The sequence below is a fragment of the Centroberyx affinis genome, unplaced genomic scaffold (genome assembly GCF_046629955.1).
Source record: "Centroberyx affinis isolate AG114_WGS23_722 - 3 ecotype Tasmania unplaced genomic scaffold, CSIRO-AGI_Caff_v1 ptg001735l_1, whole genome shotgun sequence".
Classification (NCBI taxonomy): Eukaryota; Metazoa; Chordata; class Actinopteri; order Beryciformes; family Berycidae; genus Centroberyx; species Centroberyx affinis.
This window is the reverse complement of record NW_027280140.1, coordinates 286,095-358,183: the sequence shown is the minus strand read 5'-3', so window position 1 is coordinate 358,183 and position 72,089 is coordinate 286,095. Positions and strand designations below refer to the sequence as shown.

The following is a 72,089-nucleotide window of genomic DNA, read 5'->3' as shown; positions in this document are numbered from 1 at the left end:
TTCTCAGTGTTTCCCACAGGTTGACAATTTACTTGTGGTGTGGTTGTTGGACCAGGGAGGTGGGGAGGGAGAGGGGGAGGGGGAGGGATTATTCTCTGCAGAACAGAATTATTCTCTGCTATTTTTATTGTCATCAAGCTTCTACCTGTGGTTACATTCCTCTCTCCTCATCGTGCCTCTCCTCATCACACCGTCTTTTCTCTACAAAGTATTTTTCTATACTCATCTCTGTTAAAAGTGCAGGTTGCAAAAAAGTTTGTCAACACGGTTAGCTAACGTCATCGATAGCCCAGCTTGCTAGTTGGCTAACTTTTGCAATCTGATTTGCAGTTCTCATTAAAAAAAGCTCTTTGAGACACATCTTGTATTCCATATCTGATGATTGGAAGGCAGCCGCCTCCTCCAAGACCAGCAATCGCCCCGCCACATAATTCACTTAGCCAAACACAATGTGGCACTGTGCCTTGTTCATCTCCTCAGCCAGCTGAGTCTTATTCTCCCCACTTGGCGAACGCTAGCTAACCTTTCTTGTAGATAGCGATAAATCTTCTCATTTGTGCTATGTTAGTGAATGAACTGGACATGTGGCCTATAATAGCTGCTTCTATTAGCTAGGTAGTGGTTTGGCTAACTAGATTGCTGCATAAGAGACATTCACTAAAACGGGTAAGTTACAAACTTTTGGAATTTGCAAGTTTGGAGAAGTTTTAGGAATTTTTTAGATTTCAGTCAGCAACACTCTCATCATGAAGATAAAAGCATAATTGCACAATGGTTATACAGTTGTATTTGGCGGTACAGGTTCTGCTCTCTAGGGTGCTCCCCATATGAATCCAAGCAGCATGCTAAAGACTCAGCAGGGAGCGTAATCAACCCCCCCAGGGGTTTACACAGCAGAAACCAGCAGACAGATATCAATGGAATATACATAATGCAAGAAGTAAGAAGATGCCAACACAATATTTGATTAATAAGAAACCAGAAAGGAGGAGGCTGGGGTGGCGGAGGGAGCAGCACAGCCAGTGTCCAACGTGACTCGCTGCCTCTCGAAACTCCCAAACCTTGTGAACAAACTTTTAAACTAGCTGTTGTAGATCTCAAATGAATCAAGATTCAGCGACTGCATGGCAAATATGTCCTCTACTACTGTCCATCCAAAGTTTGAAATAAACCCAGGAAGACATTACATTGGGTTTAATGTTTGGGAGGAATTTATGTTTATGTTTCAGGGAAGGAGAGCACTTGTCAATCTATCACAACACTGCCTACGTTATTTCAGTGGCATGTCCACAAAGTAATAAAGTATATTGGGAAGCAGTGCGATCCCTTCCGTCCAATACCGGCCCGGTGAAAACGTGCCATGAAACGTGCCTCCCACCCCTCCACACACACACACAACACACACACACACACACACCTCTACTCTGAGACTGATTTATTAACGGCTGTCATATAAAGATGTTAGCACAGTTTTTGTGGTGATTATGTTTTGGATTGCAGTTGTCCATCAGCTAAGACATGATATCATGTGGGGAAAAAATCAGGAACAATAATTTTTGCATATAAATTAAACGTTGACGTGTGCTGAATAAACCAAAAGCTGTTCCCGTCTCTACCTTTGTTTACATATTTTTGTTTCTGTTGCACTTGAGGCTATGTTTTTCCTGAAAAATAACAACTAGGTGTTTCATACACTTGGTAAAATAATAAACAAAAATGCAATGCGCTGTAAACAAGCCTTTGATTCAGGTCACATATTCAGCACCTTCCAAACAAATAGCTGAAATTGAGGTTTCTGATTCAGGAACATCATCATCATGTTATTTCATTTGCAGCTAAAAAGGGACTGGGTGCTGCCACTCTTATGCCAGTACTTAATCATAGCTATGTTTTGTATTCACATGCCTCCTCCCACTGTATTTGTTCCTTGTACACTGAGCGTCATGGGGCATGGAGGTTTAACAGTGAAGCTCTCACTTATCTTTGCACCTTGTATGCTTGTGTTGATAGGGCTGCACTGTCCACTCTCAGACTTATTCATTGGCAATGTCTTATCTTTAAGGCCATTCTTGTTCTGCAGAGGCACATCAAACACTTCATCTTCATTTTCCTCCTCCTCATCCATCTTCTCTTCTCTTCTCTTCTCTGCTCTTCTCTTCAGGCACAGGCATTGTGCCAATGTGTTGTTGTGGTGCATGCTGTGGTAATTTGGCAGATGATTAGACCTTAAGACATGCTTTCTCTTGGCACTAAATACCAACACAATCAGAGGTAAAATTACCGTTACATGAAAAATCCAGGTGCTTCTGGTTAGTAAATCTCTACAGTTTCAGGCCTAATTTGCAGAATGCATTGCAAAGCACTGAAAAATAAAAATGTTCACCTTTAGTTTAAGGAAACTGCATTTCAAACAGATTTCAGTAATCAGTGGTCACAACCATTGCTGCTCCTAAGCATCCGTTAAGCTCGGCTAGGTAGTCAGCGGACACAGGGCTTCACCCCCTTCTCTCTATCTATCTATCACTGCTGTCAGCCTCTCTGGCCTTCTTCTCTCCATCTGTTGCCTCATGTCTCTCACTATGTTCTCTCACAGTAACATTTCCTTCAACCCCCCCCCCACCCCCCCTCCCAACACCTCCCCCTCCGCCACTCTCTGTCATCTCATTCCCTCTCCTTTCTCAACTATGCGATCTACAATATTGCTGACCTGTGCAGTATGTCAGAAAATAGGCATGTAAACTTTGTTTCTCCTGTATTGTATCTCTCCTTTTTTTTTACTTTCTCTTCACACGGAGTCCCTTATATATCTTTTATTTAGGTTCTCACTCTTGAATTCCTTCTGTGATGATGGAGTGTTAGGAAAAAAAAAAGGGAGGGTCTTTGTAGCCCTCTCACACATTCTCCCTTATGCCCATTTTTTCATTTATCTTTGATAGAGTATGTGGGAATTGCTCCTCTCCCTTGCTTCCTCTCAGCATTCAGTGCCTTCTCATTCTCTAGGTGGCTTCACTCGTTCAGTCAGCAGCTGTGTTTTGGCTGCAACTTGTACCTCTCTCTCTCTCTCTCTCTCTCTCTCTCTCTCTCTCTCTGCCTGTGTTGCATCCAGGACCTTCCTACTCTTATCTATCACTGACTTTTTCATAGAAACATTTCTACAGAGCCCTAGAGCAGATCACTTTTGCAGATTTTTCTTTTCAGAATTCTACAATAAGAATACAATGTTGCAATGGCAAATACTCTTGAGGGATTGTATCTGCTTCAATGGCTTCTTTTGTTCTCCTTTGTTTGTAAGGTTTTATGATTTGTGGAATTGTTTTGGCCCTTTGTAGAAATATGATTTTGAAGTTATTTGTTGAAGTCTTTTTTGATATCTCCTTTTCCACAACACTGTTTGCTATGAATTCAAAACTTAACACTTTGGTAGAAACTTTGTTAATGCATTTTACATTACTCTACATGTACTGTAACATTTTTATAAAATGATGCCATTCATTGGGTTTTGATGCCTTCATGTTGAAGCAGCTGAATGATGTGTGAAGTGGTATTCCTCTTGACCTATTAGCTGTTTAATATACACAGACAAAATAATCACTGGGTGAAAAAAGTGTAGTTGACAGTTACCAAAGGTCGACTGTTGTTGGAGTCGAGGAATCAATTATTTTGGGCTAAACACACCACTTGCTAAATGTTGTCTGTATGCATTGGAAAAACACTTACATTTGTTACCTTATTTACCAAGATGCTCACAGCTGGCAAGCATGTAACTGTATTTTGGGGTATTGTAATCTCCATAACAACAGACTCATCTCCCATTACATTTAATTTCAGCTTAGTCACTTTTGCACGAGCGCCTGCAACGTGACATTTTTCATCATGTGTTGCTCTGTCTTGTGGTGTTCTGTGTTTTTGTAACTAGCTAGCTAAATTCTAAATCTCTATAAAGGCCAGTTGCAGGTTACATACTTGACATTTTACCAGTTCAGTTTACAATGTTATGAACATGTTCTCTTGCATGGGAGATAAAAATATATTTTCAGTCGAGCTGTGATTTTTAGATGTGGCATGTTCGGTTTCCTCCCTTTATATAAAAACATAATACCACCCATCAGTGTTGTCTACATCAGTACAATTTAACACGACAATTGGTCGCCATGGTGATTTTCACAAAATGATGAGTGGGGAAGCTTTCATCTAGTGAGAGGTTATTGAGTGGGATGGGGTTGCCAACTTTTACAAAGGAAAATAAGGGACACTGAATTAAATTGGTGTGTGTGTGTGTGTGTGTGTGTGTGTGTGTGTGTGTGTGTGTGTGTGTGTTACACTTAAAGAGTAAACCACTGAATTTTTTAATTTATATAATTCCTATTGTCTACAACATGAGCCATTCTCTTTTATTCTTTGATTCTCTCTTAATATTTGACTTTTTATACTCAAATGATCTTTATTCTAGTGTTGCAGATTCAGCACCAAAAAAGTTCCCAGTTCATCTGATGGTTACTTTTATCAGAAAACTAAGACTTGAAAACCTGTACTGTTTTTTTTTAAGATTATGTTTTGTTTTTTGCCTTAATTAGACAGTTCAAAGTAGACAGAAAGAATTGGGGATCAATGTATCTTTGTCTTTGGAGAAGCCCAACTCACTTACAGGTTCTAGTTTTAGTTCTAGCAAGTTAAGACAGTTCATATTCACAAATAATAAATAGATTGTCCTGGACAATATAAATAATATGAATTCACAAGTCAAGGACCACACCATCAAGGTCCAAAATGTTACCACAATATGAACAGATTAGGATATTCCAGGGTACAAAACATTATGGAAACACATTGTTTTTTTTCTTCTGGTAAATAGTATTGCCCATCATCTCACATATTATAACCCATCACCTTACTGCTCAGTGACAAAGAACACAGCAGATGCTGTGAAGAAAACAGATGGAAACATAATGTCTCTCAGCAACACTTATGTCAGGTGCTGGAACTCATTTTTCATTAGTACTTCTTTTAGTACACTTTCTGCTTATTTAGTATATGTTGTACTTTAATTGTGCTGTTCCATCCAGGTGAGTACATCATGTATTAAAACGACTGTCATACAGTGCTTACACTGTATTATTGTGTGCAATAATTTTACAGAGAAGTAAATTTAATGTACCACAACAATATCATAATATAATATAATTTAAAAATAATATGAACACTTAGCTTATATAAGATTACAGTACAATGGACTCTTGGCTGGTTGAATTCCACCTTGACTATTTGAATTCACCTTGAGATTTAAAGTGCTCAGTATGTATACATATCTATTTTTCATACACACATATGCCCATAAACACACATATACGGCCATAAACACACACACACACACACACACACACACACACACACACACACACGATGCACAAGTATAAACACAATGCCATGCAGACACCCTTGCACACACACACACACACACACACAATGCAAGTGTTATGGTGTTATAAATGCCAGCCAAAGTGTGTCTCTGATGATGTCAAAGCACTTAGTTCTGTTGGACTGCATTTCTGGCATGACAGCTCCTTCTTGTCCCAAATATATTGGCACACTCGTCTACAGAAGCACAAAATTACACATGCGCACACCCAACACACTTGCCCACATACCCATATGGTACCTTAAAATACAGAAAAATCATTTGAAGCTGGAAAATACGCAGTTTCTATGGCGTAGTTTGCGATCTTCTAAATTAAAATCAGTTTGGGTAAATGTCAGCCCCGGGGCATGTGTATTTGTCAGCTGATTCAAGGCTGCCTTTTCGGACCTTTGAGTACACCGGGGCCAGCGGTCAGACATGAGCTTTGGCCGCAGAGTGCATCTTAAAAGCCTACAGTCTGGTAGGGTGAGGTTTGCACAAAAGCACTTCCTCTCTATTGAAACACGCACAATGGAAGAGGCCCTTTTTGAGACTTTTGCTTTGCGGGTAAATTATGCAACCTAATGGATTCATCTCTGTTCCTCTCTGTTGAGATAGATAGGATGGAGAGAACGCGGCGAAATGTCTGGGAATGTAGAGAATTACAGGGGGATGAAGGGATATAAGAATGGGAGCGAAAGAGAGGAAGGAGGAGGGGAGATGGGATATCTCAGAGGTAAAGATGCAGCCAGGGGCTTTATAGCTGTAAATCCTCCTTTCTTGCCGAGATGTTTTTTTGCCTGTTACTCTCTCTCTCTCTCGCTCTTCTTTCTTTCACCCTCCCTCTCTTGATCATACATACACATACACTAGCACACACACACACACACACACACTCCAACAATCATACTGCTGCACTCCCCATAAAATCCAACCATTTACATGGAATGGCCTGAAGTACTAGTTCAGGAAGGAAATATGCTCTCAAGTTGATGGCAGAGGAACAGTGTGTGTGGGACTCAGCTCTAGTAACAGCAAATGATCATAAGCCATAGATATGAAGTATCTTATTATAAAATAATGCTGTGGACTAGCACCATGGGGCTTCTCCATGATAACACCCAATTTCCACTTTTTTGAACCCTTAACAGTATAATATGAGGTGTTGCGTAAGCCATGATTCAAACTACCTGTCACTCACAAAACAAATCATATTAATTTCCTGTAACCCGCAAAATATGCCCACATTCTTTACTTTTACTTTCCCATACATAGAAATGCTTTTACTTTCACTTACTTTCACATAACATAGGCTACATATAACTTTCTCTTGCATAAAATATGTTATCTCTTACATGCACAAATCTCTTATTTTCATGGCCTCAACTAAACAAATTTCTCTTACAGATTTACATCTTCATCTCTCACATAAATATAAGTCGCTCTCACATATGTTGAAACAAGCCAGAGTAATCTCAGGATGTCGCTGTTACTTATATGTATTTATTTGCATCTTATTTTCACAAGGAGTCAGAGGTAGTGCGCACAGAATTAAGGGCTTTATTTACCCTAAGAAGATGGTAGCAAGGAAGAAATGGGTGGCAAAACCAGGAAAAAAGGCAACAAGGTAAAGCAATAGAGAAAAAAAACGTTGGTTTGTCCACTGTACTTTGTGATTATATGGCCTCAACTTTGTCGGTTTTGATATGCATTATAATCAAATTAGCACATGATGTCATCTGGCAACTTCTAGCGACTTTTTGATTAGCCAACAGCTAATTTCCTTGGAAGAAAGCTGGCAACACTACGGGACACTCGTCTGCATCAAGACGACCAAACGGCTCCTGGCAGCAGCGATAACTTATAGAAAAGAAAAGTAAAATAGTTTTAAAGTAAACAAGACAAGACTAACCAAAGGCCAAAGTAAATAGCAATACTGACATTCAAATATTGGAGTAAAATACATGCTCTGAAATTAGCTAACGTGGTGATAAAATGGTCATAAAGGGTGTGAGTATGTTATATGAAACAAAGCTATATATTGTCATGTGGTTAGGTTTTGTATTATGAATTCAAATGTGCATAAGGCCAAATAGAAAGGGTTTAGAGGGTATAGAGGAGGAGCTGGTGGCAGTGAAAACCAATGCCTTACTCCTTGGGGTATGGTAAAACAGATACATATAAAGAAAAGTCACCCCAAAAGCGTGATATCACTTACCATTCTCAAAAGTAGCTTAGTTTCCTTTGAAAGGTACACAAAAACATATGAAGAATAAAAAAAAACAACAGTAATGAATGCAGGCTAATGTGTAAGAAAATGTATATGAGAAGAAGTGAAGATAAAAGCCTGCAAACTTGAGGATAGCTGTTCCCCTTAGTTTCATTGAGGAATGATAACAATGTTTGGGAAACTGAAGGACGAACACAGAAACCTCTTCACCCAATGTGACATTTGTCTGGTGAAGAAAAATAAAGGAGGATATGTCAGCCAAACATCAATTATGTGCTGCAAAATGAAAAACCACAGAGGGGAGTAGGGGTGAAGAAAGCGGAGGATTGTGTATGTGCGATAGAGAGAGACATGCTACAGAAAGGGAGGGAAAGGATGGGAGAAGACGGAAAGCACTGAGTGGTCAAGCTATCTTCTGTTTATTAAATGAAACTGGCATTGAATCAAGACACTAAATAAGGAGGGTGAGGGGAGATAGAGGAAGCTGGAGTGGAGTGTGTTCAGATTAAGAGTGGTATTAATTCTGACCCATAATCTCCCCGCCTCTGTAATTGAGGTCGCACACCAGGGGAGGCTGAGTTTGGAAGGAGACTAGCTTTTTGGTTTGCTAAGCTCTGAGGAGGGAGCAAACAGACACAGAAATGAATGGAGGGGATGCAATTCTCTGCAAACTTCTACACTGTATAGTTGGTGGTTAGAGTCAAAGTGAAGGGAGACAGCCTGGGATGAAGTCAGGGCTAAGTAAAATCCAAAAGAAATAAACACAATCAAATCAAACCCATGACCAAAGGGGGGTCAGGTCAACGTGAAGTCTGAAACAGGAGCAAGTCTTAGTTGAGACCAATTCTTAATGCAAGTTTAAAATTGTGATGATATTGATACTCTGCAGTAATTGTCAACAGAACATAAAACATACAGAAAGAGCAGTGGAGAGAGTGGAGAAAGTGCATCTGGGATTTCAACAATTCTCTGAGATTATTTATTTTAATCTACAAATACCAGGCATAGTGCAAAAAATCAAAGACAACACCAAAAAATTTTAGGTCCAAGTACAAGACAAGACCTGGATTGGCAAAAGTCAACTGGACTGGCTTGAGGTCAACTGCACGTTCTAGAACTCATGCTCCTCCTGGTGCGTCGGCCATGCTAATGAAGACCTCAATACCACAGTGTCCCAGGATACACTTAAACTGTCTGGCTTTCTCGCCGCGAACACTAACTTTGCTTGATAGTGTGCTGGTGTGTGGTCCCAACCCATCAATTCCTCTCGCCGCTGCTGGTCTGGTTTCTCCAGAACTCCGCTCCTCTGCTCTCGCGTCTTGAGCATCTGCCTGGGATCAATATTGTAATAACTGGAGAGTAGAAGGCCTCATCATAATCAATAAGAGCTGCGTATTGCTAGGCGGAGGGAGACAGAGAGAAATCATTCTGGCCAGCGGCGGAGCTGAATGATTCTGACACCTCATTCATTACACTATTGAATAACCCATCGGCTCTGTCACGGCCACAGATGAACAGAAGGCACTGGAGCACACACATCTTCAGACCCTCACATTCGGAGATCTAAGAAGAGCTTCATTTGCAAACACTATACGTGTCATTTTACACATTTTATTTTATTGAATGGAAGCCACGTATGTGTTAAAGAACGCATTGCTGTTGCCTCAGGAGGCTGTGCTTTTGACATTGTTGTTTTTTTTTATTTTACATTGTTGGAGCACTGGTACGTCATCCAGGTGAGCTGGCACAAAATAACTGTAGGAGAAATGATAAACTGGGCTGCAATCCTCAGCACACGCTTTGCACAAAGGGAGCCAGGTACACCAGAGACTAGTATGCAATTTAGTTAATTAAGAGAGGTGTTTCAATCCTTATGAGTTTATCCGTTGACAGGTGCATCAATTCACTGAACCCTAAGGTATGGAAAAATCCATGCATCTAATAGGTTTATCACTTGCCACCAAAACCTTCAAACCTGCTTCTATTGATTGAGTTTCTGGGGACAAGTGGAGCACCTGCTGATACAATATAGGAAGATGATTTATTATTTGGTCGATGTTATAAATGACTAGACATATCTCACCAAACTAGTTTAGAGGGAGGACAGGTCCTGAATGCTCCTCTGAAGTGACATGTTTTAAGATATGGCTTCTGAATAGATTTCTGCCAATTTTTGCTCGATGTTTGCTCTCCATTATAATGATAAACACCACAACATCAAATTTAGTCTCACTTAGGCTAAGGTATCGCAACTATATTCAGTTGACACCTACGTCCACTGAAGCTGAGGTGGGAGGAGAAATGCTCATAAGTAAGATGCAAAGTCATCAAGTCAGATCCATACTTGTCTGACTGACAGACAAAATGAAACACTTCTTAAGAATTGCTCTTGGAGGGCCTGGAGTGCCTGTCAGTGGAGTCGGAGCGCTTTAAAGTCAGGGCTAATAAGGATGTGCTGTCGGGAATTTGTCTGCATGACAGCTAAGCAGTAAGGGAGACTTTGATTAGCTACGGGACCCATGCAAAGGGAATCATAGCACAGAGACCAGTCATACCCCCAGTCATACCCCCCCCCCCCCCCCCCCCCCCCCCGACTTAAAAAAAATACATAAGGTTCGAATATTCCAGCAGTTCAACACGGTTTAAGGAAATTAAAGGATACAAACCGTATCATCTCTGACTGAGCTCGTTCCAGATAAAGGTCAAATGGGCAACCAATCTCAAGGATAAAACACTTCTCTCTGCTGTTCATTGACAAAAACAACATAAATATTTTGATCATAAATCATTGTGACATGACATGTAGACATTTGTTCACACAGACATGTATGTATTGGTAACATGTCTGTGCTGTAGCAAACAAATCAGCAATGCGATGAACTGAGGCAGTACTATATAGACCTTTGTATGCATTTCAGCCAATCACAACATGTGCAATTGATTAAGGGTGTCGAACTGAATCAGGGCGCAGAGCACATTGCGAATGAAGATTGTCAGGATAACATAAGGTCAGCTTGTACTTAGTTGGCAACACCTGTAATCTAAATTGAGAGTAAAGAGGAGAATGTTATTGGCTATGGCAGAACCATAATGGCAGAGAAGGATCAGAAAACACCAGGGAGTCTGCCTTGTGCAGCCTCATCCAGTCTAGTGTTGTTTTGTCTCTATTTCACACAAAGGAAAACTCTTACTTCATATTACGTGTTGCGCTGTGTGTTGTGATTTGTTATGATTGAGAGCGGCCACCACAATTACACTGGGATCTGTGACCACTTTGGAAGAAAACCTCTGGCAAGGCTGCGAGTTTTTCTCTCCCGAGTTTCTTTCCAGTCCTCTTGCACAGGTCATTTAGGTCCAACCAAGTCTGACCAGCACCCAAAGCCTGAGCCATTTGTCTTGAAGTCCAGGAAGTCGTCCTGCTCGTTTGTGGCCCACAGGTCCAGTGGAGGGAAGCCCAGGCCAGATCCTGAAGTGTAGTGTGATTATTCAACCATTATGATAATTAATTCCAGTCTGGATGTCAAAATACAGACGAGTAGCAAAAACAGCAGTACAGGGCTGAAATCATTCCACCCATCACCAATGCATTCTGACTTGTACACCATCCATTTTGTCAGCTGATACATATATTCATCTCACCTAAGTTACTTTGTTTGTTTGCATTCTGTCACCTCTCTGAGCTAATCAGTGATCAATTGATACATTGCAGCTTTATTTACAAATAATAATCCTTGATCTATTTGAGTCAACTAACACAACTACAAACATTTTCAAGGTTTGTAACTTCTGCCAACTCTCTTCTTTATGTACCCTCTTTGGTGAGTGATGGACCTGATGACATTATTAGTTGTACACAGGATTCAATAGGCCTTTATTTTTATGTATAGATAATGATTCATATATTTCAGGATGGGATGGACTCACAGTAAAGTTACACAGTAATGTTTAGATGATGTAGACTAAAAAGAAACCTGTGAGAAGAAATGGATAATGTTTCACCTGTTATAAGGTTCAGATTACTAATACCCCTGTAATTAGGAAGTCAGTGGTTGTGATGGAAGGAAATTGCAAATTGATCTGTCGGTGTATGAATTCAGACTGTCAGGAGGGTCAGACACCCTGAGCATGAGAACATATTAGCATTTAATTCAGTCTGTCTCACTCAAACTGATTCAATTGTGTCAATTTCTTTCTGTGTGATGATTGTACGTGCAAGTTATTATATTGTGGTATACCTGAGTAGCAGTATAGGGTAGTCAAACATCATCCATAGCTCAATTTTAATGTTTGTTGATGCAAAGTAGTTTTTGAACTGTTGAGTGGACTGTTTCCCTCTCACAGGGTCAGCAATGCTATTAACCTACTGATGTTAAGACTGGTGATATAGTTTGAGGATTATTAATTGTGTGTCTATTGTGGGTCTATGTATAAGTGTCAAATGTAAGTGTAGTAGAGTACAAGTTTAGGGTAGGCAAGTGTTGGTCCGATATGTGCCATGAACAGCTAATAAGGTGGATATCGGATTTAGACAATTCAAGCCTTATACAGTATTTGCTTTAGGAGCCTTGCTGGTTCAAATATTGAACTGTGAAAATGTCATAGACTGTAAAAAAAGAACAGAAGAAAATGTACATTACATGGTGTCCGTGCCCTCTAAAAAGCTAATGTTGTCTTTGAAGTGTGTCAAATTTTAGGATGATGAAGCAAGCACAGCGACTTCATTGTCTATAGATATATAGGACTAAGAAAGGTGGCAATGCCTCAGCACCATGAAGGGCAGAACCCACCAGCTGAACCTCTTCTGTAACAGGTTCAACATGATTGACCTCTGGTAAGACTAGACCCCCGCCTTCACCAATCACAGTGGAGAATAGGAAGATGGTCTTGCACTCTATCACACTAAGAGGCTGGTTGTTCAGGGAGTGTGCTGCCCAGATGGGGGACGCGTTGACACAGCTATTCCAGCTGTTTTTAGACACCAATTTCATACTTCAGGCCTGGGAATAGGCGACAACATACCGACATCCCAGCATCAAAGATGCCACATGCCATGGGTGATTTTAAGCTTGCGGCACTTTCAATACATCTGTGCATAACAAGTACATAGAGCGGGTCAGCACCATGGTAGGACTAGAGGCAGTCCAGTTTGCCTGTTAGACAAAGCGAGGAGTTGAAGATGCCAGTCTCACCATGCAAGACACAGTGGGATTCATGGACTTCTCTTCAGCTTCTAATACAGTATCCGCACACACTGCTAAAACATCTATATCTTCTCTCCCATTCACTTTACCATTTACACCCAATAACGTTCAGTTCAAGACATAACATTCAATAGCAATGCATGCAATATCTGGTAGTCATTAAGTATGCAGGTGATATGGCCCTAGTTGTCCAATTGAAAAATGTCCTGTCCTCTGTCTTCCTAAAATTGGCACCCACCAAGATCTCATATAGCTTCCTGAAGGTCAACATATCTAAAGGATAGCAGCTAGGCTACACATTTGCAATTCCATTTACATTTAGCTAACAAATGTATCCAGAGTGACTTACAATGGGTGCAACAGCAAAATGATTTTTAAGTTCCTTGATCACCACATTACTTCACAGTGTTTTTGATTTATTAGACAGTGTACAATAGAGAGAGTCAGAAAGGTCAGCAGAGAGAGAGTTGGGGAGGACAAAAGTCATGTTTTGGATTCAAACTATGAGGCTATGCACCTCGACCTGCTGAGCTGCCAAGACGTCCCAGAGTGTGTGTGTGTGTGTGTGTGTGTGTGTATGAGACATGGCCCGCCCATGCCCTCAAAAAAAACAGCCTTATACCTCCTTTTTTCCTTCTACTTTTTCTTTCGCTTTTTCAGTCTGTTCTTTCCCCTTCTCCTTCCCTCTCACGTCTCTATCAATAAAGCTTACGAAAGAAAAGGTGATTTGTTGGTTTTTTTCACGCATCCGTGCTAGCATGACTTAAGAGCTCCCGACAGAGCAAGTGACAAGGTGACAGTGGGGGGGAAGGAGTGGAAAGAGAGTGAGAAATTCTTCTGGACAGTTTTGTATTACTTGTTATTCCTCTAATGCATAATGATTTTGCAGTTGTTTACTCCCTGAACTGTAATTGGCACAGCGATGTAAATTTGCAACGATTTACAATAAGTGTCAAGAATGTTTATTCTGAGTGTATTCTTTTGGATTCAACTTTTGTGAAGGTGCAGGGAGGGATGGAGGGAGCGAGAATGAGAAAGGTCAAGAGAAGCAAATTAAAATGGGGACCTGTTTCAAAAACTGCCACGCGCCCCTCCCTCCCCATTCCACCTAATACTGAAATTTCATTACCACTAAAAGCATAGCATGCATTTTTGAAGGGAAAACCCCTCAAAATATGTCAACATTGCTATTCTTACATAGCAATAATGCAAAGCCTTCTCCATTGTTATTGAAAATACAACATTTTCCTACTAGTAGTCAATCAAAAATTCAAAAGACAGCCTGCTGGCAAGGGCCTGTTACATTTGAAACAGCTGAATCACCGAAAACATGCCACTGATCAAGTGGAGTGAGAAGAATGATAAAGGAAAGACAAAATTACCTACAAAGAGCGGTGGTGCTTTAGCCCAGCAGGATAATTGTGGAGAAGATGTACAAATAATGCAAGAGGAGCCAGGCCAGACAGTGCAGACATATGACACCATCTCAAGGCAGAGCAAAATGAGAAGAAGAAATATGAGAGCAAGAAGACCAAAGAAAGATGATGCAATAAGGCACTGACACTGTAGAGAAAGATGGAACGAGAAAAAGGGAGATGGATGGACAGAGGGTGAAATAAAGTAGGAACAAGTGAAAAAAAAAATAGAGTTGGATGGTAGACAGTTCTTCCTAACCATTCATTTACTGTAGATAGAGGCTACATGGAACGGCACAGATGGGTGGAAAGATGTAGAGAAAGAGGGGTAGACGCATAGGAGTGGGTGGGTGGCCATCAGTGCACAAGCCCAAAGCAATGAAACATTACAGTGGGATAATGAAGGGGGTTCTGCTCGGTCACACTCCACATTAGCCCGGCGTCACACCGACCCCAAAGTGTCAACAAGTTAATAAACTGGGTATCAGTGGCTCTTTCACAGCGCCGCTCCCCACCACAAACACCAATTATTTACATGGATTTTGTAGATAAATAAACGTAGATACCTCTACATGGAAATTAATAACACAACCATCACTCTTTGGCCTGTGACACGGCCGAAGAGCATTTGCAGAAATGAGTGTGCAGATGTGTCGGTTGCCATGTGTGTGGCTGCAGGCATAAGGACAGACGTGACACAATGTCAGTGTTTATTTGTGTATCGGTGAAACACAAAGATAGATGATGATTTCAGGCGTGTACCTCACTGTCTCCTTGCCAGAGGTTGTTTGTCTACTGTGGAGTCAAGAGCTTTGTTTTGTATGGGAATGTTGACAGTGCACAAACATTTTTTTTTTAAGAGGCACGTACTCTCCTTTAATTTTCCTCCTAGCTTTAATGTACCTGCATTTGATTCCTGCAGTCAGAGTGCTGTGCGATGATATCATAGTAATGCAGTCAGCAACGATCAAGCACACGCATGAAAGTGGGCGTTATCACATGCACCAGAGACAGGGAGCATTGGCTTACTTATTGTCTATGGCAGTGTAGAATTGCATAGTCAGAGTGTATTCACTGAGAGTTTGATAGCTGAGGCTAAACTATATATTTGATGTTATCAAAGGGAACCTGTGCCACATAGAGATGGTGCATAACAGCATACTTACTTCAGTTGGAGTTATGACCGGTAAAATACCCAGAGTGAATAGTACAGAAAGAAGTAAACTACCTTCTACTGCAAAAAACATTGTTTTATGGAATGAGCAGTAACGCTTTATTTTACAGCCCGCTAATTAGGGTGTAACTGGTTTGTAATTATGGGGTACTAATAAAATAACAATGCTGGAGTTACAGGGTAACAAAACAAGAAGTCTGGGAATTAAGGGGTAACAATTTTGTAATTATGAGTGATTTATAAGGTAGTTATGGTGTAACTGCTTTCGTAATTACTGCATACTTCAAAAATAATTACAGGGTACAATGTCGTAATTAGGGGGACAAAACATTATCGGTGCTTAAAGGTTCACTGGAAAAAGGCCATTGTAAAGTTCTACCCATGTTTCTATTAACTACATGGGTTGGTCTGGAAAAAAATAATTCTACACCTGAAAAGCTGAACTGAAGGTGAATAACTTTTCTTTTTATTTTCCTAAAGTATCTCCTCAGATGTGTAGGTAGTAGGCTAGTAGTAATAGGTAATAGTAATATATAGTAGTAATAGTAGTAGGTAAGTAGTAAGATTAGAGTGAGCTAACTTGTCACTTAAAACAGTGAAAGTGCAATAGGAATTAGCTATTAAATAGATGTTTTCTGTGTAAAAAAAATACAGTATCTTAATACAAATTCCAAATATTCAGTTATGTGTTTTTTAATCATGTGTAGTTTATAAATACGGTGGCCGAGAGAGCTCAACACAGCAAAACACATGCAAATAGACAAAACACAAGCAAATTAAGAAAACATCTTCATCAATTTGACAACACATGCGCTGCAAATACACACAACACAACCTAATAGACAAACGCGCTGCAAATACACACAACACTACCAAATACAGAAACGCGCTGCAAGTAGCACAGATGGCAACGGATCTGTTTCCAGGGGACACAAAAAAGTGAGGCTAAGGCTACAGCAGATATCTGCAATAATATCTGAATCATGCGATCAGGATGTTAAAATAAACCAAAAAAACTTACATTTTAGCTCATTTTCCAACACCACTGATGAGTAGCCGACTTCAATAACTTCAAAAGTCACAAAGCAAGTGAAAAAACAAGTGTGTCCCAGCCAGGTTCATCACTTTTTTGTGTCCCCTGGACACCTTGTGTGTATTTGCAGCGCATGTGTGTGCGTTGAGCTCTCTCGGCCACCATATATAAACCATGTACGAAGCAAGACATCTCATCATGTCATCAGAGTCTACTGGGGCCGGAGCTTCATCTGATGAATCATAATGCAGCTGGACAGAATGCAGCAGAGTTCATAGAATGTAGAATGTCAGTGTCATAAAGGAGCGATTGACCTGAAGACAGACTCAGACTCACAGTTTCATCTCTGATCGCTGTTCACCTGCAAATTGAGAGAGAAAACTCACGTTGCATTCATTTGGAGAAACATCAATAATATCTACCTTTTAGAAAGGAAAACATGGAGAGTGATTTCCATCTTGGTAAGCCACATTTACTGTATACTTTGATTATTAAGATTAGTACAGAGGATTTTGCTGAACAGACAAACACGAGACAGACAGTCAGGAAAGACTAGTTGTTTGTGTTGAAGGATTTGCATTTGTGTCCAGTTATTTTTGATTTACATTGTAAATTCACAGTTAGATTTGTTGTTAAAACAGAACTATGATAAAAGGCATAAGATGAAGCTATGATGAAGCATGTTGACCTTGAATGGAACTCCATCATGATTATTAAGCTGTTGCCATTGCATTTCTTTCAGCATCCATGCAAATGGTCGCTCGACTCAATGCCCTTAATGACGATCGCCATGAAAACATCAACTGCATGTTTGCGGAAGTCCTGAAGAAGGAGCAATACCTTTATGCTGAAGCCTCTAGTTTCTCTGGAGTTCCTGCTGAGCTCGACTGTGACCTTTCACCTCAGTCTGCTGTTGGTCTCGGCTCCAAACCTGCTTGTGGATTTGAGAGCCTCAATATATGGGAACCAATAGCCAGCACAGCTTCATCAGCATACAAACTTCTCTTGGATATGGACAAAGGAGACCTTCCTCCCACAGAGAAAGAGTCTATTACAAAATTGTTAGCCCTTAATTCCTGGACTTCTTGTTTTGTTACCCTGTAACTACAGCATTGTTATTTTATTAGTACCCCATAACTACATACTAGTTACACCGTAATTACACGGTAACGCTTTATTGTAAAAATAAAGCGTTACCGGATGAGCTCCTGCTACATATTAAACAAAGCCACTGTTGGACAGTGTGTATGTTAAACTGGACGAGGAAATGAACCACCCAACATGAAGGTTCTGCTTCAGCCTGTCACTGCTGGGCTCATTCTTTCTAACCGTAAAACTTTGTGGCCATTCCCAAAGTGAATAAATGATCATGGATGTTTTAACTTATGATGGCACAGTGACACTAGTAGGCCAGGTGATATGAGGATCTTGATGCAAGAGTGGGAGGATCACAGTTTTATGGTTACATATCAACATCAGGGCTGAAAGGTTTTCACTTGAGCACTTCTGTTTTTGTGGCCATTAAGTTAGGCAGTGTGATAAACATTTTACCCACACCGTTTTCACTGAGAGCTAATGCTCTTATTTTGCAAGTGATGTCATTAACTCACAACAGCAATCAAACAATTGTGCCTGACTGAATTGCCACAGGATTTCCACACATACTTTGCTTCTTACATGCAAAAAGTCTGTGAATTTTGTAAATATGAATAGTTTTTCATGTGTTGTGTGCACCTTGTAACAAATTAATTGACATAGTTAAATGAAAAATCATCCAGGATTCAGTAACCTTGAGGCAAGAAGGAGCCCAGGAACAGCAACATAATGTCCTGACACTGTTCTGCAGTTCCTGATCCATCTTCCTATATCCAGGAAGTCCAGCTGAGCCCTGGGTTACACCTCAGTCTCATACATCTGAGTTAGCTCCCTACTGATCACACAGGTCCAGCTGGACCATGGATCCTTTGTCTTTTTTCTTGCTGACATATTGTCTTGACACAGTGGAACGCACTGGAAATAAATGCTTTTGTGTGCTATCCTCTGGGCTGACCTGCTTCTGATGTTTTTTGCCTCTTTTTTTTTTTAAACCCAAAACAAAATCAATCCATTTTCACTTCATTTTGCCAACATATAAAAATCCACAGGTGGAATACAATATATAAATAATGTGAGATAGTGTATAGATAGCACCAATCATCTAACTGATTTAAGATTCAATGTTGGCTCGGAGTAATTGGTTTCTGGGATTTCTCCCTGGTTTGAACACAATAAGAAATAATCTTTATACCCTGTACAGGAGCAGTATGACGACATTTGTTAGTCAGGCTGACATGAGTTAGGACAATTGTCTGCAAGGCTGTGGGTTCATGCATGGACAGCACCATCCGGAGTATTTTATGTACAAAATGATGTTTCATGCAGGACTGTCTGAACCCAACTTGCATGAACCTGCTGGGCAGCCACAACCTGGCAATGTTCACTGTGCGGTTTGGTAGCTTTAGGGTTGCCAATTCAATGCCATAAAATTGCAGGATTAATTTTTGTCTGGGGGTGGAAGATATGTGGTTAGCAAACCCTCCCTGCATGAGTAAAGTTTAAAAATATTATACTGATCAGGCAGTTTTTTCAGAGGGAATCTGTTATATGAAAAGGCAATATTCACCCAGTCCATGGGATAAGGCCGGGCAAAAGTTTAACCATACATTTTTCAGTACTAGGCGATAAGTTACAGGCAGGAAATCGAGGGAGGGAACATGCTGTAGCAAAGATGGCGTCACAGTTATGTGCACAAAAAACAGAGCCTAAGTTGTATAAAGGCAGGTGTGCAAGTTTGAGATATTGCCGTAAAACATTTAAAAAATTGTTTTTCTCAGAGACTGTCAGACAAAAATTGCTGTAGCTGTCACAGATCACACAAAAACGTTCATAATTTAGCGACAAAATTCCTGTTGTCAAGGTATAAGCAGCTTCCTCTGGTAAATGCCCAGTTGGAAGCCATTCGTTTTTTGAGTCATGGCCAGGCTGAACAATACTTTCCCACAATTCTCCCAAGATTCATTGCATGACTGTGTACACAATGAAAGCGATTTACTGCAATGCATTCCGATGGCATTACGAGCCGCTTGGACCTCTGTCCTTTAAAGCACTTTTAACTCGACGCCTTGAAGCCATGAACTTGATTTAAATCAATGATGAAATATACCATTCTTTTGGCTTGAATAACTTAGGCTCCACATAACAAACACATGAACAATGTGTGATTTTGTACAGACTTTCGAAAAATGAGAGGAATGTAGCAGCTACACATTTGACACATTTGTGAATACTGAATCAATCCTTATGCTGGCTTTTTTGTTTTTGTAATACTTATGTTATTTGTGACAGTAGTGGAACAATCTGTCACTTCATTGAACATAAATGTCAAAATAAAAATTGGCAGTTACCAGTTTTAACTGAAAACATGAGTTGGGCATATAAATGACAGGAAGATCTCACAATTCATTGCAATTTTACTGCAATAAACAGTCAAATGAATTCTTTTGTCAATAATCTCAGCAGTCCAACTTTTTATTTGAGTAGAAATCAGCATTTGTGGTCACAATTACTGTAGAAAAACTAAGGTTAGTCCACTACTTATTACCAACCGTGGTACATTAAATAGAGGGGCTGCTCTTTCATAAGAGACTGTAACCCTCTGTCTCAGGCAGTTAGGTGAAAATGAGATTGACAGCAGTGGGGAGCAGATGCAGAGATGACAGGCAGCAGCAGCCACACTCTCCAGTGCGCTACATCCAATGCTCTTAAAGCATTGGCTTGTAGATAACATTACAGATCAGCCGTGATTATGTTGCTTATTAATTCAATCAGCCAGCTCCGGCTGGCTGCTCTTTTATTAGTGCAGTCTTTTACTAATTCACTCTACAAAGGGAGATATGAGTGATGCAAGCAAGGGAAAAGCAAGAGAGGGAGAGTAGAGAGAGAGGCAAGACAGAAAAGACCTTTGGCAAACTCCTCAATAATTGCCTCTAGTCATTTAAAAAAGGTTTTTGAGGATGAAAAATTGATCCATAGTACTATTTAATCAAGAGCTGACTCAAGATCTGTCCTTTAGAGTACCTTGGGCTACAGACAAGAATGAAATAAAAAATGGGATACCACATTTCATAAGAGCATTTTGAAATTCAGCGGTGCCACATCAATTGATCATATCAGAGGCCTCTGCCTCTCTCAGCAGGATTCAGCATCACTGTATCATGAACAAGAGCAGACACATTCTCTTGAAGCCATTAAACCTACTTCTGTAATTTATTTACATTTGTGTTCTCCTGTTACCTTTTGAGGCCAAAGAGATTTTAGTAACAGTTTACTTGAATTGTTGGTAATAACACACTTTAAGCCATCTTAAACACAGCATAAGCACATAATCACATCACAATTGCATCACATCATAAATGCATTATGAATCTGGGGTGGCGATGTTATGAGGCTGGTAGGAGTATTGCATTTATCACTGGGGCCCGTATATTTCTTTGACACATCAAAAAGACGTTTTAACCTCATAATTGCATCAGAAAATGTCATAATACACATACTGCATTATGAATCTGGTATGACCCTGTTGTGATGTTGTGAGGGATGTGTGTGTGTGTGTGCATGTGTGTGAGTGTGTGTGTGTGTGTGTGTGTGTTTGTGTGTGCGTGTGCATGTGTGTGTAAGTGCACAGCTATCTCTCTCTCTCTGTTTTCTCTTATATGCACTTATGTTCAAGTTTGTTTTCTTTTTGCTTGATCCTGAATCCCAAAAATGAAATTGTCGAAACACAACAAAATGCACACTCTCTACCCAGTGTTGACACAGATACACAATATTTTCTTCTCCTTCTCTATGTTCCTGTGTGTGTGTTTGTGTGTGTGAGTGTTTGTGTGTGTGTGTGTGTGGGGGGGGGGGGGGGGGACAATGCCTTAGAAGTAATTTAAGAACACATCATATTATATAAAGTGTAGTGACATCAAATGGTCTGTAATAAAAGAGTCATGACACCTCACAGTATGCATTGAAGTGTAAATAATATATGAGGCTGGATGACTGATGAATGAATTAGGCCATTTTCACAGACGGTGGACGTCTTTTATATCAACTCATTGTATGATTTCCATCCAAATTGGGATGAAGTCTTTGAAGCTCTTCTTTTTTTTTTTTTGCTTTAGAGTAATTTTTTATCATTTCTGGGTGGTGTGGTGGTGTGGCTATCAATCTAATTCCATAATTTTACAACTTCTGACTCATAACTGAGTTTTAGGTAAGTGTGATAGGGGAATAAAATTGTGTTGCATATCTTTCAACACTATATTACTGCTTGAAAAGGTCTGATTAATTACACCGTGTTTACAATGAGTTAAAGTACAGAGAACAGTCTTCATGGTCTGCAATCAAAATCTAGTTTCTAATACGGAGTTGTATGTGGTTCCTGTTGTTGACCTTTTACTCTCTATATTTACAGAAACCTTACACACCACCAAAAGCTGTAGGTCATAAAGGTAAAAAATCACAACATCAATGGCATGCCACTGATTGAACTTCATTAACAATGGCACATCCCAACCACAAAAAATAGAAACAGAAGAGTAGACATTCCCCCACTCTGAAAATGGAGCGTCACTGCACTGCAATATCTAATAATTCTGAAAAAAATGACTTAATATGCAATCCTAGATCAAACTCCTATTCTGGAAATATTTCATAATCTGGAAATATTTGTAATTAACTTTCCAATTAAATTTCCTTTTCACTTTTCTTTTTAATTATTTTACTTCATTTTTAATTGATTTTGTTTCAGAGCTGTGCATTCGTGTGAGAGAGAAGTTTTAGGAATTAAGCTCAAAGTTTTGTGCTATGTACAAATATGAATGATGCCAACATCAGTCTGAATACAAGGGGAAAATAGTGGCATAAAGGAGACTGAATGGTGTTTCGCCACTCTTCTTTAATGAGGTCTCCAATATGCTACTTCTTCTCAGCCTTGATCTCAAAGAATAGCATTTCACTGTTAGTGGTGGGGATGCACATATCTTCACAGTGTGATGTATGATGTCATCTTGTCAGTGAGTTCATTGAGTGTCACAAGCTGCACTGAACACAACCCAGTTTGTCCACTTAAAACACTCTCAGAGGAGCAGCGTTGCGTGGTCAGCCTTTCCCTGCAGAGCCTTTAGGAACAGCCAGTAAGCATCACTGTCTGACATGAAACACTGATCCAGTGTTTTGTTTTCTCCACAGGGGCATGTCATCTGCTGCTTGTCGTCAGGGAGTTCAAAAGGCAGATTGGTGTGGTTAAAGTTACCTAACACCGGGACAGTGGGCTTGGCGTGGGAACGAGGAGATGGGGTTAGCCAACTCACAAAGGGCTGCAATGGCATGTTCTTCCAGTGGGATGTAAACACTTTGACTTGAACAGGAGTGAACAGGAGTGATAAATGTTATGCAGATGTAGCACCAGCAATGGATGATCATGAAGCGAATAAGCTCACCTTTAAATTTAAAGGGTAATTTAGCAGACCTGTCAGCATGAAAAATTGCGTGGTCACTGCCAGCTCTGGTACAGATTAGTCCTGTTGAGTCGCAGTCAGGCAGATGGCAGAGGAGTGCTTTTGGTCTAGGTAGTTGGCAGGAGTTCATCCATTTTATTCCTGAACAGTTGGACAATTTACAGCAGCAGTGCCAGTGGTTGAGGCTGGAAGGGACGTCTCTTTAACCTCAGTGTTGCCTTCTAACGGCCTGGGTGTCCAGAAGGGAGATGATCCAGGAGCTACGTTTGCACTTAATCACTGGTGTTCAATAGTTCTAATGAATTACTACCAGTCAAAAGTTTGGACACACCTGATTGAATGTACTATGTCTTTCATTATCTTAAAGCCATTTTGACCTAAAGGCTTATGCTTAAATGCTTGAAATTTGTTTTTTAGACAAACATAAATAGTGAAGTTGATGCCTATGTATGAATTTCTTTCCAAAGCCTTTGCCTTTCCATCAGGACAAAGGGTAGCTACTTAAAAATCTAGATTTGTTTAACACTTTTTTGGTCACTGCATAATTCAATTTGTGTTATTTTATAGTTTGGATGTCTTTACTATTATTCTAAAATGTGAAAAATAGTAAAAATAAAGAAAAATATGTGTGTCCAAACTTTTGACTGGTATTGTGTATGACCATGCATGACAAGTTTCTGACAAATAAAACTGATGTAAGTACAAGAGCTTTTACCAGGTTATGCCCCATGGCCACCATCTTGGGTTCCTCTGACCTGGTTTCATCGAGTCTCAGCTCCAGCAGTGACTAAGGATCATGTTTTCTGATGCTGATCTAGCTGTCAATTCATTTTCCGGAGCCATCCCAGCAACTCCCGGAAAACCAACGGAGGACCAGCTGGAAAAGGTGTTATGGATCCCTTTAATTAATGAAATGAAAGCACTGCACAGTTTGGCGGAGAGAGCAGAAAACACGTTGTTCTCTTATCCATTAGTAATACCTCCTCTAGGTTTCATAGAGGAAAGAGAAATTATATCAAAATTCATCTATAAAATAATGAACTTCAATAATGTATTTACATAAACTTGGGTGCATGAGCTACCAATCAACCCCATCCATGCTTTGTGCTGTCATGTCTGACCTCGGTACACGTGATGAATTACATCTGTTGATAATTATGTTTGGCATGTCACAATTCATCCACACACCATAACACCTGCAGTTGACCAGGGACACAGCGATATGAAATTACTCACAGTCTGTATTCAATTAAACCTGATGGATAATAATTTATTTCTGTCTCTGTTAAAATACACATGCTGCCTGGTTTAAATCAAGCCACAATCCAGACTGACTCTGTATAATTTGTTGTCCCCTGCAGGCAGAATCCATATTACTCAACAAGAGGCCAAAATAAACAATGATATCATATTACAGGAAATAATAACGCTGGTGTAAAAGCATAGTGTTGACAGAGTTTTTCCATATGAATAGGTCAGTAATACGTTCCCCTTTGTCTCATGCCGTTGTTTGGGGGGTTGCAGCATGTAACATTAGATTTATCGCCTGCTCCAACTCCTCTCCCCACCTGTCCCAAAAGGCAAATTAATCCAGTGCCCAAAACACATCCCTCCCCTCTCTCCCCGGTGCTCAGACATGACACATCTGTCTCAGTCATTATCCACGGCCTGACATGTTTCTGGGACACATCACATGCCACCTTGACGTGGAGGATGTGGTTACTGCACCGCTCTGCCTGCCTGACTGAGAGAAGAGAAGAAGTTAAATACAAGTCCTTTTTTTCAGATTCTCTCTCTCTCTCTCTTCTTTATCTAACCTCAGTCAAAACAGTTTCTTCTTCATAGTAAAGAATAGACAGCTGAGCAGAAAAATGTCATACTACCCCCCACAGGAGTCGAGTCCACATGTAGGAAAGGAAAGAGAAAGAGGTTGCACTCCTACAATGCATTTCATGTACTGTACAGCAGCTACACTGTCCATTTATGCACTGAACAGACTGCTACTCTGTCTATTATGTGAATGTATGTATTGTAAGTACAGTAGCTCATGATGATGCAACAAATGGACACAATAAATACAGTCCAGTGCTCAGGTGGTGGCTGTCCTGATGAGACGAGGCTGTCGGCTGTCCTCAATCCAACTTGACAACATCATCAGCGGCCAATCACAGGGTCCTGCACCTGGCCCTGAAGATCAAAACCACAGGGACCCGCTTTGTCCTGTGAAGCCACATTTTCACGCTCACATACACAGACGCAGCAGATGCACTGAATTGCTTTGCTGTACGGTGGATATGCTGCTGCGATTCTGCTTTGAAATATGCTGTTTCTATGAGGCTCGGACAGTTTGGTGTATATTATTTCTAAACATTCATTATTTTCTCCCCTAGCCAGAAAGAAAGGAGAAGAATCTACCTCGCCATCTGATGTCAGCTTGATGTACAGCTGCAAAGAGAAAGAACAGGGGGAAAAAAGCTGGATGCAACAGTATCCAGGCTATTTTTCTGGGGATGAGGTCATATTTTCTGGTTTGGAACTGATAACACTCCTATAACATAAAGCTCATTTGGATCGCTGATCTCCACCTTTGGAAGAGGCATGTTCATGTTCACAAACACTGATTGGACTGTCTTAGGCCATAAGGTAAATATCAGGAGAAGTTGCAGTGGAAATATTTCTTTGGTTCTATCGTGACTATGTTGTTAAATAAATCAAATGCATCAAGTGGTATATCCCTTTATTATCTACATACCCATATGAAGAGACTGTACTCATCTCTATCTTTTTTACCACTTTTTACCACACTGTTTCACACACAGAGATACAGATATTATTAAAGGAATATTTTAGGTAAGGAAGTGATATTTCTACCAAAACTGGTACTACATAAAAGATAGGAAATCAAACCAAGTAATAAATGAATAATTCTGTTAAAGTTATGATAAAAGTGGCTTTTTATACACAAGCTTTGAGTTGCAAGGTGAAAGTGTGCATGCCCACACACACACACACACACCTCATACACACACACACACACACACACACACACACACACACACACACACACACACACACACACACACACACACACACAAAACAATCAAGCACACTGTTGGCATATTTTCCCTTTCAATTACACAGCTGTCTCAAAATTCTGTCTCAGCAACTCCATCATGCACTTCACTGCCCTGTACCTGCAGGGTGTGTGTGTGTGAGACTGTTTAAGTGAGGTATAGAGGCGGGGAGAGAAAAGACAACAGAAGTGTGTGTGTGTGTGTGTGTGTGTCCTAGAGAGAGAGAGAGAGAGAGAGAGAGAGAGAGAGAGAGAGAGAGAGAGAGAGAGAGAGAGAGAGAGAGAGAGAGAAATTAGACAAAACAAGAAAGTGAGGAAGGGGTGAAGGAAAGAGATGGACATTACAGCCTGTCTCTGCACCTCTTTCAACCTGCTCACTGAGCCATGTGGTCGGTCTTGTAAACTGCAGTGCTACTTGATTACTTTGTCAGTCTTCTTAAGTGGCTTTTTGCTCTGTGGAGAAAATAGGGAGACTCGTCCGACAGCGGCTGTCCAACAGAGAGCAGCGAGTGCAGAGGGGCGAGAGGAGAGGCCGCATTTGAATGAAAGAAATAATAGCCTGCTGTTTTTTCTTGTAAGTGGATGCCTTGCTTGAATGAGGTATTATCATCCATCTAATTTTTTTCTTTGACAGGCTGGATTTGCATAGGGTTGTGCGTGTTGTATCAAACCAAACAACCAGAACCTCAGTATCAAGTAACACTTCACCCCCTTCCTCCCGTACGTCTTCTTCTCTCTGCTGTGTGCACAGTTGAAGAACAGCTATTCTCTTTCAGCCTCGCTGCTCCCAAAGGAGACCTGAGGGACTAGCCACAATTATGCCGCATACCAAAGTCCCACACTCTGTTCTCTGGGCAAAATTCACAAAGCTAAAATTAAGAAAGACAATTCAGGAAGACTATTGCCAATGTGCCATTCAGGACAGAGAAATTGTGGCAATTGATTGTCAGGTTTGTAGAGAAAAATCAGGATACTACAGGTAGATGATCAAGTGTAGTGGTAGGCTTGTGTAGTGTAGGTTTGTAGTCCAGTTAAAAGACTTAGTTCAAAAGCAAACTTGTTGATTTGATCTGTGTTTGAAAGTCAAAAAATTAAATGAGTTTAATGTGGTCTACAATGGGTGATTTCTTGCTCCAAACTCATGGTGACTCCAGTTAGACAGTGCCACCCCTTGGCTAAATTATGTACTGAGACTTTTTAAAATCCGTCCCCCACGGGCTTCAAACTATCCACTCACTGCATATGCTTTCTGCTCACCGTGACATTTAAGTCCAACATTTAAATAATTTGGCCAGCTGCTATGGTTCAGTGCTGCTGTAAAAAAAAAAAAATGTTATATTTATATTGGCAAAGTCACAAAGCGCTTCTCAAACAAATAAATTACACCTGCTGTGCAGAAATGAAAAACAATTAACAGGGGTGAGAGTTGAGAGTTCTCTATTAAAAAAAAAAAACAACACAAATTATATTTCAATTTAAAAAAAATGGAACACAAAATGTATTTTACAAAGAAATCCATGAAGACTTCATTCCCCATAACAACCACAGGAGTTGTAGTTTCAAGTGCATCACATTTCTCTTGATATCAAATGCTATTACAGTAGCCTATTCAGTGCAGTAATACAAAGTTGTCAGAGGAAGTTATTGAAGACAGATATCAAATTACTGTGGAGAAATTACTATTAGGACCAAACTTTAAGCAAAAATTGTGAATGTTTTATTTCCAAGTCTAAAATTTGAATCTTGACACTGTTAGCCAGCAGCCATCAGTATGCAGCAAATGGACTGTTCTGTTCATGTTTTGCATGCATTCATCAAAGAAGCATCCTGGAAGTTACACCGACAATATGGAAAATGGCTTGAGCAGAAGTTGCTCCTCATATAAAAACAGCTGATCATTACAGGCAATTACAATTTCAATTACAATTACAATTTACAATTTCAAGTCAATTTTATGATTTATATGTGTGTGTGTGTGTGTATGTGCACATCTCTAAGTGTGTGCATGCATGTGCAAGCAAATAGACAAATATCAGTAAATGTTTGTGGTTGAATTAAGTGGGTTAATATGTATGGCATAGTCATGAAACGTTGGTTATTTTTAAATTAAAGGCTGTTGTTTTTCTTATGAGGTAAAATGGATGGTAATCCTTTTTTTTTTTTTACATATTTAACAGTAAATGCTCTCGTTCACTGCTCAAGTGTTCTCAGGTTTAACTGAGGATTTACTCAATCTAATCCTCAAATTATACAACTAAGAAGAAGAAGAAGAAGAAGAAGAAGAAGAAGAAGAAGAAGAAGAAGAAGAAGAAGAAGAAGTGACGTCCTACGTTGTGGGCGGGACTATCTCGCTACAACGCTCGCTCCCACCAATCGCAAGCTTTCTTAGTAAAATATGAAAATGGCGGCTCTCTGTAGTGAGTTTGGGGACTTGGTACAAATAAAAAAACAACTTATATCGGTGATATCTCTTTGTAAAGAGAGAGGACTTGTACACAGCGTGAAGTGGTAAGACTGTCTGTGACTAATGTTACGTTAACGGCCTGTCTCTCTGTTTTTATGATGCAGGAGCTAAGCATTGCAGTTACAGTTAACGATACCCTGTCAGTTAGCTAGGCTAGCAGTGCAGTTGAACACTTTTCAGTGATAATGTATATTCCTGTCTTTACACAATATTATCAGTATACAAGATGTCATATTCTCGTTAGGACAGTGGTTAAATACCTAATGACCACAGTATATCCAAAAGAAAGCTCATTTATATTGATTAGAGAAGAGTGGGTGCATCCTAGGACCCAAACTACATAGATGAAATTGTATATTTCACAAAGATGCAAGGTTAATCAAGATGCACACAAACATGTGTATCCCTTTGCCATGATTAAATCTTCAGTTGTTGAACCAATTCTGTTGTTGAAAGCGCCTACAGTAGATCAGTTCTGGTAAAGAAATATCCAGATGTTTTCTTTTATGAAGAAGTATGAATGAACCTTGAACGTGAAATGGTCTAACTCCTGTTTGATTGCTTCAGAGTACTTCAGGTAGCTTGTTCTTTAACATTTGAGACTTGGGCTTTGTTTAGAAATATGATTTTAGCTTTTAAATTGTGATTATCACCATTATCCTTGTTCTCTTTTCCTAGTAATTGCTTTTCAAACGTTGATAGAGGCAACTCCTTCTAAAACTCCATTGTGGATTAACAGATACATCCTTAACTGGAGAAAGTTTGTTTTTATGGTTGGACAAGTAAAAACACTAAGTCTTTGGTGTTTTTGCTTGATGCAAGGCGAAACCTATGTTGTTCCCAAGGCAATTTTAGTGACTCAATGACACACTACTGAACATTTGCCAAAGGTATGGCTGGCTATACTGACTCAATTCTTTCTATCTCACCTGTTTTTATTAAAGATATCCAGTTTTTTACAGAGGGTAAAAACAATTAGATCAGAACGCCCCTAACTGTATAATATATCCCGGTGGATTTACTTAAACAATGGATAGCCTATTTATCCATCCAATGAAGTCTTTAATGTGTACCAACGTGTAGGCTAACACTGTCTTAATAGTTCAAAGTGCAGAGTAGGTGCAGTTTCATGGATTAGGGTTACAGGTATGTCCTGCAATCAGCTTGGTAAGCTTCATTGAATTTGCTTTAAAAACAATCCAGCAGCAAGTGACCATCATAGCGAAGATAGTTACTCCTACTAGAAACTAGTAGTGACTTGGTGTGGTTATGTCAAATGCTTCCTGTGTCTTCGTTCTAGGGCTTCAGAATTGGCCTTTGCCTTGGACCCTCTTCCCAAGGATGAATTACCGCCACCGCCTCCCTTTACTGAGGTTTGTACACAGAGAGGGCAGTGGCTATTTTGCTACCAGTGGTTCCATTATTAAATCATTATTGTGCCAGGATTGTGCTAATGGCTCCATTACCGTCAGAGGTTTATGGGGAGGAAAAGCTGTACTGCCCCCTGCTGACAGTTTTCCATTTAGAAAACAAGACTGGCTGGGTTCACTTGCACCGTGAAGCATGCAGTGCCTGAAATTTGTGTGTTTCCATAAACATTTAGAAAAATTACCTGTTAATTTCATATTTATTTAGTTTTCTCTGACAACTGAGGAAGAGATACACCTAACATGATCCTGTTGATCTGTTGGAAGTTTTTTTTTTTTTTTTTATCCCATTTTTCTGTATATTTTATCATCTTGGCGGGTGTATGGTGAGGTTTTATTGCAAACGATTCATGTAGATGGTTGTTTTCAGAGGTTAGTGTGTTAGTGAGATCCTTTCTTCCTCCCACTTGTAGCAGTTAACTTTGGCCTTCTTTTGCTACAGCTGGGGACCAGTGCTTTGTCCTGGACTGTAACCACTTCTCCACACTCCACAAAAACACCTCTTTCTAACATTATCTTCTGAGAGACTTTCAACATAATGAATGGCCTCCCACAATATCATTACAGAAACTAAATGTCTTTGAGTCCTACACAAACTTTAGTGCTGTCCGAGGCCATTATATTGTCCCCTTTGCCCTGAAGGGACAAAGGAATATTTCTTGCTAGTTGTCTAGGGACAAATGGTGTTTGACATAATACCAAAAAAACAGTGCATGCAGTCTCTGGTAAAATATCTACTGGCTACAAAGAATAAAGGGGTGAGGTGGAGAGCCATGGTTGACACCCTACACTCCCTAGGGGCCCAAGAGGATTAAGTCAAGTTACAAAAGAGCCACCCCTCTGCTCTCTTTTTCTTCTCAGCTCCAAGGGGAGGGAAAGTTGTCCAGTTTCCCCCTGGTGGTCACATTCAAAATTCAAACTTAAAAACTGTGTTTGTGTAGATAATTGACAGAAGTGAGTTTCATCTGAACACCAATGTGCATTTAAAAAAAAAAAGAATAGTCTGTGGGCTGATAAAATTGGGTTTATGTAAGGTTTGTGGCCAATAAAATAACTATGTTTTATAGTTTATAAGTTCATCTATTTTATATAGAATTGTATTCAGAAAAATGTCATTAATGTAATAATTTTTGAAAATAAGTTTGTATTTGTCAATGAGAAGATGAAGGAGACCAACCTGCCTTTCTGTAACTTCTAACATGCAACAATAACACAAATTCAGGACAAGCACCATGGGTAGAGATACGATTCTTTGATCTTTTATGCCTTTCATGTCTCTCTCTCTCTGTCCCAAATATAGGAAGATGCTCAGGACCTGGATGCACTTGCACTGGCCAAGTCCTACTTCGACCTGAAAGAGTATGACCGTGCTGCTTACTTTCTGAGAGGCTGTCGCAGTCAGAAGGCCTATTTCCTCTACATGTACTCTCGCTATCTGGTGAGTTTGATATGTTTAGTTTTTTCGATTCTTGCAATTTGCATAACAAGAGTGCTTGACTGTTTGTCTTAATACTGGCAAACTATATTCAAAGTATCCCACATTGATGACAGAGTCTCCCTTTTTTCTGTCTTCAGTCAGGAGAGAAAAAGAAGGATGATGAGACTGTGGACAGCCTGGGTGAGGAATTGTCATTTTGGATCAATTAGGCTAAAAATGAATGTCATTCACTTGCCCTTTAGCTGTATTTTGTCATTGTGTTCCTGTGCTGTATGGTTGTAGGTCCTCTGGAGAAGGGTCAAGTGCGCAATGAAGCGCTGCGAGAGCTGAGGGTAGAGCTGAGTAAGAAGCACAGTGCGGGAGAGCTGGACGGGTTCACCCTGTACCTGTAAGAGCCTTCCTCAGGACTGTACACATTCTGCTCTCATATTGTGCTGATTTTCATTATTCAAAAGACCTCACACACACACTGTTCAAATTGCACCTGGTGGGTTTTCTTTAATGTGATATTTCATTCGGCAGAGCATTGTCACTTTTCAGGATGCACACCTCCAAAGAATTTCAGGAGTAGCCAATTGTGGTGACATTGGATCCCCAAGGCAGCTAATGTGGGAGACCACATTAGCTGCCTTGGGGATCCAATGTCACCACAATGATTCAGGATTTTTTTTCCCCCAGCTTTCAATATTAATAATTGAAAGCTGGGAAAATTACTTCTTGAAGAGAGACCCAGGGCAAAGGATGAGATCATGTTACATGGATCTACTTTTCCTCATTTGTGATTGTGTTACAAGTATGATTTTTAGCTAAGTTTTTAACCAGGTTTTCTTAATGTGGGAAAGTGACAGGTTTTAGTGGGTGACCTTTTTGTAAAGTTCTATAGAGGTAGATGGACTAAATGATGCAAACTTTTCGACTGTGAAGTGAAATATCATTTTTAATGAGTGGTGTAAGAGGAAGCAACTGCCTTTCTCTGCTTTGTGTGAAATTTTGAGAAATGCAAAATAGTATGAGGAGATGTGAGTAAGGGGTGGACACTGCTCATATATGCGTCTGTTTGTGTGTGTGTGTGTGTGTGTGTGTGTGTGTGTGTGTGTGTGTGTGTGTGTGTGTGTGTGTGTGTGTGTGTGTGTGAGAAAACAGGTATGGAGTGGTGCTGCGAAAGCTGGACCTGCTAAAGGAGGCGGTGGATGTGTTTGTCGAGGCAACTCACGCCCTGCCTCTTCACTGGGGAGCGTGGCTGGAGCTCTGTAACCTTGTTACCAATATAGAAATGGTAGATATCTTTGTTTTTATCCCATACAGAAATGGTAAATAGCACTGTGTTGGTAATCTCGTGTGCCAAAGCCTTTTACACCTCATAATCAATTATCAAAGCACAGTTGACACATGGTGTTTGACTGTGTGACTTTATTTTAAATCCATACTTTACAATTCGGAACAATCAGAAAAAATGTGAAATATTTGTTGCCAAAAAACTTTTTTGCATATCTAATCTATGCAAAGTAATTGAGAATAAAAGCTCCATCATGAGTCAATGAAATTGACTGAATTGATTCCACCAACCCCGGTCTCTTGGCTTTTCTCCCCAGCTGAAGTCCCTTTCTCTACCAGACTGCTGGATCAGAGACTTCTTCATGGCCCACATGTACACAGAGCTGCAGATGATCAAAGAAGCATTGCAGAAATACCAGAGTCTCATCGAGGCCGGCTTTTCCAAGAGCACCTACATCATCTCGCAGATTGCCGTCGCCTACCACAACATCAGAGGTTTCATATTTTACCTTGTTGGGCGAATGGGAAATCTGCCTGTTGGAACTGTAGGAATAGAGAGACAGGTTGTTTCTGACAGTGGTGTTTCTCTGTTAATTTCAGATATTGATCAAGCTTTGGCTCTATTCAATGAGTTAAGGGAGCAGGATCCTTATCGCATTGAGAACATGGACACCTTCTCCAACTTGCTCTACGTCAAAGTGAGTCCGCCACTTGTAATATATAATGTAATATGATACTGAAGCCTTCCTCAAGGACGCTCAAGCAGGGCAGACACAGGGGTTCGCTATACCACCTTGATCTTTGAATATTAGCCTGATCCATAATTCATATTAGGGGGTTTCAAACTTTTTCAGCACAAATCCAAGTGAAAAATGTAGTCCCTTGCCCTTGGATTTTAGGCTCATACACATCGGCACTCTTGTCATGTACGAACCAGTAAGCAAGCCTGAAGAAACCAGGCTTTAGACGCACCCTGACTGTTGCCTCTCTGCTTCCACAGAGCATGAAACCAGAGCTGAGCTACTTGGCCCACAACCTGGTGGAAATAGACAAGTACAGAGTGGAGACCTGCTGTGTTATTGGTAAGTGTTGAGCCAATGAGATTAACATTAATGCCACTGATTACAAACTGTACAAAATCAACTTTGTCCTTTTAAAATGTTCCACTATATTTTTTTATATTTTATTGTAGATTTCAGACTTTCCTATGTGTGAATTAAATTTCATGACTATGGCATATAGTGCAATTTCCATGACCAATACTCATCATCAAATTAAAATGTAATTTTTTTTTGTTATTGAATAGCTGACTTGAATGTCCTTGGCCTTGTTTTGAATGGCCACCACAATCACTTGGGTCTTATGTGATGAGGAAATGTATGCATTAATTCCCTTAAAGGGATCCCAGTTGGCTTGACATGGAAAAACCTGAAAAGCAGATTTCCAGATTTCCTAATAACATTTTCAAACTTTTTGGATGTGCATTGAGATGTGTATCTATCTGTCTTGTCCATAGGGAACTATTGCAGCTGTGTAATTTCCTCTTAAAATACATTTTCACAAACTTGCTTCCAGAAAATGTTTCTATTGAATTTATTGGACTGCATTATTTTTGTGTTTCTTGTTTTCTTTCTTTTAAATGTGTTTTTTCTAACTTGCATTGTTTTTAGTTTCCTATAATGCACAGTACAAATTACGATTATTTTGAACTCCAACAACACTAAATAGTAAACTAACTCTTTGCTGCACAGGCGCTGATGAGCTGCGTGTCTAACCGCTCCTCTGTCTCGTCCATAGGTAACTATTACAGCTTGCGCTCCCAGCATGAGAAGGCGGCTCTGTACTTCCAGCGGGCCCTCAAGCTGAACCCTCGCTGTCTCGGCGCCTGGACCCTCATGGGCCACGAATACATGGAAATGAAGAACACCTCGGCTGCCATCCAGGCCTACAGGTCAGACTAACAATGTTAGAGTGTAGAAAGTCTTTATCTTTGGCAGATATCTCAGTGGGAGTCAATGAGGGAGGCGAGAGCATTACTCATTCACATTCCTCACCTAGATTTTCACAGCAGGTCAAGAGATGCAGATCAGCTGTATTTCTATTTTTACTTGTGTTTTCATCCTATTAGACATGCCATCGAAGTGAACAAGCGAGACTACCGTGCCTGGTATGGCCTAGGTCAGACTTACGAGATCCTCAAGATGCCCTTTTACTGTTTGTACTACTATCGAAAGGCTCATCAGCTCAGGTATGGATTTTGATCACAAAATAAGGCTTCATTAAAGAGGACTTTCGTGGTGAATTTCTGACATACCACAATGCATTTCTGTAGGCCCAATGACTCGCGCATGTTGGTTGCACTGGGTGAGAGCTACGAAAAATTATCCCAACAAGTAGAGGCCAAGAAGGTAAGCAATATTCCCAGGTCCCAGGTTTTCATATTAAACTCACTGAGGTCTTTGGTTGGTTTGATTGTTCATTTGATTGGTCCATGATATGGCATATGTTTCATTTGCCTAGTGTTACTGGAGGGCGTACTCTGTGGGAGACGTAGAGAAAATGGCTCTACTCAAACTGGCAAAGTAAGTCTCCAGCATAGATGTCAAGGTTCTGTGTTTAGCATTACCTGTAACCAAAGATCATATATTTTGAAGATATTTTGCTAATTCGTCGTCTCATCTAAGTATAACCTAACTGTTTGACAGGCTCCATGAACAGCTGAACGAGTCTGATGATGCTGCCCAGTGTTACATCATATACATCCAAGACATTTTCTCTTGTGGGGTGAGCGATGAAGTGTGTGTGTGTGTGTCTGTCTACGTTTGCATATGTAGTTAAAGTGAAATTTAGGCTTTGGTATCGGTTTGTAAGAGTTTCATGTGTTTACTTTGGGAAAATGTTCATGGATCGATATGTCAAAAGCAGATGTGCATCCCAAAAGATTTTATGGTTTTGCAATTAAAGGTCTTAGACTAGCTAATAAAATTCATGAGTAATTTTTTGTTCTTAATGGTATATTTCAGTTTGGAACAGAACTTTATTTCCAGTTAAATCTTTTGCCACCACAGGAGCAGCTGGAGCATGCTGAGGTGAGCACAGCCCTGCGCTACCTGGGTCAGTACTACTTCAAGAACAAGCTGTATGACGAGGCGTCGCTCTGCGCTCAGCGCTGCTGTGACTACAATGATGTAAGTACACCTGCATAACCTCAGCACTGTTATCGTTTATCGTCTTTCAGTGGAATCATATTGTAATGCTATGATGATACTGTGACACACAATTCTGATAACAAGCTCATTTTATTTAAAAACTCTGACGAAATGAGGTATGAAGCATTTTAAGGAATATTATTTGAGTTTTGTTTGATATCACATCATGCAGTTCAAGAGCATGAACATCAATTTGATTATTTAACATGTGATTTTGCATACAGAAGCCATATCGTCAAATCCTTATGATTATCAGATATTGACTTCAAACATATGGCCCGGCCTTACTCAGCACTGGTCTAGACGTAGGAGCAGTAGTAGATACTGTAAGTAGCATTTGGATCCTAACTGGCCTGTGTCTCTGTCTGCAGGCTCGTGAGGAGGGCAAGGCTCTGTTGAGACAGATCTCTCAGGTTAGAGATCAGATCGAGACGCCATCAGCAGAACTGTTTGCTCCGCTCTCCAACAACAACACTCCTGTCAGGAGGGTTTCTCCGCTGAACCTGTCCTCCTTTACACCCTGACCCACTCGTCCACTCACCCTCCTACTCACTGGCCTTAATGGAGCGTTTTTGTGGTTCCTGTGACCAGAAATGCTTGATTTCTTTTGCAACGTCTTCAAACGAGAAATTGCAAGGCAATTTGTGACGTTTTTCTCTATTTGTATGGACGTTTGGCAAACCTTGCACACCAAAAGACAATGTTGCAAGGATTTACTTGTTGACACATGCCGAGTTGTTAATTACATTCAAGTTTCAATGGTTTATGAAATTTGCAATCCCTGTCATTTTCTTCAAGGATCGTAAAGGTTCACTGCTGCAAGTGGAAAAAAAATCCGAACCCTTGCAATAATTGCTGGGAATTATGGATCTCAGTCTCTACCTGATTTACAGTCTAGCGTTGGATCCATCTAGTCACAATGAGCATGATACCTGGAGCTTTTGAGGTGGTTACTGGACAAGCTTTTGAAGAATGTCCATGCATTTTTTTATTAATGAATGTAAATATGAATCTGTCTTTTGTTGTATGGTGCATGAAAAAACTGCTTTGAATTGAATGGAATACTGTTAGTACAGTGACACAACATTACTGTCAAGTCATTCAATTTGAAAATGATGTGAATAAAGATTTTTTTAAGACATTGTGTGCCCCAATAATTACTTCAACCAGTCAACGCAACATTTTCATAGATTTTATTTTGGAACAATCACGTAATTACAAGAATAAAGTTCCATCTTAAGATGATAGTTGACAAACATGCAAAACTTCAAAGGTGACAAACAAGACTAACAAGATAATGTGAAAATGAACTATTCAAAACAATATTTCACTTTGCTACAACATTGATACATTTCACTACATCATTATGGGCATTCCAGAGTCAACCACAAACACTGACTATCCCAGTAATTAGTATTCACTAACTTTTTTTCTTCCCCATTTCGAATTCCAAAAATGATACTGATAAAACATGCAAACCAGAGCTGACTGAATATTCTTTTGATTACTTCTCAAAGTCGTTTTGTCTATTTTTAATAGGAAAAAAAATCCCCAAATACTGGTGGTGTAAGCATATAAATGTTATACCAGTGAAATACTGCTTTAAAGCCATTAAAGGATAATTTCTTTATTTTCATGTGATAGTCTGACTCTTCTTTGGCATAAGAGTAGTCCAAGGACCAGGTGAATCTTGAATTTGTGGTTTCGTTCTCTGGTGGAAGCCACATAAAACATTAAGAATATTTTGTCACTAAAAGCCACGTTACTTTTTTTGTGATACTGCGAGGAAGAGTGGCATCTCTTCACTGGAACATATTTTTGGTAATTCCATCCTAATGTTGCATAACATTTTTTTTTTTAAACCAACATGTCAGGGTTATGTCACATTACCCGTGGCTAAATGTGGTGATGTTTGTGCCTGGTCCCAAACTACTCTCAGGCCAAGGAACTGTTTGCATATCACATAAAAAAAGACAATATATGCAATATGTGCAAAAGAATGACACACCAGTCTCAATCATACAATAAAAAAATCCTCATCAAGGACTAGAGACTAGATAACACTGCCAAAGATAAAACAATCCCATGCATCAATGTTTCATATTGCAGGTCGACTACTGGCTTCTACACCTAACTGTGAGTGTGTGTATATATATATATATATATGTATATATTATTTTTTTTTGTCCAGAATAAACTAGGCTGGACTTGACTGGGAAAAACTTAGCTTTACAGCAAAGGCATAGGGGAGCAGTTGCAGGGGTAGAAGGGTTATATACACACACACACACACACACACACACACACACCCCAACACCTGGGGGGATCTGGCACCACTTAAGTCTTACTGGCCACTGAGCAGCTCAACTGGAGCTGTTCAGGTATGAACACCTTGCTTAAGGGCACCTCAACAGAAGTAGTCAACAAAGAAGAAAGCACATTGTTCATTTCTTCTGCACAAACTTTCCCAGCCACCCAGCACCGTCTTCTCCCAAGCTCATCTCTCCAAGCATTCGGCTCCTGCAGCCCCTTTTAAAGCATAACTGTATTTTATAGGCATTAGAACATCATAGAACTGTATTTGGCAAGACAACAGTGATGTAATGGCACTGTAAACTGTGATTATATACAATGAAGAATACAATCTATGATAAAGTTGCCAGCGATTATGATTTCGTTTTTGCATAATACCAAACATAAGAACACTCTCGTTCCAAAGCTCCAAAGAAATCAGTACTTGCCCCTGAGACTACGAGGGGTGGGGGCGGGGCTGGGAGGCGGAGACTGTTGGCGGGACCGCAAGATACGCGAGTAGGGGGTAAGGTTTGTGTCTTCACGAGCGCGAGTGTTGTTTTTGCGTGACGGAGTGCACATGGGGAAGACAGAGTGGAAAAAGGGCCGTTTTTCTGGAGGCTGGTTCTCACTGTTAACTGTTGGCACTGCCGCCCCGCAGCCCCTCTTCTTGCAGGAACCGGGCGCAGCAGAGAGACTGAAGCCTGAGGGGGGCAGCTGGGGCCGGGCAGCCTGGATCTGGGCCAGGCTCTCTGCCTTACGCCTTAGGTCAGCCTTGACCAGCAGCAGGCTGTTCTGGAGCTCCACCAGGGCCTGGTCCTAAGAACAGCCAACAGAGTTAGACAGAACCAAAGAGAGGGAAGTGAGGGTGAAGAACAGGGTGGAAGGTTGAGTGAGAGAGAAAGAGAGGAGGCAAGGCAAAATGCAAGGTCACACTATTTAGATAATCCAGTGTTGATACTCAACTTCCTATCAAGTTCCTAATAATGTGTCACTAAAAAGTCTGGTTAGTTTCAAGTGATGCTAATAATTATGTGAAAAGTAGTCGATTTATATTCACTATCTGGGCTAGGGTGAATCTTAGCATTAGAGAAACAGGGTCAAGTTAGGGTTACATAGTCTGTGGAGATGCATCAAATAGGCAAGTGATACTTTTTTAAACATCTACTTTTTGTCACCTGATAGTAGAGTATCAACATTGGACTAACCAAATAAAGTGTTGCAACTCCCAAATGTAACTCTTAAAACATGCTTTTGCACCGTGAACACCCAGTGTAGATGTTAGAACCCTTGATTTAGTTTTAAAGCTACTGTAAGTAGTTAGTGGAGAGAGTAGTGGGAGAGAAACAAGGTAAAAACAAATAGTTTAATATAGAACTACACAAGTAACAGATGTTTTGTTTCTTCACTTTACTTTGGATCAGAAAACAGCTACCAGTAATTGCTGCTGAAAAAGTAGAGCATCTACAATCAGCCCTTTTTTAATAAAAAAAAAACAGTGGGACTATATGCATCAAAGTGAGCAAGAATATAATCATTTTCAAAACCCTCCCCTAACTTTAATTTCAGAGGCAGTGGTGCATAGAGGAAGAACACTATGCTGAGATCTTGGTTTGGTTCAATACATCATTTTGGGTTCAGGATTTTCTACCATTGCTTCTAATCTGTGGAGAGCAGCATAACAGATTTTTATCAAGCTTAAAAAAAACAATAGGAGATGCAGAGATGCACACTGACTGCTTTCTGTCATACTGAGCATGACAAACTAAGAGTAGTTGTTTTGTTGAATTGAAATGGTTTGAAGGCTTCCAAATGTTAATTCTCTTTAAAGATACTGTAAAGTTTTAATTTGAAATGGATCTTCCCTAAATATAAATTATTATTTTGTTATTTATTTATTGGAAATGGATGTTTTTGTTGGATAAATTTAGTTAAAGTCTGGTCTGACTTAAAGCTAACAATAGCTGGTGAACAGTAGTATCACAAGATTACTTAGCAGTCGCATTACTTAGAAATAAACAATTTTCCCAGACCATAATTCTTATTGTGTCATTTGTGCTGTGTGGAATTTTATGTTATCAAATGCCTACAGGCATCATTTCAATTCAAACATTTTATTTACTTTTCTGCATGTTTTCTATTGACAAAGTTTCCAGTTTTTCCTAGAACACATGAGAAGCTAGAACGATCTGTTTAATGATGAACATAAACGTTCAGTTCCGGCTCAGAAGAGTGTTGTACCTGTTTGGCTAGTGTCTCATCTGCAGCTGCTAATGCCTGGCGCAGCCTCTCTCCTCCTGTGTTGCGACAGCAGGCTCTTTCCCCGGACTGCAGGTCCAGGCCCAGCCTCTGCAAGTCCAGCCGCAGCTGACGGAGGTTCTGTTAGAAAAACTAAAGTCAGAACCACGCTTTCTTTCTGAAGTGGACAAGACTTAAATGTAGCAAAAACAGTTATGAAGTTGCCCCTGACCCGTTGGCCCTCCTGCAGCTTGCGGTCAGCAGCATTGGTGAGGCTGCCAGTCGGACCTGGTATCGTCAGCTGCACCTCCAGCTTTGTCAGCTCTGTAGAGGAAAGTGGAGCGACATGGTTAACCAAGTATCATTAGCATTATCCTAAACACACACACACACCAAACTAACTACATCACACCATTCTTTCTGTCAGACGTTACCTTGTGTTTTGGCCAGCAGCTCAGCGCGGCACTGATCGAGCTCATCGCGTGCTCTGCTGAGCTCGCCTGTGTTCCCGGCGAGGCGCTGAGAACGCCGAGGCCCCTCAGACTCTGCCTGTGGCACCAATGTGGGGGCCGGGTCAGCATCTTTCTTTTTCTCAAGGGCAGCAGTCAAAGCTTCAATCTCTTGATCACGCTCCTGAGAGAGGAGGGATGGAAGAGAAGAGATCAGCAAAAACACTCCATTCACAGCACTAACAGGAAACAAGGAAGGAAGACTCAAACATTGAAGACTAGAAATATTTAATCACCGTTTATTGAAAGCAAGCATAATACAAGTTTGGTGCAGGCACCCCAACATCTAAGTCATCAGGGTTCAGCATCACTGCCCCTGCCACATGTGGATGAGAGCCTCACACTGTGGGGAAGGCAGGGTAGGAAAAGTAGCCCCCAGGTGCCGGACAAATGCTGGTATATTTTGGTTGAGGCTGGTAAGTTTGTCTGTTCTACCAGACACTTTGACAGGTAATCAGACTTGTTGTATTCTGAAAAGCAGTTTGGCTGGTAAAATAATGAAATTTGCTGTTGATCTTTGTGATCCACCAGACATTTTGACCAGTGGTGAATGAAAAAGTTAGTTTCCTGCTCTGCTGGTGGCTCTTTGATAGCCTCAACCTTCATTCACTCTTGTCATTGAAGACAGCTGCAAGGCAGGAAAACAAACTTTTATGTTTTATAAAATATATCTCCTTGGCCACCATGCTAATTAGGCAGTGAGCATCACTGATCTCTGAATCTTCCTGCTGTAACTTACAGTATATCCAACTTGTGCTTGAAACAGAGACTTGAACAGAGTTAATCAAAAGTTTGTATCTAAAAGTTGTATGTGTGCATAAGCACTGTTTACATGGACAGTAGAATTAGCAAAAAACACAAGATATAACTCATAATAGTTTGTAGACTTTAAGTTTTAAACTTCATACGGTTTACAAAGAAAACTGCATTTTGGATGCATATTGGATTTGTGGACAGATCTCATACATATGTTCTATTTGTGATATTTTAACATTGTCTCTGGACACATGAGTGTCCAGAGACACTGAGTGTGCAACTTGTAAGTGGAGAGCAAATAATTTGATTGAAACAATTGAAGCCACAGGCAGAGACATTGCCTGAATACAAGCCAAATGGATAATGAGCATTGAGCAGATTGGCTGTTTTTCACTGACAATGTGCGTGTCTGTAGATACATATTCACAGTACAGTGCAATCCATATTCACAAACTGGTGATAAATCCAACTCCTTCATCATTCAAATAAAGCATTTTGATTGGAATGTGGCCAGTGTTTTGTACTTTTCTTTTTCATCTGACAGACAGTCTCGCTCTCTCACCTCCAGCTCCTGGCTGTAGTATCTTTTCAGACTTTTCTGCAGGTTATTTATCTTGTCTTCAAATCTCTCTTCCATTAGAGCTCTCTCTGTCTCCAAGGTTTCACTATAGGGTAGGAAAAGACATCACAGCTTAGCATCTGCACTCATTTCAACTTTAGCACATTCAAAATGTTTTCATGCCTGTCTACCGGCATGAAAACATGAAAGCAGCAGTCTACTGTTGGAATTTGTATGCAACTCTAGGTGTGCTTCTTCAGTAAGATGTCAAAGAGGTTGAACAGCCAGTGGGTTACTTTTCAAAGAGGTTTTCTTACTGTCAAACTACCATTAGAGAAAGAAATGTTTGCTCTTATCCTGGCTGTTGAACACTTTGAGGTTTGCATATTGGCCTCTAGCCCCCTCACTGCTTAAACCAACCATAACACTCTTATTTATGCGAAGAAAAAAAATATTTGAAGGTGCATTTTAGAACTCCTTCTTCCCTCTCGAGTGACATCCAGAGGAGTGTATATTTTTGGTTTGGTTTTGATAGAGAATATGACAAGGGATGAATTGGAAACTTGACTAAGATAAATGGTGTTGTTCCCAATTGACCTGCTATAGTAATTTCCCAACATCTACAACAATGCAGCTTTGCTTACTAATAAAAAAAGGCTTCGTGAAAACTCAAGAAGGCCCTTTGATTTAAAACATACACACAAACACACCTGAAGTCATTCTGCATTCCAGAGATGACCTCCATCATCTCGGAGACCACCTGCTCCCGCACATTTGCCTCAAGAGACTCTTTCTCGTCCCGCTGGCGCTGCACCTCTCTCTTCAACACATCTATGGCCCGCAGCAGTGCCTGAGCAAGGTAAAATCAGTTAGTCACTAAGGAAAACTGGGTAGGTGTTGTAAAGGTTTTGGCAAATCTACTTTTTGGAGACCTTTAAAAGGCTGGTAAGAACAGAAGAAGGGCCTTCTTCTCATTGGCTGAGCTCTCACTATAGTTGACCTTCATAAAAGGCACACACCCTCTGCGTTCACCTAAATGTGCAAAACTCCCCTCTTCTAAGCGTATGCGACCAAGTTTTGCGTTTGCTTCTTAGATACATTTTTTAACTGTATTTGTGCCGGGGGGGGGGGGGACAAAGTAAGCTAAATCCTGTCAAATGAATTTGCCAAAACTGTTAACAGCAGGCGCTTATGGGAGAAGAGGTGAACATGATGAGATAAGGAAAATAAATGTATGAAATCCCACTCTCCAGAGGATGTTACCTCAGTATTCAACATGGTCATATCTCCGTCTTCGATATCACTCTCCTCATCTTCCTCCATCACTGTGCTCTCATTAGAATGTGGTGCTGGCTCACGCAGTAGAGACAGGATGTATGCCACTCTGGTCTTTGTAGATGGGCCATGGACCAGCTGAAATATGACATGGGGGATAAATTGTTTTGGACACATCCCAACACTCAAGCCTAATCAGCGACTGTGAAACCACAGCAGTTAGATGTATGAGAGTGTGATCTTTACCTGAGTAGCAATAGCAGAGAACTTGAGGGCCTGGAGGGTCTCATCGTAGATGGAGGCACATGGATTGATGTTGACCACCATGCTGGAGCTTCCTCGACCACAGAAGAAACCCTGCAGCACCCGGGTCAGCTTACTGTCCCTGAAGGGCACCACCTGAGGGGGTCGTGACCTGTGGGTGAATCAGATGGTCTTCAAAATATAATCCTTAGTAAAACAGCTAGTTCCAAGATGCCGTGTTGTTTGCCACATGGCAAACCTGGTTAACCTCATTATACTACACAGAACAATGTCAAACAGTCTTGGGTTAATGAGAGCACCTAATGTAATCTTGCTAGCAAAAGCAGCCATGACCCAGCAAAATAGTATGGACTATCAAGTGAGGATTTATGATACCCTTATAATCACAAATATTTAAAGGATTTAACTGGAAAGGAAAAATGATCAATATCGGTAATGGTAGCAAGTACTGTCCTACATAGAGGATTCAACAATAATATTTTTTTCCCAATCAAAATTCACATGGAACTGCATTCCTTGTATTGATCTTCTCTTTTTACTGAATCACATTAATATCTAGAAATAAGAAAAACTGTCTATCTGGCGGTAATTACGAAGAGGTTTGGGCCATTTGATATTTTTGTGCTATAACTCAAATGTTCATGTGCATTCAAAAAGGATTTTTTTAATATAGCATTTCATGGGTTTTTGAGTGAAGTGTATTAAATTGGAATATTTAATGTAAAATTTTGATATAATTATTCACTAAATCATAAAGAACATTTATTTATCTACTGAATGATAGCAACATTGTTATCTAAATTGTGATTATGGCTCTCAACTAGTCAGTAAAATGGTTCAAGGTTTTCATATACAATCACCCACTACTAGTTATTCTGCATTTTCATCTATTATTTTCATCAAATGTTTTATTGGTCTTCCAGTTTTCCCATGGTAAGGTGAAGAGCATACCTGTTGTTCTGGTTGTGCCTCAGAGCAGCAATACAGCGTCCCAGGGTATGGAGGGAGGTGTTGATGTTGTTGGCCTCCTTCATCCTCTCACCATTGCGCTGGTCTTTACAGCGTTCAGAACCAGCCAGATCACACACAGTCAGTCTAAAAGGGGGGCAGGAAGAGACACTGCTCCGTTATCACATTTACAAAACACACAGCACACCTGGGCTCAAAACCTGATAACTGAAGCCTAGGGACATCCGAGTAGTTGAAGATGACTTACTCGCTGATGCGCATGGCCTGGCCTGAATCTGCCTCCGGGCGGACGTGCAGGACGCGGATGGAGAAAATGCTGTGGCTGAAATAGGGGATTAAGTTATGAACAGAGATTCAGTAAGTAGCAATAAACCAAATCTACTGAAAATAAGGTTTAAAAAAAAAAAAGATTACAAACACAAATATTGTTGCAGCTGTTACTTTGTAATGGGCTCCTACCTGCGGCTGGAGTTTTGGTTGAGGTGAGTGCTGGCGAAGCTCTGGTTACGCCGTCCGGCCCTCAGAATCCTCCAGGCTTCCTCTGCACTGCGGACCTGGATCCAGGTGAGGTCTGTTATAACAAGAGGAAGTAGCACACGATGATGATACAGTTGTGTCAATGAAGGAAAAAAAGAAGTGGTGTGCTGAAAGGTTGTATAACTTATGTCTAGACTGAAAGCTGTAAAATATGACGTGTTAAGTACAGAGTATTAAATCAACTCCCTGCAGCTAGTAAGCAGTAGCCAGGTTTTTATAAGATGTACACGATCTCATGCAATCAACCATCACATCACCTCTCGCTAATAAAAAGGGACCATGTTAAAATCATAACAAAGCCAAGCAATGGAAAATGGCTTATGGTCAATTTAGACAAACATCCTATTAAAGAAATAACCCAAGGTGAAACCAGCCCAAACAGAGCGTGACAGAACTGCAGGTATAGTGCGGAAAGAGGAGAGGGAGTGAAAGAAAGCTACAGCTTCTAAGCCATTTCCTGCTTAATGAAGTGTGCCATACATTAAATGAAAGAAGCTCATGGGTAATGGGATTTGCCCTCAGAAGTTTTAAACTCATCTATTATGTCCTATACTAATTAAACAGTTTAATGTACTATAAATATTATTCCTGCGAATGAGTCAGTGTTACCTTTCACATAGGGGTTGCCCTGCTTGTCGTCACTGAGCCGCAGTGTGGCCCGTTTCCTGGGCTGCAGAGAGGGCGGAGCCTCCAGCAGATCATATAGGAACTCATTGTAGATCTCATAGAAGGACACCCAGACAGAGAACTGCACCCCCTCCTCCAGGTCGTCCCCTCCGCTGTGAGAAAGGCTGTCCGGCTCTAGACACACACTGTCCGAGTCTGCAGGGAGAGTCTCTAAAATTAATGTCTGGTACTCCAAAAGAGAAGACTTTACAGTTACAGGGTTAGTATAATGGAAGTGTCTTCCACTGTGTCCATGCCTGTCAACAGGTTCATGACATCCCTAAATGAAATACAAGCATTTCTTAGAGCAGGCGTTCCCATTTTTGGCATGGAGGTCCAAAGGCTAAGACTTGACTGATTATTTAGAAACATAATGAGTAAAAAGTGGCGTCTCAGGTTTTATATGTCAAAGATTCTTACTAATATGCCTTGAAATGTGCCATTTATAGACATTGTTAAATTGAATCATATTTGGAACACTTTGAAGGGCTGGGTTTGATTGGATATATTAGAGATAATGCGGCTGCAGGTTGCTTGTAAATGTAGCCACTGTAACATAACACTCAAATTATCCTCCTCACCATCCAGCTGGGTCGCAATGTTACTTGTAGCGGAGAGTCCTCCAATGCCGCTATCCCAGGTTGAACTGGTACCACCTCGACGAGAAGCCAGGCACTCATCCTATGACAAATGCATAAGAGGACTACATTACAACACATCTATATGCAAAAGGATACTCTGTAATTCTTAATCAGTTTCTATGGTTTTTGCTAAAACAATATGACAAGAAACCATATAAGAGAGAGAACAGTTAAAGCTTTTGATTAAAGGTGGTTCTCCTGTTCACCTCTCTGAGCAGAGAGTCTCTGCGGATTTCCTCCGCCCGGACCTCATTGGGTTGCAGCTGCCTTACATCCTGATACATGATAGGTTTCAGATCCATGGCTCCGTAGAGATGGCCCTGCAGTTTCCTGAACACAGACACCAAAGCCCTGGGCAGGAGGCCTGCCTCTTGACCAGCACCTGCAGGTAGGAACGTCATTAAGTGGGGTTAAGTGGTCACTTGCCAACACTAGCTTACCAACATCTAGACCTACATCATCTACAACAAAATAATTTCAACATGTGCGTCAAACACAACAGCACCAATCAAACCTGGGCTCTATAATGATGTCTCCAAGTATTATCAATGCTGAGTAGAGTACAATAAAAAAAAACTCACCCTGAATGGTGTAAGTCTTTCCAGAGTTGGTGACACCATAAGTGTAGAGGAGCGTGTTCTCTCCCTGCAGCACGTCCTTCACCATCTTCTTCATCGTCCATTCATAAAACTGTTGCTGTGTGGTTTCTGGCCCAAAGATCTACAAAGGACGGTAAATGGGGGAGAAAAAAAAAACAAAACTTCATTTTTGTGGCCTTTGTGAATGCATATTTTATTACAAATCTCTTAATGAGCATTTTAGTTCACTGTTTTGAATATTGAATATATATGATTACTTTTGTAATTGTTACCTCTGTAGGTTAGTAGCTTACTATCTGTTTGGGAGCAAGGTTTGGGATTGGTGGATGGGTGGTAGGCAGTCAGGCTAAAATTTTATACAAGGGCAAGCTCAGGCTTGTTTGACAGAAGACAATAAAATACAGTCTTAACTGAGGCCGTTTGTGGCAATTTGTGCAAAGAGACCTCATGTGCATGTTTCCTACCAGCAATCCTCCCAATGGTGTTAATAAACCACTTGTTTACGATGTCACTCATCTCCACCCGGGTTGTCCTCCCACTAGTCCATTTTTCTCTCTCTCTCTTTTTTTTAACACCTTCAACATGGTTCTAGGTTGACCACCATTTATATTTACAGCATGTAAACACTCATTTGACCATGATGTCGATAAGTGAGTGTCCAGTACCTTTGAGAAGCTGAACTTGTGCATGCTCTGGGTGATGCCCCTTTCTGCAGTCCTCATGTTCTGAGAGTCCTTTGGAGCTTTGAGCATCAGGGTCTCCTCATTTTGGATATCCACACAACCCTAAAACATGAGCAGAGGGAAAATCTTTAGGAAGTTTTCATATTTGGTGTGTTTCAGCTGTTCACCTGGAATGGGGCCAGGAGTGACACTGGGTCTGAGAAGTAAAATCACCTCCACCTCTCACATCTACAAAAACCCCCCACAGGAAATACTTATGCCTATGAAGTGAAAATGAAGTAGGGATGGTTCAGGTTCTCACCTGTTCTTCTCCCGCCTCCCTTTCCCTCTCAGTAAGTGGCCGGATGCGAAGATAAACCTTCACTTTCTCACTGCTCCCATCATCATTGCTTCCTTGTCTCGGTAATGCAGGTTTCACTGCTGACTTCTAGAACATGAATAACAAACAAAAAATGTAATAAGTGTCCTCATGTATACAAAAACATAGCTAAAAGTGTCAGGTAATCAGTTGTTGCAAAGGATCCTTGCAAAGCCATCTATACTCCATAATCTCACCGGCTCTATAATGGAAGGCCGGGTTCCCAGGCCTGGGGAGATGATGGAGATCTCGGGCAGACGGGGTCTCGTCGGGCCTCCCAGCTCTGCTGCTGTAGACTCAAACACAGCCATCTCCTCCTCCTCATCGGATGGGGATCCACACGGTGATGCCAAAAACAACGCCATGCTTACCTGTTGCAGGGAAGGCAAGGGTCCATGAGTGTTATTTAGTTTTAAGGATGTGTTGTTCACGCCTGGATGGGAGCCAAGGAGTTACTGTGGTTGCATGTAAAAGTCACTTATGTCCCTTAGGGCTAGGTACTGGCACTGACCACAGAATATGATATACATCAAAATACATGGGACGCAATATGATTGACACAGCGCTTTACAATACTGTAGTTTTTTTTTTACCATGGCATTAGATACACATTATTTATTTACTGTAGTTATTCAAAATTGATACAACCAGTGTTTCATTTGAGTGTTCTGATTAAAAAAAACTGATGATACATAGTTTTCACTGCTGTTGCCATTATAAGCTAAGACCGGACAGGTGTATTATCTGCCAAGTGCCAACATAGGCTTTTTCATATATTGTGGAACATTCTGCTAGTAATGCAGTGATAAAATGCAAAAATAAATTGCACAATCACTTATGGATAATTTCACATTTACACAAAAAACAAAAAAACGATTCTATACGAAAAGAAACTGTACATAAGGGTTTTTCCAGAATCTTAGTTACGCCTTGTCTGTCCTGTCTCAATTACTCTGAGAAACAAATTTGAAGGATGTTTTCCAAGGATTGGTAGATAATCAGTCAATCACTGGAAGAATACTCTGCCAGATATTTAGGAATCTTTGATATTACCTGCTCTTCAAGCAGTTGCTCCTGTAGGAGTTTACTCAAAATAGGGGTGTGTCATGAAATATTTGCGATTCATACCTTAAGCTCATTAGTGAGATGTTGAGAAAACACACAAACTAGACACACCTAATGTAGCCTATTTGGCCTTTCATAGCCAAAGAGCATGTAGCAACTGCAAGAGTAGTGAAACTGAGGAAAATGACTTTAAAGTTTATCTCCTGTCCAAGGGACTCCTACTACACAAATCTACAAAATGTCATTCTGCCAAACCCCTGACTATCTGCCTATCCATACCGTGATTATAATGTTACGGAAATGACACTTTGAAGTGTGAAGTGTCAAGACATATTAAGAGTCAACTTTAAAATTCAAATGAACAAGTAGTAATTCAAACACGTCAGAAACTTTTATTCGCCAAGTACAAGTACTTTTTGTACTCCCCCCCCCCACCACCACCACCACACACACACACACACACACACACACACACACACACACAAGCACGGCCAATGTTGAGCACGTTGGCTAGCTAGCCAGCTAAAAACGTTATATTATACAATCGATGTGGTTAAATTAGCCTTTATAATTGTAGTGTTTAGCGTGGCGAGCAGCTAACCATTTGGTAACATTTAACCTAACTTGCAAACGACCCACCTTGAACCAGACGTTAACACAACTTACCTCGACTGTTGACAGGGACGTTGAGCGTTGAGTCCCCAGGAAATTGTCCTATACTTATTATGAAGACCCTCAAAGACCAGCTAGTTGTCTAAAACTAGAAATACTTTCCTTATATTGTGGCAAACCTATAACTGACTAAAAGTACGGCGTCTTTGTCACTTGCGAAGAACTGTGAGCCCAAGCCTAAACACTGAGCTAATCCAGTTTACCCGACAGCGTTGGTTTTCGAACATCGCGCTTCCCCTGCATCACTGCTCACTGATTGGCTACACTCGGCGCTGGCTGTTCTCCCATTGGCTACAGCCGCCGTGACTCAAAGGGTGCGCTGTCTAGCATTGCCTCCTTGAACAAAGACGGCTTTCGTTAGTTCCTGCCTTGTATTTAAAAGGCAACAATATCACATCTTACAATATGGCCATGAGCGTTTTATTAAAACAAATGCACATGGCCTTGTAGTGGCAATCTGTCCTAATACCCAGAAACGAGGTGACTATATCATATATAATGTATTTTTATTGATTGTTTGTAATTTTGGCGATCTATGAATGTAAGGTTAATTCTACTGCACTCACTGTAAGTCACTCAGGATAAGAGTGTCAGTAATAGTGTATAATTTACTGCAGTGAATTTGAGCTGCTGTTGTCTTTGTAGTGCTGTGTCAGTATGTAGGCTACTGTGACCCTGTAAGTAAGTAGGCTATGTCTCTGTACCAAGAAAAGCGCCTGTACGTTTATTGTATTTATTTGGCAATTAAATTGACCATTTTCAGGTATCAGCACTGACATATAGGGAACAAATTGTCAATGCTCATGACAATACTGAATGAATACTGTGACAGCAAGTCCCTAGGGGAGGAGGCTGACTGCCCATTGCAAAGTGCTACCCATGTTTCTATTAACTACATGGGTTGGTGCACAGGTTGTTCTGGAAAAAAAATTCTACACCTGAAAAGTTGAATTGATGAATAACTTTTCTTTTTATTCTCCTAAAGTATCTCCTCAGATATGATAGTAGGTAGCAGCAATAGGTAATAGTAGTAGGCCTATATAGTAGTAATACTAGCAGGTAGTAGTAAGATTAGAGTGAGCTAACTTGTGGCTTAAAACAGTGAAAGTGCAATAGGAATTAGCAATTAATTAGATGTTTTCCACATAAAAAATATGCATCTTAATATAAGTTCCAACTATTCAGTTATGTGATTTTTAATCATGTGTAGTTTTTAAACCATATACAAAGTGAGACATCTCTGTCAAAGTCTACTGGGGCCTGAGCTTCATCTGATGAATCATAATGCAGCTGGACAGAATGCAGCAGAGTTCATAGAATGTAGAATGTCAGTGTCATAAAGGAGCGATTGACCTGAACACATGCAGACTCAGTTTCATCTCTGATCGCTGTTCACCTGCAAATTGAGAGAGAAAACTCACAACTCATTTGGAGAAACATCAACAATATCTACCTTTTAGAAAGGAAAACATGGAGAGTGATTTCCATCTTGGTAAGCCACATGTATTTATAATTGTATTATTTAACAGGAAAAGATTACAGAGGAGTCTGACAGTCAGGATAGACTAGTTGTTGTGTTGAAGGATTTGCATTTGCATTTGTCCAGTTCTTCCATAGTTTGATTTACATTGTAAATTCACAGTTAGATTTGTTGTTGAAACAAAACTATGATAAAAGGCATAAGATGAAGCTATGATGAAGCATGTTGACCTTGAATTAAACTACATCAGGTGGCCTTATGCTTATTTGATAATTAAGATGTTGATTAAGATTGTCAGGTCCTTCTCTGCTGGACCTGACAATATCTCCACCTCAGAGGAGGCTCTCCCCGTCTCTCCTACTGAATACACCCTGATTCACCTGCTTTAGGAAGGATCAACCGACCTCCTTCAGGAGTCCCAGACTGCAGCCATCCAGGTTGAGGTCAAAGCTGCACCAAGCCTTGTGGTTGAAACTGTAAAGGACACCAAGGATCTGTCCGGTCTGACCCTGGAAAACACACTTTCACCTGTCCAGCTGGTCAAACCTACAGGACCTCAGAGTTCCAGTGCCAAAGATAGTGTCGTAGATTCGTTGTTCCCCAATGTGACAAAAACAACTTCTTCAGACACATGAATCAGCCTTTAAAGGTCCTTATTGATGTAACAAAGACCTGAGTTGTTCTGCAGAAGAACTGAACTCATGGTCAAAACACAATACTTTTTATACAGCTATCAGTTTGACTCAACCTTTTGCATAATCCCTCCTATTCTAGCTCTTCTACCAATAAAATCTATCTTCGTTATCACCAATGAATACTCCTACTTTTCCCAAGAAGGTGGCTGTGAGTTCAAACACATTGGCAAATAAGATATCTCTCATGGCCTCTCTTCCATGACCTACTAGATGTACGTGAGGCCTATCATCTTCTCATGACCTTTCTTCCATGACTTACTAGATGCAGATGCAGGTGAAGCACATCATCTTCCCATGGCTTTCTTGACATATTAATTACTTGTTTTCCAGACAGAAGCTCTAACTCCCTTAATTCTGGTATGCTCAGCTGCAGCTGTGACTTTTCTCATTCTCTTATTCTGGCCTGTTCCATCTTGTAACTGTAGCTATTCTCATGAATCTGAAGGCTATTTAGGGAAATGCTCAGGCAGGTCAAACTAAGTGCACGTTCAACTGTAGATACAGTATATTTCCACTACAATAGCCTGTCAACAAAACCAAAGAAGAATAAGCGTGGCTTCTTTTCTTGGCTATCCCGCATATTCCGGAGGAAGAACAAGAAATCTGCTGACAACATGGCTGCAATAGCAGAGCTGCCGCTCCAACAGACCTGCCAGACAGAAGGAGATGAGCCAAAGTCCTGCTTGAACACCTTCTCACCTGCAGTCCACTTCTGAACTCCTGTCATGTTCGTATCCACTTTACATAAGTGAACAACTGAATCATTTTATTTGAATACATTTATTTGCACACTACTGTTATAGTGTCTTTGCGCATTTCTTCAAAACACACCTTTATTCCTGCAGTTATGGGTAACCTGTAGCCTGAAGCAGTGATAGTGTAATGGAATTAGTAAATATGTTGGCCATTAATATTTTATATACCTCTATTACTATTTATTGTAAATGTGGCTGTTTGTTCACTGAGTCTATTGAGTCTAAAAACAAAAAAAACAGAACAGACAGTCCACCCATCTTCACTATTTTTTATTGACTTTGACAGATTGACTACACATTGGACAGTAGAAAGGGAGACAGGAGGAGAGAAGGCCAGCGGAGGCTTGCAGGGCTCCAGAGACAGAGAACTGAACACAGCTATTTCTGGGCACATATAGTACACATACATTTTTCATACTGATTACAAAACAATTAATTAATCACAAAACCATATTTATTTACAGCATCTGCCTCCAAGTTATGAGCTAAATGAGATCTTTTGTCATTTAGGTACAGTCCTGGCAGGACACACTTAAAGAGGCACAAAGAATATTGATCAGTTAAACAGTCTTGCACAAATTCACTTGTTTGAAAGTTAATGAAGTGGAATATTGTCATTGGGTGGAAAATTATTCCACTTAGTGTTTACATATGGATACTTGAAGTGGTCAAAATTAAAACATAGTATGGTATAAAGTTGTTAGGAAAATGTCTTATCAAGTTAGTAAGATTTATGAATACATTTTAGCAATTCACATTAAAACGTAAAATACATCTAAATATCAAACGAAACACCATTACAAAAATCGTTCTTGGAGTATCAATTTCACAGAAAGCTGGGTGAGATTTATGCATGTTACATAATTACTCTCAACAAGGTTTCAGTAAAATATCACATCTTGTGCTCAGGCTCGAAGTTTTGCTCCATATTCGTACCGATGAATTCAATATTGACTTGACCATGGGCATTTTGAAGCCTTTGTTTCTGCACACTGTGTCGAACGCCATAACAAAAGTAGATGAGTAAACCTGTTTGAAGGAAAGTTACATCACTTACTGTTATGCTCAGTATGTTTTCTACATACTTGATTGTATTTTATGATAATTTGTTTTTTATGATAATGATATTCCTCCCATACCTACTGTCATCCAAACTGCATAGCGGATCCATGTGCCTGATCCAAGTTGAACCATTAGATAGATATTGACAAAGGTGCTGAAAATGGGAAGCACAGGTACAAAAGGGACCTGTACAAATAAAATAACATGACAAAATGTTTGTACATCGTATGGCAGTAAAGTTAAGCACAAAGGCACAATGAGGGCATGTAAGTGCTGCAACAATCATATTTACATCATGTTTTTCATTCACATACTGTAACAATGATTTGTACGCAAGGTCATAATTTGCCCCCAGGAAACCAGCACTTTGGGTAGATGTCTCAAAGGCATACCATGAAAGCAGCTTTGGCTGTACTCTGTGGCTGTCTCCAGATGATTATTATAATGAGGACCAGCATCAGTACAATCACAATGACACACAGAAGACTCCACCACTCCAGGACCAGCAGGGAGTCTGTAGCCTGACTTACGAGGAGGCTCAGAATGGCAGCTAAAAACACTGGAGGGAGCACAGAATTACGGTTAACAGTTTCAATTTAGGCGTGGATTTCATCTGTATGCAGACTAACATTGTTGAAAGATGTTAAGAAGGTCACTTACTCATGACAACTGTGAAAACTGACACATTTTTTGATGTTCGCGCAGTGGCTTGTGAAGGAGGAGACATAACTCTGTATATCGTGAATGATTCTGGTTTGCTGTAATTTGAATCCTCGCTGAGATCCTCTTGGTACCTAGAAAAGTGAGAAAATATTAATAAAAAGTGCCTAAACATTAGATTCCTACAGATTTATTAATTTCTATATGAAGCGGATATAGATGCGATGTACTCAGAATGGGCGGGAGGGGTGATTTTACTGTATATATAATTTATATAATTTCATTTTTAGATTAGATTTGATTTTTGGAATGATAATGCCACATAAATATTTCCATTACTGGAAGTATTTATGATGAACCATACCTTAATATGAGAATACATATCGCAACAAGTGTATAGGCAAAGAGTGTTCCAATTGACATCATGTCAACCAATGCCTTCAGGTCAAACAATAACGCCATGATAGCTGCAAAGACATGCACACACCATAACTCATTTCCTTTTAAAATCAGTTTAATAAACCACACTAGATTAAGTCACTGGGTTTCACCTGCATTCATTAAGCAGTGGTTTACAACACAAGAATTTGACCACTGCTGCTAAAGAAAAAGGTTAAAGGATAAGGCTGGTGTTTTTTAATGCATTGCTTACCGTCAACAAATCCTATGAAAATAACAAAATCAACAATGCGTTTACTCTACTTCCGTTACTTTCTGACTTTCCACGTACCGTTTTTAGCCGTCAACCCAGAAGTAATTGGCTCCAATTGTAAGCTAAAAACCTTGAAATACAGCTCACAAAGACATAGTTTCAATTTTAAAAATCGCTAACTGTTACCACGAAGAGTCAGACTGTTTTAGTTATTACCAAATCAAATTCAAATGGGAACAAATCCTTCATTATGCCAGGGACTATTTTCGGTGCTACGGACCTACTTTCCTTTGCCTTTACTTTGAGATGGCAAAGTGTTTACAGCCGGCTCATTAAGTTGTTTGAGGAAAAAGTCGGCTGGCCTGGTGCATCACGATGATGAAATATGCTTCCCAGAGCAACGGCATGGTAACGGCATGGCTCTTTGACGTGTTTTTAATCATTTTTTTAATACAATGGAGTTCTATGGCTGCTGGGACATTGCTTCATTGGGCACCGGCTACATGGATGAGATTTGCCAAAACAAAATCATTGCTGATTTTGTTATTTTCATAGGATTTGTTGATGGTAAGCAATGCATTAAAGAACACCGGCCTTATCCTTTAAAGCTGCATTCTGCAATATCACGTTGGCAGCCCCAAATAGGAGTGAGAGGTAACTGTTTGAATTTTAAGGGTTTCAATACCCAGAAATCATGTAGCGAGACGCCAGTGAACTACACTCTCTTTGGACCTTAATTTCTTCCTCTTAAGATGAATGTGTGATTTTGTTCATCTGAATGCCGTCCCGGAGAAAATTTTCACATCTGAGAAAAATCTTTCATTGTGAATGACAGTCGGCAGTCTTTGTTCTATACGGCGAATGTACACCGTCTGCCTATAACTTTGGTTTTGTTCTTTGCCTCACGATTCTGTACCTTTGCCTGTTTGGACTGACCTTTGGAACAGACTGTATTACGAGCTGCCTAATCCTCCAAGTAAAGTTGCTGTTCTTACTCTACCTCTGTCTCCTGCCTGTAATTCTGCACTTGAGTCCTTCCTGACCCGTGACACCATCTCAATTAGGGGTGATGGGACACTTTCTGTTGCAGCCCCATTTCATAATTTAGGCTAATAAGACATTTTTACAGCTTTAAATAGAAAAACACATAACATATTCTGTCACATTTTGCCGCCCCAAAATAAACCAGTGTTTGTCCTTTTATCATATGAAGTGTATCTGAACAGTTTTAGCAACCAACACAAGAACAAAACAGGGATGGACATGTAACAAAACCAAAACAAGGAGTAACCACCACCGCTACAAAAAACAGGGAAAACGTAACATTGTGATTCATATTGTTTTACCCGCTATGACCCCTGAAGCCAGTGTAGCTATGACGGGACTTTGTCTCTCACTCATTTTGCTGAGCGGTTGGAAGAGAAGCCCGTCCCTGGCCATGGCAAAGAGAACACGCGGCATCGGGAACATTGCTCCTAGTAGGCTGTGGGAAAAAGCTCTCATCAATACACTTCATCTTATGACTGCATCAACAGCAATTTGGTTATTCATGCTATTGTTGTTGGCTTATGTTTTTATCTAGATTCTACAATACTGATGTCAGTGATCTCCATATATGTACTTGTGAAAGAAGGATAAATGACAAGCTACTGTTTAAAAGTGATACAGATGAACTACCCTAGAAATTGAATATCTTATTTTATGAAGATAATGTGGAAAATTAGTAGTAGTAGTAGAAGTAGCTGTAGTATTAGACTGCCTCATATTAAACTACAGGGAACTACCTAATTAGATTCAGGCACAGTTTAGGTCAGTTGGATGGCCAGGGGAATGCACTTGTTATATGAGAAATGTTGCTGTTTCTTTTATTGTCTTCCTTAATGTCTTTCTTAATGTCTTCCATTTTCAATGAAATATATTTCCTGTAATGTGTAGTATTCTTCATTGTAAACACTTTTGTGCATTGTGCTCCATTGTACACGAGGCTTCGTTGTGAAAGAAAACATGACTTTGCAAAGGGACATCCTCTGTTGAAATTATGGTGAAACTACATCACTTGAGCAAAACCTATGTGTAACGGTCATGTGCCGAAGGTTATTGGAGAAGCGGACAAAGGTGGTGACACCTAATATGCATACTGATTTCACATCATGCCTCATCTTTGTAAATGTTATGCTGGTTCATTTATTCAGAATATATTATGTTTAACCATGTTTGGTCTCCCGTGACGAGCAGTCATAAATGCATAAAAAAAGAGATTCAGAACAACTACACAGCACTTTCTTGAATACTGATTCACTCTTACTGTCGGCTTTCATTTGGTGTTCTTACTGTAAATGAGCTATGCAATTTGTCACATCAGTGGAATGTGTCGTGTCAGTTTATTAAAGAAAACACAATTCGGGTCTTCTTTGCATTTGTCTTCTTCACGAGGACACCATACCTCAGTGTTCATGAATGTGGCATGTAGCTGTTATGTTAGCTCTTGCTCAGGCGTTTTTAGTGTGTTAAATACCGAAGTTCAGTTAAGTTTTACTGAGAAGTCGAGTTGGGTTTTGTAAATGTCGGCCATTATTTCATACCTTGTTGACAGTGCACAGAGGGACCCCACAGCCACAGCATACTTTGCAGGGCCCCAGCCGATGTATGTAAAGGCCACAGGCAGCGGACTGTGGACACTGAGCAGATAGTACGGCATCATAAGTGTCAGGGCTGCAGACACACCGAAGTAAGCCAGGAAGCAGATGAGGAGGGAGGCCACGATTCCCAGTGGGATCGACTTCTGAGGGTTCTGAACCTCCTCTCCTAAGAGAAAACAGGTTTTAGATCATACTACGCTCTTGTATTGTGTTTCATATTCATACAGAATATTGTATACCGTAGTATATTGTGTAAAATCTCTTGTCTCTTATTATGCACATGATGTATGTATATGTCTGCTTATTTTTTGTTATTGATGTTATCTGCACAAACTCAAAGACAAATTTCTACTCTGTGTTTATGCACCAGGCATTTAAAGTGATTCTGATTCTTTTACTTTGCCCTCTCTTTCTGAAAATGATCATTCTTATGTTGTCACCTGCTTTGGGTTGCAAGAGTTACGGCTACAAGATAAATGCCATGGTGAGGAACAACCTCATTTAACTTACCTGTTGTAGCAATGCAGTCAAATCCAACAAAAGCGTAAAAACAAGTTGCTGCTGCTGCTAATGTTCCCTCAAAGCCAAAAGGGAAGAATCCACCACTGCCATAATTTGTAGTTTTATTTAGTGATGACTGGTTTCTGAAAAGAATAAACATGTAGTTGAATGGCCATTCAATATTGAGTGATAACTAGGTATTTTTAACCAGCAAAATCAGAAATGCTATTAAAAGTGGCAGTTTGGTACAGACATTGATCCATACTGTTATTAAACACATAGCATAGCATAGCATAGCAACAGTACCACTATTGAATTTGACATGTGATTATGTTACATTGTGTGAATGGTGTGGAAGCATGTTACAAAAGGAGAGTCCATACTCATATGCCTTTAGGATAGTATCTCCACTGATATACCAGTTGTTGATGTTGCCCTTTATGAAGCCAGAGACGATAACAAACAGCAACACCAGTATATTTACTACTGTGAAAACCTTATTTATAATGGCAGACTCTTTAACGCCAAATGCAAGAATCCCTAGAAAGAAAACACACAGAGGATGTACTATCGTCAGATTATGAGAACGTGAATACAGTACAACCTTATCTATCAAAGACCCGAGCATTTAAAAAAAACAAGGAAAAGTAATGCACGTTCTGACAAAGCTCTGTACTTCAAATGTACAGCATAAATGGTATAATTTTAGACATGTATCAACAAAAGTATTCCAGAAATGTGAACATTCAGTGGAATATATTTCCACATCATTTATGCTAATTCTCTTACTTTTTATGCATTTTTACTAATGATTCCTACTTGGTAAACAAGTCAGATGGGAAGTGTAACATTTGGATAAACACACAAATATTGCAGAACTTGCCTGCCAACAGCATTATGAGGCCAGCTGCAAAGATGTCTGGGTAGGGAGCTAATCCAGGTAAATCCATTGCAGCCTGTTTGCCCAGAGAGTTGGCAATGACGTTTCCAAGGAGTTCATCAAAGGTTCCACTCCACGCTCTGGCTACACTGGACGTCCCTGAAAAGAGAGAGAGAGCAAGCAGGAGATCCAGCATGGGTAGATCCACAGAGACTTACAACAAGGGTAACAGTAGGATCACCAGCAATTAGGAGTGCAAGGACCAAAAAGTTGTAGTAATCTAGATGGGAGGTGACCAGACGTGGGAACTCGAGTCACATGACTTGGACTCGAGTCAGACTCGAGACACAATTTTAATTGCTTGAGACTTGACTTGATGCATGAAGAGAAAACTTGAGACTTGATTTGACTTGGGTTCTGGTGACTTGGGACTTGACTTTGACGAATTCTGTTTTCAGAATTTGAAACTGATTATAAATTATTACTATTAGAAATCAAACTCATGATGCACTTACCAAGGTTTTGTACTATTAAAACAATATTGCATTCAAAAGATAGATATTTTGTTTTTTTTTATTACGATTTTAAATTGATACTGGACTCTTGATTTGCTCTGACTTGACTTAGTGGTCTACATTTAGACTACATTTTTGAGAATTGACTTGAGACTTGTGCCTCAAGACTTGAGACTGACTTGGGACTTGAGCAAAGTTGACATGGTCACACCTACTACAATGAAGAGTGGTTCAGCAGAAGTTGTAGTGTGCAAACCTATAGGACTGGGTTGTGGTTGCGTTGTGGCTCTTGTAAAACAGTTGTACATGTTGTACTGCAATATTCTTGGCAGCCTGTTCAGAAGTCATTGTTCTGTTTTGAGGCAGGATTTGGATCTATAGAAATCAATTACAAGATGACACTAAAACAATCAATTTGCATTCAGATTGGCATTTTCCTTACCTATGACGTAAGACAGCAGCAAGTTCCAGCCAGTGATAAAGGCCCATATCTCTCCCACGGTCACATAGCTGTAGAGATAGGCAGAGCCAGTCTTGGGAACACGAGCTCCAAATTCAGCATAGCACACTGCAAAGATGGAAGCTACTGCTGCGACCAGGAAAGAGATAATGATGCTTGGCCCAGCCATGGTTCTGGACACTTCTCCTGACAGCACGTACACGCCGGCTCCCAGCGTGCTGCCGACCCCCAGAGCTACCAGGTCGAGGGTGGTCAAACACCGCCGAAAGTTGGACACTTCCCCATCTGGCTCCAGAGGTTTCTCCGAGACAGACTCTGTAGGAACAGCAGTATCTTTGCTCCAGACATCCTGAAATCCAGACGTCATGTATGTTCATTGACAGGATCACTTTTAGGAACATGGTGTACTGGAGGATGGACACAAGACTGAGACATATGATTATAATGTTTCATTTGAAGTCAGAGTTCATTTGAAGTAAACGTCACTCCAAAAGTAACAAAAGAGAGACTACAACAATCAAGATTAAGATATCACTGTTGTGGTTATTGCATGGTCATGTAGGTCCTGTGATCTGATCCTCCTACATGCAGGTAACTTGAGAAGTCTTATGACTACACGTATTTAACTTGAGTGAATAGCTCAATTCGACTTTCTGACATTCGATTTTTCCGACAGCATTTGAAGGCAGGTTGGCATACTGTAGTGACTGTGTGGCAGACTGACAGTGTGGAAGAAGTGTGGAAAATGTAACGCTGAGAGATAATGAGGTAAATATTGGCTCAGTGCAATCGTTTGACTTCAGAACAGCTGTTTGGACATTTCTGGTCTTTTTGGAAATCTAGTCATCTTCACACAGAGTAGGCTATTTATCCCGCCATAAGCCGAAAATAAAGTTTAAACAATGAATAAATACGGCGAAGTCAGGTAAAGTGGGTCACTTTTTGGCAAATCGTGTAGAACACCATCAAAATACTTATTCACACATCCTAATGTGTTTTTTCTTTATTAAGTCAGGTCTCCTCTATCATTCTATGTGGAAAATATATTACAAAAAATAAATGTTTAAGTGCTAGAGCTATTTAAGTGTCAGATGTCTGTTCCAAGACAACTCCTCTCTGATCAGGTAAAATGGGCCACTTGTTGTGTGTCTGTGTGTGTGTGTCTGTGTATGTGTGAATGATGTAGAGGTGGATTAGCATAGCAAAACATTGGTGAGTGTATGTAGGCCTATGTGTGTGTGTGAGAGAGAGTGAGTGAATATGGCATATCTGGAATTTCTCAATAGTATTTCATTATAATAACAATAATTATAATATTTTAATATTAGAGAGAGAGAGAGCAGAACCAGGATTTATTCATTGTAAAGTAGCTGGACAAATAATCATTCCATCAGCTGTGCGCGCGAGCACTGGCGCCTACACCATTAGGCAAATTAGGCAGATGCCCCTCCACTTGGAAATTAGGAGGGGCAAAATTGTCTTTTTCCCCTCCACTTTTCACCCCTTTTTAAAAGTCAAAATGTAGTAAATATCGAATATTTAATCTTCAATCTCTCAATCTGTTCAATCTAATATTTAATTAAAGTCTAAGTAAAATATCTGCTCTGTCTGCATGTACTAGTAGCAGTTGGATTGCTGCACCCCCTTTCCAATCCAAGTGGTATAATCCAACCTGGCTAAAAATAGCCTACACTATACCACAGACATGCTATCTTGAATCAAGTGACAGCAGCATAATTGTTGGAACCATGAAACGACATTTGTGGGCAAAGAAAAGTAAAAAAAAAAAAAAAAAAAAAAAAAACAGCACAGGTGTGTTGCTCTGAAGCCCTTAACTGTGTAACGACCAGAGGTGAAAGGCAAAAAGTTATGTGACCTACATTTATCTAGCTAGCTAACAACTGTTGTTTTTTTGACAGTAGCTAGGTTTAGGTCGGCTAACGTTTCATGTCGTGTTCTGTGTGCCGAAGCTCTCTGTCTTTCTCTCTGAAACTGTGTTTAACATTTGGCAAACTATCTAGCAAAGCTAAAGTGGGATGATTTCAGCAGATTGAAGATGATAGCCTTCTGTTAGCAGTGTCAGCCGAGCAACAGCAACAGGTAGGATGCCAAAGCAAAATGATAGTGTTAGAGAATATAAAAGAACAATGATATTCAAAATGAATTAATAATGTTTCCATGTAACTGGCTTATTTGTGATTGTGTGCAGTATAGCCTATGAATTATGTTAGTTTCCAAAAAATAAATGAAGCCTTTGCAGACACCTCTCCTGTGTTTATAGCATCTCTTTAAATGAATTGGGTTCTTTAATGTAGCATTGAGAATCAAGCATCACAGTATACAAACCAAATACTTTATATAAAAATATATATGTAAAATTGCAGGAAATGGTGTATTTCCAGACCCCCCATCCTGTTCAGATTTTGCCCCCCACATTACACAAAGTTACGCACCCATGCGCGCGAGTAACTGTAATCTACTGACCCAGAGCCATCTCATGACTCATGACCGAGGAGAATGGCAGGAAAAAAGCCCAACCTGGCAAGCTGGAGAAATACCTGTTCAAATTCCATAGTAACGATGGTAACCATCTGGTTACACCTTCAAGTTTTATAGGTCATGCGATTGGTTGCCCACTAGGTAGGCTACTATCCGGAAAGTTTGACAGAAGACCCAAAACCAACAGGAAAATGGGAGCCTGATGCCTAATCAATCAAACACTGCTCATGCAGAACACACACATGTTGTCTCTATATCTCGACTCATGACTAACAGAATTTAGCAGAATTTGGGTGTCAAATTAGATATTGAAATAGAGAAAAAAATTACTCTGAAACAATGCATTTCGTTTATCTAACCCTAACCCATGGTGAACTTTTCCTTTGGCACATTTTGATAGATTGAAAGCTACAGTAGCCTTTATGTAAAAATATAAACTCCCTGCAGGTTATCATATCATTCATATCATATTCATATTTATATTATTCCACATTTCTCTCACGCAGACATAATTATTACATATATTACAAAACTTGAGTGACATACAAGAAAGACTAATTGAATATTCACAATATGACTATAGCCTACATTATGTGCTGTGAAATTGAACATATAGTAGTCGTAAGTCTACCAATTAAGAAATAAGCAAGATCACCTTTCATGTCAGTCAATAAGCTACAACACACTAAATTAGCCTTATCACAGTAGAATTCATGTACTGTAAGTGGCATTCATTTACACATTATGAAGGAATGAATATTGTTAAAGGATATAAGTACCATCAATCAGATACCTTTGTTTACAAAATAATATGACATTAAAGGATGTGGTCATCTTTGATTTTAAAATTATTGATAGACTAAATAATAAGGTAATATCTTTTTATTTTAAAGTGACATATAGATTTGGAACTAAACGTCTCACATGCTTTATATACCAATCAACAAGTTGTCTAAATTCTATGCATTATGGGTATCATGGTATCATGATAGCATGGTTACTCATAATTGTAAGCAAGGCATCCTTACCTTTTCGGCTTTAAGCTGCAGTGTGTGTGCCTGTATTTTGATCTGGTCCCAGACTTGACTATTTGTGGGGATAAACCCATTCACTGTGAACTCTTCTGTTAACAGGCACAGCTTCATGTACACGGGACATTTTTTACACGTTATGTTACATTTCAGACGTATGTGCCATTTCTGGAAAAGAGAGGATCAGAATGATTTGTTGGAGAACTCCACCGGGATCTGAAACAATCACATATACATTATATAAAATAGTTGAGACATTTAATTTGACTGTTTCTTCAGTTATGTGGGTGGATGATAAGACAGAGGCCTGCAAGTCTAACATTGCTTATATTCCACACAGCAGACTCCCAAGTCTTTTTTAGGTTTTCAGTGCCTTGAAATTGTTGGTAAACTTTGGCAAATAAAACCTATATGAATTTTCAGAGTGAAACAAAGAAAACAATCTCATTCATCATTTATTATTTATAGATGTACTCTTTAATAAGAAAAGTTAGGAATTGGTTAACAATGTCACTGTTAAAACACAACTTAAACATTTAAACACAACTTTCACCTGGTAGTAAGACTATATGATAATAAGATTAGTATGTAATTAGTGATTTTTTATTGTGATATGATTAAAAGAAAACAAACTAAGCTGTGTACTGACACCATTCTCTGCCACCTCATATAACACAAATATAAATATATACATTGCTCTTGCCTGGCTACACTTTAATAAATGAATAATTCATAAAAAAAAAAATATGTGCCAAGAAAAGACAGTGTGCAGGAGTGTCTGTTTATATGAAATGTGACTTCTTTGTTGTGTGATTGTGACACGCTCTCACGCCACCTTGTGCTAAAAAGGAGAAATAGGTTTACAACATCAATTTCATCTCAAAGACAAAAGACAAAAAACAATGTAACCTAAGACTAGAAGACAGTGGGGGAGATTAATACTATGAATACTGTTAGTCTACTTTTCACTTAATTACACTCAATACTCCCCATCACAGCACAGTGAGCTCTGTAAGTATTCAGTATGGATAGCAACCCACTTTTTTGCTTTGTGTTCCTAGATTTACTAACCTAAAATCCAATCCTCCATTTTTAATCCCTGGACACTGTTCTCCTCTGTCTTCATCCTCCAACTCCTCCTCCTCCTTCTCTCTTGGCTGAAGAAGTCTCTCTCCCCTATCCACAGATGAGGCCCTTAACCTCAACTACAACATATACACTGTTTTCATTATGTCTTGATTTAGTTTTAGTTTAAATGAACTACAATAACCTGGTAAAGAATGAAGATATGGCCACTGTAATATCCGAGAATGCCCTTTAGTAATGTTTCATATCAACACCTAATCCTGCTATTGATTGTGATCATTTATGCTTGATGGTAAAGCATAATAGTTTCCTTTACTGGCTGCGTCCACCACCTGAGGTCAGTATTCTCAGTTTGGCAGCCAGCCTCACTGCAGGTTATGGAAACTGCAAAAACCTATTAGGAACTTCCAGGCTCGTGACGGAGCAGAGAGGCCTATAACAAGTCAACATGTTGTAAACTGTAATTGTTTTGAATGGAAACATCTGCCCAGCAACAAATTGAAGACTTGAGCATTAGAGCGTAAGGAGAAAAAAACAGTGTTTGAAGAACGTAATGGTGCAATCCATTGCTTCCAGGGGGTTCACAGCATTAATTGTAGCTTAGCTGGCCAAACGCAATGAGAGATGAAGCCAAGCTGCAAAACTGATCATTGGATGCCAAGTTCATGCAGACACAGAATAATGTAGAGCAAATGTGCTGTGTAGATGGCTATCAGTTAGAAACAAGTCTACATGTTTAATTTTTCATTGATAAAATTACATGGTTATGTTATGCACTGTGACTTTTTGGACTTACTTTGAAATTTGTTTAAAATCCAGGGGCTTTAAATTGAAAAGAGTCTCTTCCCAGGGTTTGTGAGTAATGGATTACTTGTAAAAGGAGTACAGTGATGCGATTACAAGCAATATCAACTGGACTCTTACAAAATAATCATATTAGAAGTATTTAAAAAAAAAAAAAAAAAAAAGTTGATTACTTGTTGAATTACTCAGATACATGCTTCAAGAAGAAATGATTTCTGTGTTTGTAATATTACAGACACAAGCATCCTTTTACACAACTTGAAATAACCTGTAAATGTATATTTTTCATAGATTCTATAAAGCAAAGTAAATTGAAAGTAACTGAAAGTAATTCATTTGTATTATTATATTGTGGTAATTCTGTGGTAATAGCAGATAATCAGTAAATCTGAAATAAAATACAGTTTGAAAGTAATCTTTCCAACCGTTTCTAATGCCGCTTTGGTTCTGAAGGCTTTGGTTCAGGAGGAGTGAGCTGTGATTTGACTTAATTAGCTGAAGGAAATGGACTACCCCTTCCTCTGTTAATGATTCATCTGGCAAAATAGGTTCAGAAGCTAATGCCACTGTCCGGGAATTCATTGAACACACTGGATTTGTTGGGAAAAGATCTTAAAAACAGCACATAGATGCAGAACAGCTTTTTCAAGCTATAGATGTGTTTTTAAATAACTTCCAAGAATTCAGGTGGTAAGTTTGATCCTTTATGTGTCATTTGCCATATTTGATCCTTTATCTATTTCGCTTTGTGACACTGTATAATATTGAGTCAGATGATAATATTACTGTTAATAACTTCAGTATGGTGATTTCTCTTACTACGATCTAAAGTAAATTATTTTGCTTTGCTTGTGTTTGTCTTTCAAATAATGTTCTTAAAAATACATTTTGAGTTGATATCTTATTCTATTGGCTTAAATTATGACAGTGGCTTTAAACATTTTTTATATCTGCATTTGTAAGCAGTGGATTGGTGTAAGAATTATGTTAGTTGATTTTATTTCTTCTATACTTTTAATTGGAAATTTACAAAGAGAGTAATTAATCTAGCCCGGGAAAATTGGAAACTAATGTGAAAATGTTAAGAGCATTTGCTTTTGTTAATGAGGAACCCTTCTACAAATTGATATATTAATGTGACATAAGTTTTCCATCGCAAACAACAGAAATGGGAAATTAAATGAAATTATAAGAGGCAACGCCTAGAATTGATGTACAATACTTAGTCTGGTAAGGAGTGGTCTGGCAGGCCTTACTTCATTAGCACAGCTCTGCCCCAGCATTTTTCCGGGGTTATTAGCCAGATGCAACAGGGCTGCTATCACATTTCTCCATGGTGACGGGGTTCACTGACCACAGCATGAGACCGAGCATTTGCAGGAAGGAGGGTCACTAGAGTGTGACTCCACTCTTGGCTCATGTAAATCCTGAGCCTATTTCAGTTCAGATAGCATGCATACTCTGTTAGTGAGGTTGGACTCTGGGTCTTTTGGATGTCTTGTTGCAATCTCATACTATCACTTCTCATCATGAACACTTGAGAAGTAATTTCATTAAAAAAAGTTATTTGTCCAACTGAGTAATCCTGCTTTATATAATAGCCTTAGGTTATGTTGGCAACTTCTTACACCACTCTCTGTCCCAGTATATATGGGAAAGTGAGCTAAGTAGTTGGAGGTTATTGCATTGTAGCCTTGCATATTGCTTCAGTAAAATACAATGAATATTTTGTATTTTCATTTCTGTGATATCTTGTTAAATTATCAAGAATATTAAATACTTTTGAACTGTGTTGGTCATTGTTAGCTAAAACCATATAAATACTGACTACTTGAGGTGTAGGACTGTAACACATATGATGATACATTGAAACAAGCACATGACATCTGTTTTTTTTTTGTTTTTTAATCTTCCTGCAGTCATTCCCATCAGTGCAAACATGAATAAGACAAAACAGCACAGCAGGCAGATTCATGGGAGGAGACAAGATTGAGAATATCTTCACGCTGAGGATTTGTAGAGAACCTGAGAGAGAGAAAAAAGATGAGAATTGCTTTGTATTATCTGGTGCTCTTGGGGTCCAGTTATGTCATTTCGACCTATGGGCCCCATCAGAGAGCACAGAAGACAGGTGATATTCTGCTCGGAGGTCTTTTCCCAATACACTTTGGCGTCGCATCCAAGGACCAAGATCTGGCAGCTCGGCCAGAATCCACACAGTGTGTCAGGTAATGTCTGTGATTGGTTTATATGCAGGCAAACAAGCAAGCATGCAATTTGAATAAATACATAAATTAGCATATGATAAACACATGTTTTATTAGAACTGCGAGTGCTCAACTTATCTGAATCCATGTCATCTTGCTCTTGCAGATACAATTTCCGTGGATTCCGCTGGCTCCAGGCCATGATTTTTGCAATTGATGAGATTAACAACAGCAGTTCCCTCCTGCCCAACATCACACTTGGCTACAGGATCTTTGACACATGCAACACGGTGTCAAAGGCCCTAGAGGCTACACTTAGTTTTGTGGCCCAAAATAAGATTGACTCCCTTAATTTAGATGAATTTTGTAATTGTACTGATCACATCCCATCAACTATCGCAGTAGTGGGAGCGTCTGGATCGGCAGTCTCCACAGCGGTTGCAAATTTACTGGGTCTCTTTTATATTCCTCAGGTGAGACACTGAACAGCAACTGTATCAATACCACATCGATATCCCATCTCTGTCATAGCCTTGAACCATAACCCATAGCAAAGCACAAATGGATAACCTTACATAAAGATTCAGCTCTTATTACCTGTTACCTGCTGTATGTTCTGTGGGTAATCAATATACTCTTCATTAACTGTGTTCCTGTACAAGAGCAATCCTGATGAAGTGGGTGTGAAACATGAAGCTTGCTTGTGTATTTTTACTTTTTAAACGTTGACTGTAGAGGCTCATGCACACCTTCAGTTTCATGTAGACAGCTGCGTAGGAGGAAATGTCCATAGGCAAGAGAAGAGAGAATTGGACAGTGCGGGAATTCTCTCTTCTCTTGCCTATAAACTTTTTAAACATTAAAATAAAGAAGTTATAATAAAAGAAGTAGTCAGCCACAAGAAGAAGTGATATAGTTTATTCCTCGGATGACCAGCACTTTACAGGTAATAAACAGCTGTGCACAGGACACACACACACACGATGGATTACCTGAAATCTTTCCTGTTTCAGATCAGCTATGCCTCCTCTAGTCGTCTACTGAGTAACAAGAACCAGTACAAGTCCTTCATGAGAACCATTCCCACAGACGAGTACCAGGCCACAGCCATGGCAGACATCATTGAGCACTTCCAGTGGAACTGGGTCATTGCGGTGGCCTCTGATGACGATTACGGACGCCCGGGAATTGAAAAGTTTGAGAACGAGATGGAAGAGCGAGACATTTGCATTCATCTAAATGAACTTATTTCTCAGTACTTTGAAGATCACGAAATCCAAGGCCTGGTCGACAGGATTGAGAACTCCACAGCTAAAGTAATTGTAGTTTTTGCCAGCGGACCTGATGTTGAGCCCCTGATCAAAGAGATGGCCAGGCGAAACATCACTGACCGTATCTGGCTAGCAAGTGAAGCCTGGGCCAGCTCCTCCCTCATAGCCAAACCGGAATATCTCGATGTTGTGGCCGGGACTATCGGCTTTGTTCTAAGGGCAGGGCATATACCTGGCTTCACGGAGTTCTTACAGCAGGTCCAGCCAAAGAAATACAGTCATAATGAATTTGTCAGGGAGTTTTGGGAAGAAACCTTCAACTGTTATCTGGAAGACAGCCTGAGACTCCAAGACAGTGAGAACGGCAGCACTAGCTCCAGACCCCTGTGTACCGGTGAGGAAGACATCATGAGTGTCGAGACTCCGTATTTGGACTATACGCACCTCCGTATCTCCTATAATGTGTATGTTGCAGTTTATTCAATTGCACAGGCCCTGCAGGACATACTCACTTGCACACCTGGACGTGGTCTTTTTGCTAACAATTCCTGTGCAGATATAAAGAAAATGGAAGCGTGGCAGGTAAAGTGTGGCACACAAACAACTGATGAATTCAAGATGTCCAGCAACACAATCAAAGCAATTAAATACATCATCAATTTCAATTTCATCATCAATAATCAATTTACCAATCCATGGTTTAGCTAAACGTGTGGTTCTGCTTCACAGGTCCTGAAGCAGCTCAGACATTTGAACTACACCAACAGTATCGGGGAAAAGGTGCACTTTGACGAGAATGCTGACTTGGCGGGGAACTACACCATTATAAACTGGCACAGGTCTACTGAGTATGCCTCTGTGGTGTTTGAGGAGGTCGGACACTACAACATGCATGCAAAGAGAGGAGCCAAACTGTTCATTGACAAGACAAAGATTCTGTGGAACGGATACAGTTCTGAGGTACTTAAGTGTCAGATCTTCTCATTCACATTCTTTGTTTTTAGTTTGGAAGATACATGCTTGCAAAAAGGAAACCACAACAAACATAATCCGCTTCATGCTTTCATTTGGTCTTTGTTTTCATTCTCCGAGCTTGATTTCCTATGAGACATACAGGAAGGGAAAGTAATAAAAACAGGCTGAGAGAAAACAATTCACAGGGGCTGCAGGAGACAGTGCAAATGTGCATTATCACAGTTCTTTTGATAATTTTCATTTCATAGAAAAAACGACAAGTGTTACATTTAAACATTCTCAATTCCATTATAATTTTATTTGCTGCTCTTTCTCAGACTTTTCCCTCTGCTCTACATCCTATAGGTGCCATTTTCTAATTGCAGTGAGGACTGTGAACCTGGCACAAGAAAGGGGATCATCGATAGTATGCCCACATGCTGCTTCGAATGCACCGAGTGCTCAGATGGAGAATACAGTAATCATAAAGGTATTGAAAAATGAAATGTTCACAAGCTCATGTCTACTGTAATATTAGTGTTATACCTTGTTAATGATGTAATATTAATGTGGATGCTCTCTTTTTGTATACAGACGCCAGTGTTTGCACCAAGTGCCCAAATAACTCCTGGTCTAATGGGAACCACACATTTTGCTTCCTGAAAGAAATTGAGTTTCTCTCCTGGACTGAGCCTTTTGGGATAGCTTTGGCTATATTTGCAGTACTGGGCGTTGTCTTGACAGCCTTTGTGATGGGAGTATTTGTCAGATATCGCAACACCCCAATAGTGAAGGCCACGAACCGAGAACTGTCCTACGTCCTGCTGTTCTCACTCATCTGCTGCTTCTCCAGCTCTCTCATCTTCATCGGTGAGCCGCAGGACTGGACCTGCCGTTTACGCCAACCTGCCTTTGGGATAAGCTTTGTTCTCTGTATCTCCTGCATCTTGGTTAAAACTAACAGGGTGCTTTTAGTATTTGAAGCCAAGATCCCCACCAGTCTCCATCGCAAATGGTGGGGGTTAAACCTGCAGTTTCTGTTGGTGTTTCTGTGCACATTTGTCCAAGTGATGATATGCGTGGTCTGGCTTTACAACGCCCCTCCTGCCAGCTACAGGAATCACGACATCGATGAGATCATTTTTATTACCTGCAATGAGGGCTCAGTGATGGCTCTCGGGTTTCTGATTGGCTACACATGCCTCCTGGCAGCCATATGTTTCTTCTTTGCGTTCAAATCACGGAAACTGCCAGAGAACTTCACAGAAGCCAAGTTCATCACTTTCAGTATGCTCATATTCTTTATTGTTTGGATCTCCTTCATTCCGGCTTACTTCAGTACTTATGGCAAGTTTGTGTCCGCTGTGGAGGTCATTGCTATTCTGGCATCCAGCTTTGGGCTGCTGGCCTGTATCTTCTTCAACAAGGTCTACATCATCCTCTTCAAACCCTCAAGGAACACTATAGAAGAAGTCCGATGCAGCACTGCAGCCCATGCATTCAAAGTGGCTGCCAAGGCTACCCTAAAACATGGCACAGCTTCAAGGAAAAAGTCCAGCAGCACTGGTGGATCTTCTGCCTCAACTCCCTCTTCGTCCATCAGCCTCAAGACCAATGGCAATGACTGTGACCCTACTTCAGGGCAGCAGAGGATCCACAGGCCAAGGGTGAGCTTTGGGAGCGGAACAGTTACTCTGTCCTTGAGCTTTGAGGAGTCAAGAAAGAATTCCCTGATGTGATGTCAAAGCACGTCACATGGGGATGCATCAAAATTCAGTTTAGAGTGCCTTGGTCCTAGGGTTTACTTTCACGAATCCATTTCCCATCTTTTTAACATTTTGTCAGAAAGTCAGGAAAACATATTAGTCCGACTAAAATATACTTGCATCCTGTGACTTTTGGGCAAAAGATTGACAGCATGACCCTAACAATACACCAACCCCGCTACTAACACTGTGATTTCAAAGCATGTTTAA

General features: G+C 40.1%; 4 protein-coding genes across 6 annotated transcripts; 2 read left to right on the top strand and 2 right to left on the bottom strand.

The window, feature by feature from the left end:
- The first annotated feature begins 28,461 nt into the window (after positions 1–28,461).
- Positions 28,462–36,959, top strand: cdc23 (CDC23 (cell division cycle 23, yeast, homolog)). The gene is made up of 16 exons (XM_071528839.1): positions 28,462–28,574; positions 29,831–29,903; positions 31,258–31,395; positions 31,533–31,575; positions 31,678–31,783; positions 32,539–32,671; positions 32,988–33,165; positions 33,271–33,368; positions 33,671–33,752; positions 34,468–34,621; positions 34,799–34,918; positions 35,003–35,078; positions 35,191–35,252; positions 35,376–35,454; positions 35,739–35,858; positions 36,251–36,959. The coding sequence occupies exons 1-16, from the start codon at positions 28,462–28,464 to the stop codon at positions 36,401–36,403; spliced, it is 1,728 nt and encodes a 575-aa protein (XP_071384940.1). The 3' UTR covers positions 36,404–36,959.
- Positions 36,960–37,093: 134 nt separating this feature from the next.
- On the bottom strand, positions 37,094–50,124 carry kif20a (kinesin family member 20A). Of its 3 annotated transcripts, none has more exons than XM_071528835.1 (19): positions 49,957–50,124; positions 48,423–48,596; positions 48,169–48,294; positions 47,850–47,969; positions 47,167–47,305; positions 46,792–46,967; positions 46,526–46,625; positions 45,888–46,100; positions 45,201–45,312; positions 44,989–45,063; positions 44,724–44,867; positions 43,755–43,923; positions 43,497–43,646; positions 42,944–43,083; positions 42,237–42,339; positions 40,844–41,042; positions 40,642–40,733; positions 40,413–40,550; positions 37,094–38,990 (listed from the first exon to the last, which is right to left on the bottom strand). In XM_071528835.1, exons 2-19 carry the CDS (start codon positions 48,588–48,590, stop codon positions 38,610–38,612), a joined length of 2,745 nt encoding a protein of 914 aa, XP_071384936.1. In that variant the 5' UTR covers positions 48,591–48,596; positions 49,957–50,124; the 3' UTR covers positions 37,094–38,609. The 3 variants fall into 3 exon arrangements, with proteins under 3 accessions (XP_071384936.1, XP_071384937.1, XP_071384938.1); XM_071528836.1 differs by having other exon boundaries at positions 48,169–48,291; XM_071528837.1 differs by lacking the exon at positions 37,094–38,990 and adding an exon at positions 39,379–39,481.
- A 3,660-nt stretch (positions 50,125–53,784) lies between these two features.
- On the bottom strand, positions 53,785–60,609 carry LOC139651962 (cationic amino acid transporter 2). Its single transcript, XM_071528866.1, is given in 12 exon segments — positions 53,785–53,921; positions 54,032–54,140; positions 54,347–54,504; positions 54,615–54,748; positions 54,979–55,081; positions 56,613–56,749; positions 57,849–58,071; positions 58,416–58,549; positions 58,790–58,946; positions 59,290–59,445; positions 60,244–60,564; positions 60,567–60,609. Coding segments are annotated over 12 exon segments (1,812 nt in total).
- Positions 60,610–67,724: 7,115 nt separating this feature from the next.
- Positions 67,725–71,852, top strand: casr (calcium-sensing receptor). Its single transcript, XM_071528872.1, has 6 exons — positions 67,725–67,909; positions 68,055–68,361; positions 68,902–69,741; positions 69,889–70,119; positions 70,480–70,603; positions 70,708–71,852. Exons 1-6 carry the CDS (start codon positions 67,725–67,727, stop codon positions 71,850–71,852), a joined length of 2,832 nt encoding a protein of 943 aa, XP_071384973.1.
- The last annotated feature ends 237 nt before the right edge of the window (positions 71,853–72,089 follow it).

Excerpts from the sequence above, each read along its gene's own strand:
- cdc23 (XM_071528839.1), top strand. The coding sequence starts at position 28,462 with ATGAAAATGGCGGCTCTCTGTAGTGAGTTTGGGGACTTGGTACAAATA. Across the intron at positions 32,672-32,987 it reads TTGTTACCAATATAGAAATG|CTGAAGTCCCTTTCTCTACC; the intron begins GTAGATATCTTT and ends TTTTCTCCCCAG. Across the intron at positions 34,919-35,002 it reads CGAAAGGCTCATCAGCTCAG|GCCCAATGACTCGCGCATGT; the intron begins GTATGGATTTTG and ends GCATTTCTGTAG.
- kif20a (XM_071528835.1), bottom strand. The coding sequence starts at position 48,590 with ATGGCGTTGTTTTTGGCATCACCGTGTGGATCCCCATCCGATGAGGAG. Across the intron at positions 48,295-48,422 it reads GGCCTTCCATTATAGAGCCG|AAGTCAGCAGTGAAACCTGC; the intron begins GTGAGATTATGG and ends TTCATGTTCTAG. Across the intron at positions 43,647-43,754 it reads TCTCTGCTATTGCTACTCAG|CTGGTCCATGGCCCATCTAC; the intron begins GTAAAGATCACA and ends GTCATATTTCAG.
- casr (XM_071528872.1), top strand. The coding sequence starts at position 67,725 with ATGAGAATTGCTTTGTATTATCTGGTGCTCTTGGGGTCCAGTTATGTC. Across the intron at positions 69,742-69,888 it reads AGAAAATGGAAGCGTGGCAG|GTCCTGAAGCAGCTCAGACA; the intron begins GTAAAGTGTGGC and ends TCTGCTTCACAG. Across the intron at positions 70,604-70,707 it reads AGAATACAGTAATCATAAAG|ACGCCAGTGTTTGCACCAAG; the intron begins GTATTGAAAAAT and ends TTTTGTATACAG.